This window comes from Cydia splendana, chromosome 2 (assembly GCF_910591565.1).
Source record: "Cydia splendana chromosome 2, ilCydSple1.2, whole genome shotgun sequence".
Taxonomy (NCBI): Eukaryota; Metazoa; Arthropoda; class Insecta; order Lepidoptera; family Tortricidae; genus Cydia; species Cydia splendana.
Window position 1 is genome coordinate 18,051,633 of NC_085961.1, and position 72,089 is coordinate 18,123,721.

At 36.5% G+C, this 72,089-nt stretch overlaps 3 protein-coding genes across 3 annotated transcripts; 1 reads left to right on the forward strand and 2 right to left on the reverse strand.

Annotated features, from left to right (window-relative positions):
* Window positions 1-18,158: 18,158 nt before the first annotated feature.
* Window positions 18,159-20,225, reverse strand: LOC134800398 (uncharacterized). The gene has a single exon (XM_063772899.1). The coding sequence runs from the start codon at window positions 19,959-19,961 to the stop codon at window positions 18,159-18,161; it is 1,803 nt and encodes a 600-aa protein (XP_063628969.1). The 5' UTR covers window positions 19,962-20,225.
* Window positions 20,226-28,140: 7,915 nt separating this feature from the next.
* On the forward strand, window positions 28,141-36,030 carry LOC134805162 (vacuolar protein sorting-associated protein 4). The gene is made up of 2 exons (XM_063778464.1): window positions 28,141-28,292; window positions 33,371-36,030. Exon 2 carries the CDS (start codon window positions 33,384-33,386, stop codon window positions 34,698-34,700), a length of 1,317 nt encoding a protein of 438 aa, XP_063634534.1. The 5' UTR covers window positions 28,141-28,292; window positions 33,371-33,383; the 3' UTR covers window positions 34,701-36,030.
* Window positions 36,031-36,088: 58 nt separating this feature from the next.
* On the reverse strand, window positions 36,089-40,822 carry LOC134799492 (uncharacterized). The gene is made up of 5 exons (XM_063771908.1): window positions 40,589-40,822; window positions 39,044-39,179; window positions 38,022-38,155; window positions 36,771-36,930; window positions 36,089-36,246 (listed from the first exon to the last, which is right to left on the reverse strand). Exons 1-5 carry the CDS (start codon window positions 40,814-40,816, stop codon window positions 36,155-36,157), a joined length of 750 nt encoding a protein of 249 aa, XP_063627978.1. The 5' UTR covers window positions 40,817-40,822; the 3' UTR covers window positions 36,089-36,154.
* Between the last annotated feature and the right edge of the window lie 31,267 nt (window positions 40,823-72,089).

Here is a 72,089-nt window from a genome sequence, read left to right on the forward strand (position 1 = left end):
GACCAGTCTCCACAAACAGCACCCGTTCACGAGTATGACGCGTATCTCAGCCATCGCCTCCCTCAACTTTCATTCGGGAAAGTGGCGACCCGATCAACGACGCCACCGTAAGCAAAGACTTTTAAGCGAGCATGACATGTTCAAGCTGCCGGCCTATATTAATATTAAAATAGTAATAACATGTAGCTGTAAGACACAGCATTTGGTCGTATGTTACATAAAAAGACGGTATAGCATCACATAATTACTAGCCTAAATTGACTTAGAGATGTAAAGGTCTCTAAGTGTCAAAAACATTAAAAATATAGGTATGTACAATCAAAAATAAAATAAATAAATACTTAGAGATGTATAAGGTATCCAAGTGACCAAAACTAAAATTAAACTAAACAATATAATCAAGCGAGAACATGATTGTCTCATGTGTCAATTCTACTGGAAACTAGCATATTTAATTCACAACGTAAAAAAAAACAATATTTATTTAAAGTCAGACCGTAAAAAGTCTGCAGCGATTTTGATAGCCCACGCAGTGCAAGTGTCATTTTAAACGTCAAACTTCTATGAAATTATGACGTATACATAACACTTACACTGCGTGGGCTATCAAATCCGCTGCAGACTTTGGTGCAACTATAACTCTTATTATACTAATGAAATCAAGCTACCGGCTTAAAGGCATCTCTATCATTTATAAAATCTTTTATACTGTAGTACGCCTTACTTAACAAGGAGCGCTTAATGTGCGACTTAAATTTATGAAGTGGTAAATTCACTATATCAGTGGGGACTTTGTTATAAAAACGTGTACAGTTCCCGACGAAAGACGTACTAATCTTACGGAGACGGTGGGCGGGCACAGCAAGTTTATGTTTGTTTCTAGTGTTATAGTTATGGATATCACTGTTAACCTTGCATTCGTGGATGTTTTTCCGAACATACATAATATTCTCTAGTATGTATTGAGATGCAACGGTAAGAATGTTAACTTCTTTGAATTTCTCTCTTATAGGGATTCTCGAGCGCCCAGTCCATAGATGGAACGTACAGCTCGTTTTCGCAGCACAAATATTGTCTGAATGTCTGCCGCTTTTCCCCAGAATAGAATTCCATACGACATAACACTATGGAAGTAACTAAAGTATACCAGCCTGGCCGTCTCTACGTTTGTTAGCTGTTTGATTCTCCTCACTGCATAGGCTGCTGAACTAAGTTTTCCGGCTAGAGTGCCTATATGTGCATGCCATTGCAGTTTGGAGTCTAGAGTGACTCCCAGAAAAACAGTTCGATCTTCAAATTCCAGCGTATCACCTTTTATTTTAATCTTGCTGTTATTTACCTGCTTGACGTTAGGTAGCGTAAACTTGATGCATTTGGTTTTCTTGGCGTTCAAAAGCAAATTGTTTGCCGTAAACCAGTTTACTATGGTAGATAGCGCGTCATTAATGCTTTCGAAGCTATTTTCCTTTCTGTCCACTTTAAATATAAGGGAAGTGTCATCTGCAAATAACACTGTATCATGTCTATCTTGCACAACTTTTGGTAAGTCATTAATGTACACCAAAAACAGGAAGGGACCAAGAATTGAACCTTGAGGCACTCCGAGGGCTACCGGGGACCCCGCCGATTGAGTTCCATTAATAACTACTCGCTGAGTTCTATCCGAAAGGTCCAGGTCAACGGCACTAGCTTGTATCCCATAGCGGCTTAATTTTCTCTTTAAATTTTCGTGATCAACGCAATCAAATGCCTGTGACAGATCATAGGAAATTCCAACAACATCTTGAGCTTTTTCCCAGGCATCAAAGATGTGTTTTAGAAGTACCGCACCGGCGTCAGAAGTTGATCGACCTTTGGTAAAACCAAATTGATTGCTATCAAGCAGTTTGTTTCTGTTGAAATGTGACAATAGTTGATTCAGAATAAGTTTCTCGAACACTTTGCTTAATGCCGGTAGTATTGAAATCGGTCTAAAGTTCGTGGGATCTGTTCTCGTTCCTGATTTAAACATTTACTGTATCAATATCGTTAGATCGTCTGTTATTAAGCCCCCCATTCACACTCCTACATTGTAGTCCGGCTCGCAGGACTACGGAGTAGGATATAGCTCACACACCCTCCTATATTGTAGTACGCCTTGCAGGACTACGGAGCAAGAAATAGCTCACACACGGTACTATTTTGCCGTCCATATCAGTACTGCTTCGTTTCTCACAAGTGTCGGTCTACTTACTCTCGAAAATGTTCCGTGCAATTAAAAAAAAGAAAATAGCTCTTCTGCTATGTCTTTTCTTGTTATTGGATAAATATAAAAAAGAGTGTGGGAAAAGAAACTGCTAAAAATTTGCCAGAGAGCGTCATATTTCTTAAGTATTGGTAATAATTGTTGCAATGCCTATTCCTCCATTGTTTGTTGGAGTGATTGGGTGATTTTTGGTCCCACAAACAGTGAATTTCTTCATAAATTAAAAAAAATGGCGCGCACTGATGTTGTCATACGTCAAACACAGCAGTCCGCAACGTAGGACGGCAACCCACACACAATCCTGCGCGGCGGGCTACAGCGGTGGGCGGGGCTTCCAGGATTTGTAGGACCCAGGCATCCTACTTGGGTGTTGTAGGACGGCACTAGTGATGTGCCGTTCCCGGGAAAATTCCCTTGATGGGATTATTCCCGGAAACGCTCCCGGGAAATTTCCCATATGAAGGGAAAGTAGGGGAATTTTGAAATTGCGCATAGATATACTATTTTATTATCAGAAATTCAGTCAAAACTTAGCATCATATTTTTTTTTTTAAACATTATAAACTGTATCTAATCCGCCTACGCAAATTCCCTATACTCCCGGGAAATTTCCCATTCTTCCCGGGTAATTTCCCATTCTTCCCGGGAAATTTCCCATTCTTCCTGGGAATTTTCCCATAGTTACTGGGAATGATTCCCCAGCCAAAATAATTTTTTTTACAATAAAACGTCATTATTCAACAAAATCTATACAAATCATCACAGTTTAATCAGGGTCAAAATAAGTTAGGTACCTACTAATAAGAATAGTGGAGTTCCGTAAGCTTTTTACCAAGAAACTCTTCTACAAACGAGTCTTAAGGACGGGTTCTTTAAAAATGTTTTTGCATTACATTATCAAAATATAAAAAAAAAAACTGTAGCCATAATTTTATGGAAATTAAAAAAATATATATCTATTTGTATGTAGAAAATTTCGGAATGGTCTGACTTCGTTAAGATTTCGCATTCAGGTACATCGGGGGCTTAAAGTGATGCCATATTTGTTTTTGAAACATCCAAAGTGGCGAATGTTGTAAATGTAAGCAAATCCACTTTCCAAGTTTTTGTTGGGAAGCCACTTTGCATTTTACGGTTTTTGGCTACTTTATTTTACTAAACGCAGTTACTTGTCGTTATAGCTAGCTTTAATTAAAATGGTAATACACTTAATCTATGTTTGAATATTCCCCTGTTTGGGAAATATTCCCGGGAACATCGGGAAATTTCCCAAGAATTTCCCATATGGGAATATTCCTTGTTCCCGGGAAATTCCCACGGCACATCACTAGACGGCACGTAGTCCGCGACCCCCATACACAAACCTACATAATGAGGCGGACTACGAGGCGGACTACAAGGTAAGAGTGGGAATGGGGGGTTTTATGAATGAAATGAAATTAATAAATACCTTAAAACTAGCATACATATTATATAAAAATATACTTTATAACTAAACTTTAAAAAACTAAACACTACATATCACATTATGGCTGCGATGCATTACGCAACCCCGCAGTGTCAGGGAGCCGGCCGCGGAACCGCCGAAACTTGACACCCTTCGGCCAAAACTCCTCCTTGGTGAAGGTCGCTAGATGGTCAGTCGGAACGCTCACCACAAACGAATTAAAATTCGCATTGTGTCGAGATTCCAACTTCGCGACCCTCAGGATGAATCCGGTCTTCGTTTTCACATACTTTACGATGTCATCGACCTTCGTAAGGTAATGTAGACGGGACACATACAGCAGCGTCGACGGTGTTGCAGGACGCACCAAATGGTTCGGTCCAGTCGGTGCGGTACCACACTGATTCTGACGAGCCGGTTTTCTTCTCTTCTCCACCTTCTTGAAACCGTCCTCGTCACATCGCGACTCCCTTAGAGTCGGCTGTTTTAGAGGGCATCTCCAAACGTCATCGATATTGCATGCGATTTGCGTTACAAAGCTATTATAGACGGGCGTACCAGACTTAGAGCTCACGAAACTTAAGTCAAATGCCAAAGTTGTGCCCATCCCAGTCTCTGTTGGGAACTCGGTACTCGAAGTTGTTGACTCGTACATCTACCTAGGACAAGTAGTCCAATTAGGTAGGTCCAACTTCGAGAACGAGGTCAACCGCCGAATCCAACTCGGTTGGGCAGCGTTCGGGAAACTACGTAATGTCTTTTCGTCCGACATACCTCAGTGCCTCAAGACGAAAGTCTTTAATCAATGTGTGTTACCAGTGATGACTTACGGTTCCGAAACGTGGTCTTTCACTATCGGCCTCATATCAAAACTCAAAGTCGCTCAATGAGCTATGGAGAGGGCTATGTTCGGAGTTTCTCTGCGTGATCGAATCAGAAATGAGGAGATCCGTAGACGAACTAAAGTCACCGACATAGCCCACCGGATTAGCAAGCTGAAGTGGCAATGGGCAGGCCACATTGCACGCAGAGAAGATGGCCGATGGGGTCGAAAAGTGCTCAAGTGGAGACCACGGACTAGCAAGCGCAGCGTAGGACGTCCACCCACAAGATGGACAGACAACCTTGTTAAGGCCGCCGGAAGACGCTGGATGCGGATCGCTTCCAACCGGTACGAATGGAGGTCCAAGGGGGAGGCCTATGTTCAGCAGTGGACGTCTTATGGCTGAGATGATGATGATGATGAAGACTCACAGAAACATCTGGGCATAGGATTTTGTGTGGAAAATGGCAGCGACTACAGAGCCAGTCACATGGTGGGAAACATTATTTTCCCATACAGCTTTAGGTAAAATTGCTGTTAAAATACTAACCATGCCTGCCACCTCTGCAGCGGTAGAGAGGTCCTTATCTACATTTTCCAACATTCATACTAAACGAAGGAATCGGTTGAAGACAAACAGAGCGGGAAAATTGACATATATATCCCATAACTGGAAATTGTCTCACCAATCAGCATCACAAAAACCGAAGTACCGAAGTAGACCGAAGTACTACGACCAATGAGGATATTCCAGACGCTGATTTTGATTCAAGTACATCTAATGACGTTTTGTCTGCAGATTGAATATTAATATGAATATAAAGACATTAGATGGTCACAATGCTTTTGCAGCTTTCGCTTTTTTATAATTCACAAAACAAGATCCAAGATTTGTGGTTTGTGTTTTTGACATGACAATTGACAGTTGTGTCAAATTGTCACTTGAACAAGTGTCAGTGTCAGTGTGGCAATGTTGCCAGATGACGAAAAGGGAGTAGCGCTTTGAAACCGTATTTTCGGTTCAGTTGTTTATAACAGTTTTTTCTCAAACATGCAATGAAATATTGATGTTATGTTCCTTATAATAGGCTGCGAAGTATGACGTTTCAGGTGCGGCTAGGACAAAAGGTCGTTAATGGAATTTCATACACATCTTGCAGGCCTAGGCCGGCAAAGTCCTCTTTTTTAATTTTCATTTCACAGATATTTGTGACACAGCATCGTGGCATTCATCCATAAAAAAAACTAGAGGCAGTATTTGCTTTATGGTTCGTAATGACACTCTGCCACTACGCCTATAAAAAAAAAACAAAAAACAATGTTTGCTATCATTTGCAGTTTTATTTGTATAAAATCAACATGAACTTAATAAATAATACATTCAATAATTTTATAATTTTAAATTATAAATTTAACAACACAAATAAAAACATTTAAAATATTTCATCTAAACGTTAGGCCAAGCGCGCTCCACGACTTTTTGTCGCGCGATAATTTAGTCGCAGAAATGTAACGTATGTGTTTATATGGCAGTGCGCGCATATGCGACAAAAAAATCGCAGCGATTTTAAAATTGTGATTTGTCACATTTTTCCGCGACTGCTCGCGACGCGATTGTCGCAAAGTGAATTGCGGCATACGGAGTTGTATGGCCCCGCGCGCACTGCGATAATAAAATCGCACCCGGACCTCAGTCGGCATATCGCTCTCCAAGCGTCAACATGTCGGAACCTGCTGCTGAAGACGCTAGATGTTGACCATTTAATTATGAAAATAGAAGGAGATCACCTTTGTGGTATAAATACTCAAAGTCATACAGCGATCACATATTAAAGACAACGTTTCATGACAAACGACTGGTACGAAATCCATGTTGAGAATGAACAAACCGCGACTTTTTCATCGCAGTGCGCGCAGTGAATTTTCTGCGATAAATTACAGCGCGATTTAAAAATCGTGTCGCAAAAATTAAAATCGTGGTGCGCGCTTGGCGTTAGCGGTAAAAAGGTCTACTCAAACACGCGTAGTTATATTTTTTAAATTGTTATGGAGGTAAAGTTACTAAAGTTGAAAAATATTCATTCTGTTTTATTGGATTTATGGTGCGTTGTTGATTTTTTGACTTTAATATGAGTTCCGACGAAATAATGAAATTAATATTAATTGTAATCGTAGGTGTTGGAATTGGCAGCGTAAGCAGAATTGATTTTAATAGTCCGGTGGCCGGCTGCATGAAACAAACCTCATCAAAAAATAGAATATACCTACCCTGTAGAGGTACCTGACATTTAGTAGCTTCCAACGCACTTGGTCGGCCTAGGCTTAACCTGGCAGATTTTGTACAAATGGCAAAAACGTTGGACAAAAATTCATCAAAAAAAACCTCATCGAAAAATAGAATGAAACTTGTATGGTAGGATACCTGACCTTGAGGACAGTAAAAAAAAATTGGTCGGCCTCACCTTAGCCTGGCAGTTTTTGCAGTCCGACCAGATTTATTGGGTCACGTGAGAGCTACAATTTACCTCATCGAAAAATAGAATGAAACAAACGGATTATAATAGCTAAAACAAGCCTGTTGACGTACGTCTTGGTCGGCCTCACCTTAACCTGGCAGTTTTTGCAGTCCGACCAAATTTATAAAAAAATCATCAAAATGTATTTATCGAAAAATCGTATGAAACTGGTATGGTACGATGGCTGCCTTTGAGGACAGTAAAAAAAAAGTGGTCGGCCAAATCCTGTGTTGGCAGGTTCCTGTGTCCGACCAATTTTGTGGTACCACGTGAGAGCTACAATTTTACCTCATCGAAAAATAGAATGAAACAAACGGACTATAATAGCTAAAATAAGCCTGTTGACGTATGTCTTGGTCGGCCTCACCTTAACCTGGCAGTTTTTGCAGTCCGACCAAATTTATAAAAAAAACAACAAAAAATTTTTATCGAAAAATCGTATGAAACTTGTATGGTACGATAGCTGCCTTTGAGGACAGTAAAAAAAAAGTGGTTGGCCAAATCCTGTGTTGGCAGGTTCCTGTGTCAGACCAATTTTGTGGTACCACGTGAGAGCTACAATTTACCTCATCGAAAAATAGAATGAAACAAACGGATTAAAATAGCTAAAATAAGCCTGTTGACGTATGTCTTGGTCGGCCTCACCTTAACCTGGCAGTTTTTGCAGTCCGACCAAATATATAAAAAAAATCATCAAAATTTTTTTATCGAAAAATCGTATGAAACTTGTATGGTACGATAGCTGCCTTTGAGGACAGTAAAAAAAAAGTGGTCGGCCAAATCCTGTGTTGGCATCGAAAAATAGAATGAAACAAACGGATTATAATAGCTAAAATAAGCCTGTTGACGTATGTCTTAGTCGGCCTCACCTTAACCTGGCAGTTTTTGCAGTCCGACCAAATTTATACAAAAATCATCAAAATTTTTTTATAGAAAAATCGTATGAAACTTGTATGCGACGATAGCTGCCTTTGAGGACAGTAAAAAAAAAGTGGTCGGCCAAATCCTGTGTTGGTAGGTTCCTGTGTCCGTCCAATTTTGTGGTACCACGTGAGAGCTACAATTTACCTCATCGAAAAATAGAATGAAACAAACGGATTATAATAGCTAAAATAAGCCTGTTGACGTATGTCTTGGTCGGCCTCACCTTAACCTGGCAGTTTTTGCAGTCCGACCAAATTTATAAAAAAATCATCAAAAATTTTTTTTATCGAAAAATCGTATGAAACTTGTATGGTACGATAGCTGCCTTTGAGGACAGTAAAAAAAAGTGGTCGGCCAAATCCTGTGTTGGCAGGTTCCTGTGTCCGACCAATTTTGTGGTACCACGTGAGAGCTACAATTTACCTCATCGAAAAATAGAATGTAACAAACGGATTATAATACCTAAAATAAACCTGTTGACGTATGGCTTGGTCGGCCTCACCGTAGCCTGGCAGTTTTTGCAGTCCGACCAAATTTGTGGTACCACGTGACAGCTACAATTTACCTCATCGAATATAGGATGAAAAAAAAAACGGATTATAATAGCTAAAATAAACCTGTTGACGTGTGGCTTGTTACGGACGGCTTTCATAAATTCAATGTGGCAGTGTGCGGCAGAATCCACTTGCATCAAATTTGATGCAACACATTGTGGCTGGACATTAAGAGATGAAATGTATAAGATTAAATGGTTTGAAGGACACATAACGCCTTTGCGAGTCGAAGAAATAACAATAGATAAGTCGGAGTCTGGGGAAAGTTCGTCAGACTTCGACTCCGAAGATGATTATGATTAACAGTAATTATTAACAATAAAAGGGTTATTCCGACTAGTTACCACCAAGTTCTTATCAGTGGTAACTACTGGGAATTATTTTCCCACCTTTTACCAGTGGTAACTACTGGGAATAAAAATTCCCAGTAGGTACCACCAAACCGAGTTGGTGGTACCTACTGGGAATGGAATGGAATTTCTTTTCTACAAACCGAGCTTCGAAGGAGAAATGCTACAGTTGATGGAAAAATGCTACACTTAATATATGTGAGGTTATCTTGTGTATTTTACCGTTTATTAAAATTTTGGAAGGCTCACGTGCAGTTTTTCCTCTTATATTACAAGTGTTCGATTGAAAACTAAGCTTTGGTGTATACCTGGATCACCTGCATGTACAAGAAGGCGTTTCATATACGCCCGCCCATCAGATAGGTACACAAAGTCATGATGCGTATGGAATACAGCATGTGTGGCCAAGCCATTATGCCCTAAATTATGTACTACTTCGTTAAAACTTAGCTTACCTGTGTATTTACTCTTTCCAAAATATTTATCTTCCTTAAAATGCAGCCTACACAAACGGTCTTTGTCATTTGCCTTAGTTTTTGGTACTCAAAGCTTTTTCTCACCGATTTATGCACATCGGGTCCTTGGGAAAAAAGGGAGATCCTATAGGTATATTTCCACAATTTGTCGCACACTATTGCAGTATTGTGGAGAAAAAAAAAACATACAACCGAATTGATAACCTCCTCCTTTGGGATTTGGAAGTCGGTTAAAAAAGGAGAATGTTTACAATTTATTGGAAACAATGTATGTGATTTGACAGTGACAGCAACTCCACTATGGAGGCGCCACCTGGCGTGATAAAATGTCAGTTATGCCTCCTCATTCTATCTGTAGTGGAAAAGTAGGATATACGATTCAAAACTTGTCAAAAATCGATGAAAACCTCTTTATTTTTGACATCTGTGAGACATCATCTCAACGTAAGTGTTACTCTGAAACCACGTCAGTAGTTAGAAAACGTTATTTAGATATTAGATAGATTTATGAATAAAATTTGAACTGAATGTTTTCTTTTTTGTTAAAGCCCTCTAAGACCTCCATGGACTCATTTACTTATGACTTTTTTCAGTTAGCATTATTAAGTTAAGTTCAAGCTGCGAAGAAACCATATTTTCAATATAGAAATTATTATTCTTTATAAATGTGGTCGGACTGCAAAAACTGCCTGGCTAAGGTGAGGCCGACCAAGACATACGTCAACAGGCTTATTTTAGCTATTATAATCCGTTTGTTTCATTCTATTTTTCGATGAGGTAAATTGTAGCTCTCACGTGGTACCACAAAATTGGTCGGACACAGGAACCTGCCAACACAGGATTTGGCCGACCACTTTTTTTTACTGTCCTCAAAGGCAGCTATGGTACCATACAAGTTTCATACGATTTTTCGATAAAAAATTTTTGATGATTTTTGTATAAATTTGGTCGGACTGCAAAAACTGCCAGGTTAAGGTGAGGCCGACCAAGACATACGTCAACAGGCTTATTTTAGCTATTATAATCCGTTTGTTTCATTCTATTTTTCGATGAGGTAAATTGTAGCTCTCACGTGGTACCACAAAATTGGTCGGACACAGGAACCTGCCAACACAGGATTTGGCCAACCACTTTTTTTTTACTGTCCTCAAAGGCAGCTATGGTACCATACAAGTTTCATACGATTTTTCGATAAAAAATTTTTGATGTTTTTTTTATTAATTTGGTCGGACTGCAAAAACTGCCAGGTTAAGGTGAGGCCGACCAAGACATACGTCAACAGGCTTATTTTAGCTATTTTAATCCGTTTGTTTCATTCTATTTTTCGATGAGGTAAAATTGTAGCTCTCACGTGGTACCACAAAATTGGTCGGACACAGGAACCTGCCAACACAGGATTTGGCCGACCCCTTTTTTTGTACTGTCCTTAAAGGCAGCCATCGTACCATACCAGTTTCATACGATTTTTCGATAAAAAAATTTTGATGATTTTTTTATAAATTTGGTCGGACTGCAAAAACTGCCAGGTTAAGGTGAGGCCGACCAAGACATACGTCAACAGGCTTATTTTAGCTATTTTAATCCGTTTGTTTCATTCTATTTTTCGATGAGGTAAATTGTAGCTCTCACGTGACCCAATAAATCTGGTCGGACTGCAAAAACTGCCAGGCTAAGGTGAGGCCGACCACTTTTTTTTACTGTCCTCAAGGTCAGGTATACTACCATACAAGTTTCATTCTATTTTTCGATGAGGTTTTTTTTGATGAATTTTTGTCTAACGTTTTTGCCATTTGTACAAAATCTGCCAGGATAAGCCTAGGCCGACCAAGTGCGTTGGAAGCTACTAAATGTCAGGTACCTCTACAGGGTAGGTATATTCTATTTTTTGATGAGGTTTGTTTCATGCAGCCGGCCACCGGACTATAATAACTTGCTGCCTCTGCCGCCAAGTCAAAGACGAAGTATGTATATGGTTGCTTATGGCAATTTTATTATTTGTGAAACTAAGAAAAATGGCTTACAGTTTATTAGAAACAGTTTTGTGGCATATTTTAAATGAATGTAACTACAAACTCGTCAACACTGTGGAAATTATACTTATTTACTCCATGCATAAAGCAACGATGTATGTGAAACATGATATCAACATGAAAGACTATGTAAACTTATGTGACGAAAACGACAGTCAGGCGGATACAAGGCGAAAAAATCAAAGTTACATGAAAATATACGGGTAGTAAAAATACACGACTCGTGTAAAACATACGCGTGATAATGATATAGGTACGTGTTGGTTATATTTTGGGTGTAGTTTACTTTTAGTTTTTTCTATAAATAAAACTTGGGTTTCGTGGATATTTTATTTTATTTATTTCATTGCATGTTTGAGAAAAGCACTATACATACCTCGGCGGGAAATGGGGCTGCCCGCGCTCAGACCTACTTTTTGATACTCATCATCATCAAAGTGACATTTCTTCCTTTTGACTGATCAAATAACTAAAACTCGAATTATCCGACCTGTAAGTAAGTTCATTGCTGTATAAATGAAAACTTACATATAGACGTGTGCGCCGCGCCGGCGCGCCGCCGCCGCCGGGCTTTTTTGCCACGCCGCCGCCGCCGATAAATAATCGGCGTGAAATCGGCGTGACCTTGAGTGTTGTTAAGACGAAACGGGAGCTGAGCTAAAAGTCAATTTTGAGATTTCAAGCTGAATATACCCGTCGCTCTGACGGGGCGTGAGAGACTGTATTTGTGTGTGTAATGCACGCACACAGATGCGTACGCTTGCACCCGCGCGCGCCTCATTGCCGACAATTTGCAATGTTATTTTTCGTGCGTTACTGCCACGAGGCGTTCACTTATTACTTACTGTGTTGCGATTGAATTTTTTGACCCGGCTTACGTTTACGGAACTCGATAATCTTTCTACTACTGTGACTTGGCTTTGTTTACTTGACTTTGCTGATCAGCTTATTGTTTTGGACTCCGTGAGTTGTGGTTACCTATTGGACCGCACGCAATTCATCTACCTTTATTCAAGTAATTAAGCGTAATTAGCCGAAACCTTTATAAGAGTGTAATTCATAAGAAGTACATAAGATATAATTTATGTACTGGTTTGCTGTTAGCTTTTAATTGTATCACTTTACATATATGTTACTCAAATAACTAACACGGTTACACTGTTGTAAGAACATTATTTTTCAGGTAGGCCTTATTATACCTACTATAGGCCTTATTACCTCCTAGTACCTTAGTAGTAGTAGTACTACTACGGAAATTGATTCAAAGACTCAAGACTGACTTAAGTGGCAGTAGGGTGTAGGGTTTTTTCTAGGCTTAATGAGTTCGCTGAAGCTTATTTTTTATACTTAGCGCACAGAACCACTAGTTTAACAGTATCAGCTCTAACCACATGTCACCATTTTGTCCTTTACGTAACAAACTCAGGGGCCCAGAATATCCGATGTACCTATCAAATCAAGGTTCTGTACCAAATAAGGCCCGGTTATTATAGTTCGTTATTTTTTAGCATTAGAAAGAAGGTAAACAATCATGACGTGTCTTTTTATTAATAATTATTGAAAAACGCTTTCAAAAATTAGTTTATATTACTTATGAAAGTAAAAGAATATAAAAAAGTATATGATTAATACATACATACATACATACATACAATCACGCCTATTTCCCGGAGGGGTAGGCAGAGACCACGGATTTCCACTTGCTACGATCCTGACATACCACTTTCGCTTCCTTCACATTCATAACATTCCTCATACACGCTCGCCGGTTTAGGGTGCTCTTGCTCATTAATATGATTAATATGATTTATAATTCTAATATATTTGCTATGACTTATTTTTCAATGGTAATTTTTAATAAGACATGTCAAAATCTGTTACCTTAATGCAAAAAAAACGAACTTTAAGCGTGCTAACTTTCAAAATTTCATTTTTTATAAGATAGTATAAGTAGATGGGCAAAAATTTTGCGTCCATGTCCACCAGTGAGTAAGTGATTGAGATACCTAAACATTTAACTTTATAATGTAAAATGATATAATTTACTAACCTACTCGTTTAATTTCAGGTAGGTTGAATAAGGAACCAAGTAACCATGGGGAGGAGCAGTATTTACTAACATTTTCTTTTTGGGTCTTCAGAGTGTATCGTTTCCTTTTTTTTGCACATATTACACTTAAATATATATTCTCTGTGTAAACCCTTACGTCTTTCAATGACAAAGGCAAGATCAGCAAATGTACAATTTGTATGATCGTGCCTGATATTTGAGATCACAGAAAATAAATATTTTAAATCCACTATTCTGCGACCTTCTAAAATTTTGTTTTATCATGATTCATGATCAAAAAGCTCGGATTCAATAGTCATATCAAACGTCGATTATGCAGTTGATGATGAGCTTGCATTTTCTACCATTGGTGCTGCAAATGCATCAACCGGTGGCGATAAACTTTGCCCTCTTGTAAAACAAATTACTATTGTGATTGTGTCCAGCAAAAGGCCAAAATTCGGTTTACTTTCCTGTTTTAAAATATTACTAATTTATTCATATTTCAGATTAGGTACATAGGTAACTGTCTGAATGTTACAATGCCAGCTGGCAAATTCTATCACATTTGTTTGTTTGGTAGTCATGGTAACATTCACTTACATTGATATCCTTATTAAGATCTGTATCTTATTATCCAGACCTTAAAATATTGCCACCGTTGCCCTTTAAAAAAATACTGTTTAAATAATTGGCTACTCAAACAATGCTTCTATAGTATAAATAATGACTACACAAAAATGGGTAGTATTGTATATAATGCACGAAATAAGGCCCGATTCTTAAGCGGGTTTAAATTTTGAGGCCAAGTCCGCTAATACTATAGACAAAATATCAAGTTTAATAAACACAAAAAAAAAAACATTGATGGGCCTTATTTTATAATTTAGGCCTTACTTTGTAATTTAAAGTAGAGTTAGGCCAAGAAAAATCTATAGCGATTTTGATAGAACACGCAGTGCAAGTATTATTTCAAACGTCGCTTCTATGAAATTATGACATATAAATAACACTTGCACTGCGTGTGCTATCAAAATTGCTGTAGACTTTTCTTGGTCTGACTCTAAAATATTCTTTATTACACCACAAACATAAAAACAAATTTAAAAAAAACCGGCGAAGTGCAAGTCGGACTCGCACACGAAGGGTTCCGTACCATTATTTATAAAAACGGTCACCCATCCAAGTACTGACCCCGCCCGACGTTGCTTAACTTCGGTCAAAAATCACGTTTGTTGTATGGGAGGCCCCACTAAAATTTTTATTTTATCCTGTTTTTAGTATTTGTTGTTATAGCGGCAACAGAAATAAATCATCTGTGAAAATTTCAACTGTCTAGCTATCACGGTTCGTGAGATACAGCCTGGTGACAGACGGACGGACGGACAGCGGAATCTTAGTAATAGGGTCCCGTGTTTTACCCTTTGGGTACGGAACCCTAAAACCGATTTACAATGTAGATAAAGGTAGCAACAGGCGGTCTTATCGCTGTTAGTTCTTATTCTTCGTTTGTTTAGCATTAGAGTGAAGGTGACGTGTCTTTTTTAAGCATGCAATCGTATAATTATTTAGCTTTTTTTGTAATAGTTATGTACTTAGTGGTTAATATTAGTATTTACTATTTTTTTTTTCAATAATGCTTAAAAACGAAGTATAGACATGACAACCAAATATTAACGCCATTGTAGGACAGGATATACAGAACATGAATCATTTGTACTGTCACGCTCCGTGATTGTTGAGCCATTTAGGGTTCTAGCTAAATTGGACATTCCATAGAGCACGAGTAAGTATGGAACAACCAATTCAGCTAGGACCCTAAATTGCTCGACAATTACGAAGCGTGCCTGTAGGTACCTAAAAATTTTGTTAACCCATTTTAACCATGCAATAAAATATTTTTGATTTTGATTTCTAATTTGAAATATTAGAATCAAAAAGTTCATAATAGATTGTATATCATAACTACAAAAATGTGTTCCCTACTCTCAACCCAAAACCCCTTGTATCTTAGGATCTAGATATTTTCACACAAGACGGTTTATCGATAACTTCTTACATCACTAGATTATCGACATTAAATGTCGACTATTGCCCATCACTTTTCTGGCTGTGTACGTATTTAGAAACTTGACTCCGCCCCTAAAATTAGTGCGATAGGGACAACTGCAGCTGAGGCGAAAAATCCTGCGTAAAAATGACAAAAATCGAGGTTTCGTAGTCCTCTTTTTCCTCCCCCAAAACTTAACCAATCGTAACCAAATTTGGAAATCTAAATGATTATGAAATTATCTGTGTCGGACCGTTTTGCTTTTTTGGCTAATTGATATCAGTTTTGAATACCACGCCTCTCATTGCGGCATAGTCTATTAGGCCATTTTGGCCGTTTTTGAAGGGCTCTAGCGCCTTAAAAAACAAAAATATCAAAAAAAGCAAAACGGTCCGACACAGATATTGACAATATTAATCTGTGTTGAAAAAATCATTGCTCTAGCTTCAAAAACCACGGAGGAAAACGAGGACTACGTTTGTATGGAGGAATGACCACTCCTGTTGGCTCTTAATTAGCTATTCCAAGTTGGTATTTGGATTACAATATGTTTCTTTTTGTATTGTATATGTTACAGTTGTCAAATATACATCAATTATTAATTAAATGAAACAGAATAGCCAGTTGCACAAGTTATTTGACACACCAATCAAAGAGACTGTGTAATCCTAAGTATTCACCGTCAAGAAAGATGAGAGAGCGATAATATGAAAAGAAGGATTGTTTCCATATACGAAGGCAGAATGCTCCGTCATGAAAACACTTACAATTAACTAGGCAACGAAAACACAGGGCTCATGTAGTGGAGTCCAGCAAACATCTGAGAACATTCATGTACGAAAACTCTAGAGACCCTGAGTTTCCTAAAAAAGTCGTGTGCCAATAATGTCGAGAAATAGAAAAAGAGAGAAAGAGTGACAACGCTGCAGATTCACTATCAATCTGGCGATTAGCGCAAATGCTTGCCCCGCAGAAATGTGCAAGCTGGAAATGGCAACAAGAAATTCATCGAAATGGCGGCTCTTCTGAAGAAAATTCAAGATGAAAGTTTTAGAGAGGTCTTAAAAGATCAACCATTCCAAGACCAACGTAATGGTAGTAGACAGGGCAAACATACTGCCAGTTACCGACGCACTCGGCGATTACGAAAAAGCGAGCTAATTTGTATAAGTATCTTGGTTTATTAAACAATGCCGGTGGTTGCATCGCCTAGATACGCCGCAGAGCTGGCATGGCTAACCTCGACAAGATCTGGAAGAACACAGGTATTCGACGTGCAACTAAAGTGCGCTTGGTACGAGATGTCGTCTTTTCAATATTCCAGTATGGTTGCCGAATCATGGAGCCTCAAAAAGTGTGACCTGGCAAAGGTTGGCGCTAGAAGCTACAGCTAGAAGAACAAATTCCTCCATTCTCAGAGAGCTCAATATCGACACTCAGCTCTTCACAACATGCTATGGGAGAACCTTTAGATTCATTGGACATATTATCCAACGCATGATGTGGAGAAACACATGAATTTAGACCGAATGAATGGCAAACGTGCTCGAGTTGGAGCATCTGTGAGACGGACGAACGTTATGAAGAGGTCGGTCAGCTTGCGGCAGTCTGCACCGTGCAGTCCACACGTCCTATGACATGACCGCACGAAATGGAGACAAATTACTTGTGGTCGCGATCCTTAGTAATAAGAAAACGAGAAAGAACATACTAGAGATGCAACGGATGGTTGTTTGGCCGGATACCGAATACTGGATGTTCAGCCTGACCATCGGCCGAATATTCGGTATCCGGCCGCCGAATATTCGGCCGGCGGAACTATATCTTCATTTATGACCGTGACTGTTTCTTAAATACAAATTGTTTACTCCGAAATCAAGCAATGTCACTATCCGGTATCCGGTAAAAGGAAGCCACAGCAGTGTGTCACTATGTCATGTGTCACTATGCCAAATTTTAAGGATATTTGGAGTGTGTTAAAGTACGACGTTTTTAAATAATACGATAAGCCATGGAAATCATGAGAAAATGGAGGGTTACCGATCGGATCGAATGTCATTGACCAGTTTACCCCTTAATGCAAGTTATTATACATATCCTATATTGATTTACAAACCCTATTTTACTCACAGCCTATTCAAAACTATACGTAGTAACGTATAGTTCTCTGACCAGCAACCTGGATTGATCAAATTTTCAAGAAAAACAACAATTTAATTATTTTTATTAAGAAACCTGAAAGTCAAGGTCACGCCGATTTCACGCCGAAAACACGCCGCCACCGCCGATTTTTTGGCAAACGCCGCCGCCGATCATTTTTTAATCGGCGCACACGTCTACTTACATATTATCTGTTTCTATACATTTATAAATTATTAAAAAAACATATATACAAATGTAATATATTAAGAATCAATAACATAATACTTTTTATTTTCACTTACTTCCTTGGTATTTTTTTTTAATTAAATAAATTAAATTGTATTGTTGGTATCAATATCAAACATTCACAAGATATTTAGATTTTTCCTCCATGCATTCCAAAAATACACTATTCTAGGTAAAATTAACACAGCTACCTATAATTTATATGAAATTAAACAATATATGAAATTATTCAAATAATATTATATACCAATCTACAGCGCGCCATTTTTAAACAAACTATATCTCAATAATTAAATCTATACGAATCAATAACGAAACAAACTAAACTTACTAAAAACAACTTCAATTAAAAACGTTACCATTGAAATTACACAACCACAAAGATATGCGTAATAAACTCCTGCTATGTCATTAAATAACACTGGTTTCGAATGATTATGTTTATTTTTGTAACACTTTAGTTTTTTCATATGAATATATGTTAACATAGACCGTTGCTGTAATCCAAAAGCAATGACGTGACGTTCGAGAAAGCGTATTCGCTTTAAATTAGGGTTACCTTTTCTTAAGTAACCTGTTTTGAAGATACGGCAATATGGAACTACCACCTTATGTAGCATTGCTTCACCTTTATCATCGTAAAACTCTGCTTTATAATAAAGGTAATTTAACATAGAAATAACAGCATACCGTTTTCTTTCATATGCAACTGCTTTTAGAGCGTCTAGGTCGTTTTTACATATCGTGCTCTTCTGTACTGATCCCCCCATATCTAGCTCTGCGCTTCCCTTCATATAATTATATTTAGCTCTACTTAAGTGCAATTTATAGTTATCGCTTAGTATTTGGGGCAAAGAATTAACTTGGTTAAAATACATCGGTCTTGTAAATATACTTGTTAAGTCGCTTTGGTAGAAACTCATAATTAGCCAAGCAAATAAAGCCCATGATAAGATAAAACATGTAATCTTTTTTTTAGGCGGATTGTTAGTTAAGTAACTGAACATATCTAGTGTTGTTAAAACTAAGTGGTACAAGTCCCTGTTACAACTAAACTGTATAAAATATGCTAGTAGAGTCACACATACAAAAGCTAGGGATATAAGTCCCCATATCAATGGGTTAAACACTTTGTACATTACTTCCCATTTTTCAATTTGCCTTGCTTTTGGTACTATTAACACGAAATCGTCAAAAAAATTAGGGTAAGTAAAATCAAAAACTTGCAATCTGTAATGGGACAGAATTCCTCCCAAAAGATAGTCTACAGCACCTCGTTGAAGCAATCCAAGAAAACCTGAAGCTGTGTGATTTTCACATACCAAGCCATTTCTGGTCAAATTGGAATTATATGAAATGAATATGTTAGTAAAATTAATTCTTTTTAAAATTCTTATGAATTCTTCTGCAAATCCAAATGGCTCGTCGTGGGTATCCAATGGGGTAAATATTAGTGGCACCGAAATGCTCACTATCACAGATATATTGCATCCCGAGTACGGTGTTTTATGTCGTTCTTCCAAAGAGGCTTTAATATCTGCCCAAATAGGTGAATCGTCTGACGGAAGATTATTACATTTGTACTCCTTAATAGCATTTACAGTAAAATTACAATGTTCACCAAGTTGAAAATCATAAAAAAATATATAATCTTGAAGCACAAGTACTGTTTTGAAAACGTATAGATAATGTAGTTTTCTGAAAAAATCTTCTTGGCAACAGCTAAAGTGTTTGACTGTTACGAAAAATATTGCATTGGGATTCCAATATATATCCTTTACCAAATCGTCGAATCCGTTTTCGCACTCTTCGAGGTTTTCGCAATGAACAATATAAGCTTCGTTGTGCTGTTTAAGTCTTGTAGCCAAAAATGTCCTCATCTGGGTTTTAATATTCAACGAATAAATATAATCAAGGAATTTGTTGTTCTTAACATTGACTATAGTTACATATTTTAACGCTGCTGTGTTTTTAATGATTTTCAAAGAACATTGGTTATTGTTATGTTCATCATCTTCAATGGCCGGTTTTATAGCACTTGATGACTGTATCAAACAAATTATTGTCATAGGCAATATGCCTGTAATGAAGTAAATTAAATTAGCCATAGGTACCTAAATATATCACTTGAAGTTACTTATTTGTGTTATAATGCATTGCGAGCGACTCATCGCTCTCAAGCTTACTTGAAACTTGTACATTAATAAATACATACCTACACTTAATAAATCAGGCTCTTACCTTACAAATTACAGTACTTATACCTACATTTTAGGGATCCGTCACATAGAAATAAAAACTAAATTTTTAAAGAGTTAGTTTTTTATTGAAAGAGCTTTATTTAGCTATAAATACACCCCAGAATGAATATAAGCGAATTTGATCGGGAAACTATTTTCTTTTTAGAAACATTTGTATGGAGCATATGGGAATAAGTAATAGGGATGTTTCCTGTAGTTAAAATAAATTATTTCAAACCGTGCACGAAATAAAGCACCAGATAATTATTAGTAAAACATAGATAGCAGCTATTTTTAAACACAATTTGTATTTAATAAACCGGATTGAAATATAAAAAGTAGGTGAGTTTACCGTGACGTCACTATATTTGTTTTCATATAAATTCCATATTATGGCTCCTTTACACGAATGGCCAACGCCGGCCAATCCAAGGGACGCAGCCATGCGGTAGACTGAGATAGCAATATCACTTGCTCCCTCTAATGCATAAATGCGTCCCTTGGATTGGCCGGCTTTGGCCATTCGTGTAGAGGAGCCATTAGCAAATCGTTTTGACAGTTCTAAAAAAGAAGCTGATTTGACTAGTAGGAATATAGCCTATTAATGGGATTTTCTCTGAAATTAAAAGGTAAACCCTTATTATCCTCGCAGGTGCTTACTTATAATACCAATTATTTGTGATATTATTTGTTCTGTTAGTTATTGTTTTAAATAATAAAACTATATTTTATCGCTTGCTTGTTTAATTATTTTAATTGACCTGTGAAGACTGTGTTAGTTTAAATCAATAAAATATAAACATGGGAAAGTAGGTATATGATATATTATGTTATGATATGGCGCCACGCCTCGCCGCGGGGCAAACAATTAAATGCTTAATATTTTTGGATCTATGACAAAAAAATACTGGTTTTTTTAAATATAAAAATAAATGCTGTAGAATCCTCGAAACGCATTTTATAAATATCTACGCGTTGGTTAGTATATCCCTCCAATTATGGCCAAAGTTAATCAATTTTATTGTGTCTACAATTTGTCCATCCAAGGTTTTCCACCTATCTAAGTATTATAATTTACTAACGTAACGTTGTAGTACTTCGGGTCATTGCGCCACAGTAGTAAGTAAGTAATTAAGTAGAGTACATTGTGATACAAGCGTGCTACGTTGGTCATTACACACGAGGCGATATTGTGCGCGCGAGCTATAAGCGCCATAGATGCCATTGGCGCTTAAGTCCTTTATGGCAATTTCTGCATTTTGTAATATTTCCAAAATCTGGATCGTCAAAAAAATAACTATATTATGGGAAAGGACTGTAGGTGTAGACGGCTTAATGTTTATGTGTACTACAATACAACGAATATAATACTCACCAAAGAATATAATACTCACTGTTATCCTCGGAGCTGTTATCCTCTGCGATCATATATAACCATGGATACCGCCTTTAGGAACATTACTGTTCAAATTCTCGGGCCAAATTAGCACACATACACAATTACGCCTACATTCAAATAAGACGACGCGTTTACAGAGCCTGTAATTAAAGCTGGTAAACAAAATAAGAGTCATCTTTATTACACTAATGGTACATAGCTAAGTGTAGATGAAATGCATATAATGTCAATATCTACCAATCAGCGACATTAATCCGCTAATAACCTTCTTTCTGTGCGTACTGGCCGCTGAGAGTTCGCGGTTCATATTTGATTAGAAATGACTTGGACAGGGATAGGTTTATGCCATACAGTGAAGAACCAGTCAAATAATTCACGTATAATAATTTAATGCAGATTAAAAGATAACTAGTTAAAATGTTGTTATGACATGACAGACTAACTCAACATAAGTAAATATATCATTGTTGTATAAATGTATTCCGCTATAATAAGTATTTTGTATATTTTATTATCAATCTGCATGGCAGTGCGAAGTCACGTTCAGGTATAGTCTGTCCGTTTTTCTAAGATCAAGTACGCCATAGTAAATGTATGGCGAACTTGATCTTAGAAATCGGTCTGGCTATACAGTCTGCAAAATTTACATGGGTACACGAATCGGGTCAAAAATATTTGAACAGGCGGAGTCACAATAAATCCCCACTTTTAGTTCAGAATATTTTATATGTATATAGCCGGTCAAGCAAGTTTGTCAGTAGAAAAAGGTGCAAAATTAAAATTTCGCGCGCTTACATTTTCTAAATTTGCCGCTCTTATAATATTTTAAACTTTCGCGTTTTGAACACATATTAAGTCACATTATACGAAACGAAACTGATTTACGTCGGTAAATCAAGGTAATTGAATATAATTCGCGTTAGACCCGTCTATAATGTGAGTTAATATGTTTGCCGCTCTTTTCTACTGACGGAAATGGCTTGAGAGAGAACCTACATATATGTGACAGTAGAGGGTGGATTCAAATGATCAACATTTTCAGATAATGTGTGTATTTGTTAAATTAATTCAGTGAAAGCATGATAGGAAAAATGTATCTACATATAGGAGACCGGGTATGATTATCTCACGGGTTATATCTCATGAATAGAACATATTCTAGATATCTTGCCAGGCATCCACTCAATTTCATGTCTCTCTAATTGGACAGCTTTTTTCCATAGTTCTCTGCGAATAGCATCTTGTGGGAATCTGAATGGAAAGTAATGTAAAATGACAATACCAAATTTGATTATTAATTTGAAATAACTAGGTAGTTTTTTTATAGCTCCATCTCATGAAATAAAAAAGGAAAATACAAATCTGTAAGAAGGAATTTATTACTACATTTATAATTATATAGAAAATACCTAAACCAAACACAAGTTAATAAAATAGTCTACTTCATTTAGCATAACACCATCCCTATTATCCTCGCAATTTAAAAAGTCGTATGTTGTTATGAAAGTCGTATGCAGTTGTTACGTTTTAGCTTAGCACGGTAGTATTGAAAACAAATCGTCATGTTTTTTCCAAATTCTACTGAAGATATCTGTTTACTACAAGTGAAAAGTGATTCCACTGTCCTTGGTATGAACTAAAATAACTTCTGCACCACTTCATGACACATGAATATATTTTTAATTACAAAAAAACGTTGTTTTTATAAATCAATTTAGCCATTTGTCACTGACTGTCATCTCGGTGGTACTGAGATTGCCAATCGAGCAGTTTGTAAGTACCGCCTATCGCGGGGTAGTTTGCGTTGGGTCATAATTGAGCGGACAGAATACTTCCATGTATAGCATTTCGCTGGTTATCCTATCAATATCGTTAGATCATCTGTTATTAGGGCCTCTCCAAACGTCTTCTATTGCATGCGATTTGCGTTACAAAGCCATTACAGACGGGCGTACCAGCCAGACTGAGCTTGATCCAGTCCGAGGCCTGTCCGATCGTATGGAAGGTGGTCCGCTATACGTCCGTTAGCCCCCATTTCGACGGGCGCTTTTACAACGCGCGTTAAAAAAGCGTTTGAATGTCATCTTCGAGCAACACCGGCTTCCGACACATCGGAAGGGAGGGGCCCAAGCGATATCTCACCGTACAAATTTTTCGCGGGGGGAAAGGTGCACACAGTCGCACTTCTCACACACTTACATACAAAATCCAATCTGTAATGACGACACAAATACATAGAAAATGACCCACGTCAAAGACAAATCTTGCAAACCTCGATCTCTTTTTGTGTACGGACGAGTGACAAGTGTCACAACACGTACACTAACACATTTTCGTTGAAGTATGTTATTGTATTCTGAGAGATGAGAAGTCGGATTTGTCGCTCGACCGATCCGCAATTTGTACTGAGCGAGCAAAATCGATAAATCCAACAATTGCATGAGACTAAAATATAATAATTGTGTTTGAATGTAATTAAACGTATGATATGTAAAAAAAATATTACATGTGAAATGTAACACTTTCTTTTTGTAAATTTGATGTCCCCGACCTCTTTTTATAAGAAAAAACCGAGCAAACAGGCATTTTTGTGCAGCAGTGTTAACGCGCGCGTCTGGACTCGGTCTAGTGAAAAATCCAAGTGCAACTAGTTTTATTACCCGCGCTAGATTAGATTGACGCGCTAATCTTGTACCTCGGCAGAGGGGAAATAGTGCGAATGCCGCCTCCCTTCCGTGTTGCTCGAAGAATGACAAATGGATACATGTGTGTTTATTCACACGACAGCGGTGGCGCTTTTTATCAAGCGTTGTTGGATTTTCGCCTTTAAGCCTTGGTCGTTAAATCGAATTTAGAGTACGGACAGATTCAAGCCCTTTTATTAACGCGCGTTGAAAAAGCTCTCGTGCGAATGGGGTCTTAGGCCCCGTTCGCACGGCAGCTTTTTCAACGCGCGTTAAAAAAGCGTTTGAATGACACAAATGGATAACCATGTATGTATTCACACGACAGCGGTGGCGCTTTTTATCAAACGTTGTTGGATTTTCGACTTTAAGCCTTGGTCGTTAAATCGAATTTAGAGTGCAGACAGATTCAAGCGCTTTTTTAACGCGCGTTGAAAAAGCTCCCGTGCGAATGGGGGCTTAAGCAACAAAACAATAATTACCTACCGATTCCACGGACCTAGAGAGTAAACTGGATGGAGTACATTGGCCAAAAAGTGTGTCCACATGAGAGGTCAAACCTGAGCCCTGCATCTCTTTCTAATTAGGGTGACCATAAGTCATATGAATGTAGGATATTAGCATAAGATGGAATGTATAGTTTGGCCAGGATCTTTTCTCATTCGTGCATAACTAGAGAGAATCATACTGTATTTTACCTATGCTAGTATAATTGCCCCAGAAAAGAGATGGATATAGTTTTTTTTCTCTTCTGTAAAACGCTTCACACAACCTTACTTAATTTAGTCGTTATAAAAGCTGTTACAGATGGGATGGGCGTATTTGATCGCGATCATGGTCGATTGTGAGAAAGGTGGTCCGCCGTACGTCCATCAAAAACACAGCTATAAGAAAGAGCGAGACAGATAGGTAATTCGCAAATCGTGTCGATTAAAAACACTGCCTTCGGTCGTGTTTTAAATTTTAATTTATCACCACTCGTTGCGAATTTAATTCCTACTTTCAACACTTGTATCGCAAATAATATATATTAATACTATACCGACTGGTTATCGATACTAGTCATTTTGTCAAGCCCTAGCGTAGCGTAACAATTTATGTTTTTATACGAAATTATCTTGATTATTAACTAAAATGATAAAATATTAGCACACAACGAAATAAAAACTTACATTTAACTGTGTAAACCGGCATCTTACACTATTTATAGTGAGGGAAGTAGTGTCACCCAATGTATGGGTCATGCAAATTTTGGTATCGGATGAATTCACTTGGCACAGATGTAGTATACGTAAAGCTAAGCCAATCCAGCCTGGTAGCCATCCGCCACCCCCTGGTGGGTATGCAGGGAGGCATCCAAAGTTACACGCCGCCGCGCTTTAGGTAAAAAATCATATCGGCTTCTATTTACCGACCACCTCGAGTTTGGTATCATTACCAGATAAATCGGGCAATGAGGAATTAATTTTTGAGACATTTAATGTACAGTTTAATAGAAAAAAAATAAAAATATTGACGCTCAAATCAAAATCGGTTTGCTATTTTTTTTATTCAACTATTACTATTATCAGCCGAAACTACAAATGCTAGAAAGTTGAAATTTGCACACCAGGTTACATTTATAATGTGTACAAGAGATAAGAAGCAATTTTGAAAAATTCAACCCCTAAGGGGGTTAAAAAGGGGATGAAAGTTTTTGTTTTATTTTAAGCTAGGAATTTCAAACTTCGTTAAAAGATATATTATTAAAATACAAGAAAACTAATTTCAGCGTTTTTGAAAATTCATCCCCTAAGGTGGCGAAATAGGGGTTGAAAATTTGTATGGAGATCAAAATTTTTTTCGAGTGTGGGCTTGAAACTTTTTATATGCGCATATTATTAGAAAACAAGAAAAGTAATTTCAGCGTTTTTAAAAATGCATCCTCTAACGGGGTTAAAAAGGAGTTGAAAGCTTGAATCCATTACACATTACTTTGACTGCCCCTCCTGCCTACCTGCCAGGGGGTGACGGATGTCTACCGGGCTCAATTAGCTTAGCTTTATGTATATTACATCTGTGCTAAGTGAATTCATCCGATACCAAAATTTGCACCTTATGACACTACTTCCCGTACTATTATGCTCTCCATAATTTAACAAAATACCTATCACTATCAATATCATACTCATGGTGTGTTCATATACGTGATGACTTCCCTTTTGCATACTTTAGCGTAAGCGTCATCGTAGATCTGTGAAAATTTTCAACGCCTTTGTATACTGACGGAAATGTGTGTCCAACCTATATAGAATCGATTACATTACATATATTATATAAATAGTTAGAATTAACGTTACAGTAATTAAATATTATGTATAAATATGACTCTGTAATGTCTAAGGACTTAGGATTTATTTTTAGCAATTATATAGCTCTCAATACGTGAACCGAATAATTAAACATGCCAAAATAAGTATGTCTTTATTTATTTATTAGTATACTATTTAGGTAAACTTATTTTTACATTAAGTACGTAATAACAATCCTATAAGACCGATCCATATCGTACCGACATCATAGTCACCCTAATGAGTTTGACAATGTTTTCTTGTATTTTTATCGTAAAATTGAATAATTGTGACCTACATGTGAAAATATATTCCACAATCAGCGTAGCTTTCACTTCTACAAACCCCCACACAACATTTTTTAACCATTTTTTAAAAAGTATGATATTTATAGTGATAGGTATTTTGTTAAATTATAAAGAGCATAAATAGTGTAAGATGCCGGTTTACACAGTTAAATGTAAGTTTTTTTTTCGTTGTGTGCTAATATTTTATCATTTTAGTTAATAATCAAGATAATAACGTGTAAAAACATAAATGGTTACGCTACGCTAGGGCTTGACAAAATGACTAGTATCGATAACCAGTCGATATAGTATTAATATATATTATTTGCGATACAAGTGTTGAAAGTAGGAATTAAATTCGCAACGAGTGGTGATAAATTAAAATTTAAAACACGACCGAAGGCAGTGTTTTTAATCGACACGATTTGCGAATTACCTATCTGTCTCGCTCTCTCTTATAGCTGTGTTTTTGATGGACGTACGGCGGACCACCTTTCTCACAATCGACCATGATCGCGATCAAATACGCCCATCCCATCTGTAACAGCTTTTATAACGACTAAATTAAGTAAGGTTGTGTGAAGCGTTTTACAGAAGAGAAAAAAAACTATATCCATCTCTTTTCTGGGGCAATTATACTAGCATAGGTAAAATACAGTATGATTCTCTCTAGTTATGCACGAATGAGAAAAGATCCTGGCCAAACTATACATTCCATCTTATGCTAATATCCTACATTCATATGACTTATGGTCACCCTAATTAGAAAGAGATGCAGGGCTCAGGTTTGACCTCTCATGTGGACACACTTTTTGGCCAATGTACTCCATCCAGTTTACTCTCTAGGTCCGTGTTCCTGACCGATTCACGGTCGCGGTCCTGTACGTCCATCTGTAAGCCCCCATTCGCACGACAGCTTTTTCAACGCGCGTTAAAAAAGCGCTTGAATCTATCCGCACTCTAAATTCGATTTAACGACCAAGGCTTAAAGTCGAAAATCCAACAACGCTTGATAAAAAGCGTCACCGCTGTCGTGTGAATACATACATGGTTATCCATTTGTGTCATTCTAACGCTTTTTTAACGCGCGTTGAAAAAGCTGCCGTGCGAATGGGGCCTAATGGCTTTAAAAGCGTAAGCTATTTGTTGCAAGGTCTGTAGAAGCCTTTAGGCTTCAAGATCGCTCCACACTCGTGCGTGAATTGCGGCGCGAAGCCGCGAACGCGAGTGTGTAGTGGAGTTTGTAGATCTGCGAAATCGCGATGCTTTTTAAACTTTTGTGCATACCGGTCCTTAGCGCGACCCGGGCGATCACCACAGATCACCATTTTATTTATTTTGTGGTATAGTAACATTATATGATTGTGTCATTTCATTTTTCGTGACAAATAAATCTTATTTGGAAATCTGAATTTCTGTTTTCTTACAAATTTACGCATTAATTGATTTCCTGTATTGTTTTTAAAGTGTTTGGGAAAAAAATAACCAATTTGCTAATGGTACGTATTGTAATATAATGTAAATTTACTATTATACCTCACCCTTCAATCTTCTCATTACTTGTTCTCCTTGACGGTTCTTTAATCAGGAGGATAAATGCTTTTAGTCACAAGTGCATCAGTTAAACACCACAAACATGAACGACTAAGCGAACATCCTACTTATATTGATGGTGTCATGAACAGAGTACAGGTCTTGAGGAGCTGTTCTACTGTTAAAGTCGATTTTACTAATCTTGTTTCTTACTAGGTGACTCATGGGTCATTAAGTATACTCCTAGTAGTGTTGTGGAGAGGAGTTGGTGGTTTTTGGCTATGTTTATTATTTTTAGAGGAAAAGCTTTTAAAAATTTGCCAATTATTGTTATCCCTTTTCCGTTATCACTGTTACTGCTCATACCTTGAATATCATGGCTTAATTTGTTCTAGAATTAATACAGTTTTATACAAACTTTTTTGATGTCTGTACAATAGAATTTGGAACCTTTTATTTTATTCTATAGCACCATCATTATGTTACCCGACATCAAGATTCTTTATTTTGTTACTAGCAAGTGCAGGCAAATGTTTATAAAAACAGTTTTGAATGATTCACAGTTAGTTTCACTAGACTTATACCGACCGGGATATGAACCGTGCCGTAACCGGGGGTAATCACGGTTCATATCCTGGTTGATATTAAGTCTAATGTTTACAATACAATACAAATACTCTTTATTGCACACCTCAATAAGAGAAGACAATACAAAAGAAAACAGAAATACAAGCAGAGGTAAACAACAGGTGGTCTTATCCCTAAAAAGCGATCTCTTCCAGACTACCTTTGGGTATGTTCATATTGTCAACTTTGGATTTTTCGGTAAAAATCTTCTCCTCTGTTAAAAGTGCTTAACAATGTAGCCTATTTCACCCACATTATAGAAAAAACAACGGCTGCTATTTAACTGATCACCAGATTTAGTAAAATTGAATACCAAAAATATATATTTTACCACCCTAAAATAATAAATGATCACCAAAATTATAACACCATTTTAACACATTCGACACCGCGTACCCGACTCTCGGGCACTCGTAAACTTTACTCAGATGCCGGCATACCCGCTAGTCGGGCAAGAGCTATAAACCTACACGCGACGCCGAAGTGCCCGACAGGCGGGCAAGCATTGCATCTTCACTACCTCAGGGCTGCCACTGCCACTAACAGAAAAAATTGTAAGTCTTCTGATTATTATGTGGTCGAAAAGTTGGTACAGTTGATTATTATATTTTATTACTTTACTTTGTATTTTTATTTACTTTACCTAATGCGATTACAAAATAAAAATTCTTATTAGTTGGTTACGTGAAATTGCATACACGGGTATGTATCAATAGGAGTTAGAATTTTCGTAAATCGTACAACCTAATTTGTGTTTACGAATATTTAGTAAGTATAGGTATACATCTATTTCATGAGTACTCATAGGATGATTTTTGTGAAACAAAATTCGGAGAAAAATAAACCAAGAAATTCAACTAAGTACCTAACAACATTCTAACTTCTAAGCGGCAGTTCTCAGAAAAAGACAATAGGTCAGTCATCATAAAACAGCACTGCACTGCAACTGCGTGGAAGCAAAACGTAACAAGTAGCTTTGAATAGTTACGATAATTAGTACGTTCGTACACATACAATAAAGTCGCAACTTCTTTGACAAAAGAATGTAGTTACTGTGATCATACACTTAACCCTGGAGATGTTGTTTACCATCCCTTATCTATTTGAAGTTTGCGACCCGGGTTTTTTTCAACCCGGTCTCGGTGTAAAATTGCAATCGGAGCCATTCCGTAATGGTTTGTGATGTGCTTCGGACGTTGTTGTGTTGTGTTAATTTTCATTTTGACGATTCGGCTTGTTTTTTGGACAACTGTGATTTCTGCTTTCTTACTGGACTTTGTGGTTTTGCCTGTTGATGATTTGGCTTTGTGTGATTTTATTCATTTCCTACTGCCCCACTGAATGCATTGTGATAATTGATAAAACGGGGAGCCTAAACAGATGAGACAGCAGATTTAATTTTATCCACGTACTTATACGAAAGTTACTTGGCACAGCCCTGAGCGTCCGCCGCTTGCCCGACTAGCGGGTTCGCGGCGTGCGGCATTGAGTTGCACGTCGTTGCCCGACTAGCGAGTACTGTCGGTTTCTGGGGTATTGTTTGAAATTTTGCCTGGTTGCGAAAGTGTTAATGTGAAATGATTACCAATTTTATTACATTTTACTATCCTATTAAAGGAAATGACACCAAACTAATAATTATTAACCCAAAAATAGTAAATGATTACCAAATTTCAAACCCCATTTTAATGTGAAATAATAACCAAATTTTTACATCTTGCTATCCTATTAAAGAAAATGACACCAAAATAATCATTGTAAAACCAAAAATAGTAAATGACCACCAAAATTTGAACTCCATTTTAATGTAAAATTTAACCAAATTTTTAAATCTTGCTATCCTATTAAAGCAAATGACTCCAAAATAATCATTGTAAACCCAAAAATAGTAAATGACCACCAAAATTGTAACCACATTTTAATTAAAAATGTGCAAATATTTCATATATCGTTATCCTACTAAATTAATTAATGCACTTCGTCACCTTTTTCTAGTAAATGCTACTAGAAAAAGGTATTTCTGTAACACTCGCAGTTCTAACCTAACCTAACCCACTTTTAGAGTAGTATTTCTTTTCTGTAATGGTCGCAGTTGAAACCTAACCTAACCCACTTTTCTAGTAGCATTTCTTTTCTGTATGGGTCGCAGTTCAAACCTAACCTAACCCACTTTTCTAGTAGCATTTCTTTTCTGTAAGGGTCGCAGTTCAAACCTAACCTAACCCACTTTTCTTGAAGCATTTCGATTCCGTAAGGGTCGCAGTTCAAACCTAACCTAACCCACTTTTCTAGTAGCATTTCTTTTCTGTAAGGGTTGCAGTTCAAACCTAACCTAACCCACTTTTCTTGAAGCATTTCGTTTCCGTAAGGGTCGCAGTTCAAACCTAGCCTAACCCACTTTTCTAGTAGCATTTCTTTTCTGTAAGGGTCGCAGTTCAAACCTTAATCTAACCCACTTTTCTAGTAGCATTTCTTTTCTGTAAAGGTCGCAGTTCAAACCTTAATCTAACCCACTTTTCTAGTAGCATTTCGTTTATGTAAGGGTCGCAGTTAACTAACCTAACCTAACCTAACCCACTTTTCTAGTAGCATTTCGTTTCTGTAAGGGTCAGAGTTCTAACCTAACCCACTTTTCTAGTAGCATTTCGTTTATGTAAGGGTCGCAGTTAACTAACCTAACCTAACCTAACCCACTTTTCTAGTAGCATTTCTTTTCTGTAAGGGTCGCAGTTCAAACCTAACCTAACCCACTTTTCTTGAAGCATTTCGATTTCGTAAGGGTCGCAGTTCAAACCTAACCTAACCCACTTTTCTAGTAGCATTTCTTTTCTGTAAGGGTCGCAGTTCAAACCTAACCTAACCCACTTTTCTTGAAGCATTTCGTTTCCGTAAGGGTCGCAGTTCAAACCTAGCCTAACCCACTTTTCTAGTAGCATTTCTTTTCTGAAAGGGTCGCAGTTCAAACCTTAATCTAACCCACTTTTCTAGTAGCATTTCTTTTCTGTAAGGGTCGCAGTTCAAACCTTAATCTAACCCACTTTTCTAGTAGCATTTCTTTTCTGTAAGGGTCGCAGTTCAAATCTAACCTAACCCACTTTTCTAGTAGCATTTCTTTTCTGTATGGGTCGCAGTTGAAACCTAACCTAACCCACTTTTCTAGTAGCATTTCTTTTCTGTAAGGGTCGCAGTTCAAACCTAACCTAACCCACTTTTCTTGAAGCATTTCGATTCCGTAAGAGTCGCAGTTCAAACCTAACCTAACTCACTTTTCTAGTAGCATTTCTTTTCTGTTAGGGTCGCAGTTCAAACCTAACCTAACCCACTTTTCTAGTAGCATTTCGTTTCTGTAAGGGTCAGAGTTCTAACCTAACCTAACCCACTTTTCTAGTAGCATTTCGTTTCTGTAAGGGTCGCAGTTCAAACCTAACCTAACCCACTTTTTAGTAGTATTTCTTTTCTGTAATGGTCGCAGTTGTAAGCTAACCTAACCTACTTTTCGACTAACATTTCGTTTCTGTAAGAGTCGCAGTGCTAACCTAACCCACTTAACTGATAGTAGTACTTTTCTAGTAGCATTTCAAGAAAAGTAGGAGGTTAGGTTAGTTAGGTATGCGGTGCGGGGTACGGGGGGTTGAGCGGGAGGGGCTAGTAATTTTTGTATTTTTTTACTTTATTTGGTAATATGTATACATTTTTTGGTAATCATAGTAGTTTATTTAGGTGAAAATATCGCATTAATTTGGTCTTCAAGATTTGGTGATCAATAATGATTTTTGGTGATCATTCAATATATTTGGTATTTGAATACAATTTGAAGTGCAGTCGTAATTAAAACGGTGGTACTTTTGTAATTTTAGGCCTTATTTTTTTGGTGTTCAGTAAGTTTTTTTGGTAAGCATGATTTTTTATTTAGGGTACCAAAGTATTTTTTGGTGGTGATTATATTTGTAGCCAAAAACAACTGACATCTCATTTACCAAAATAGTCTTAACAGTCTTGAACTCGTGACACTGAATCACTAGTCCATGCTGTGACAGTGAATATTTCCATATGCGCCTTAAGGGGCCCACTGATTGACAGTCCACCGGACGGTATCGGCCTGTCAGTTGTTCGGAACTGTCAAAATTTTGTTCTAACTGACAGGCCGATACCGTCCGGTGGACTGTTAATCAGTGGACCCCTTTAGGGAGGCGCCCTTAGCAACATCTACCATAAGAGTTTTACACCTCTTAAACGGCCACCGGAGTTCCAAGTCATATTGGAAATTCACTGCGACCCCATACTAAATTAATTTTTGTACCAAGCAGAAACTATTCCTATATCACTGTGTATGACTAAAGAGAACCTAATTTTATAAACCCCTGTAATGTGTATATGAGTAATAATGAAAGATCGAATTCAATTTGTTTGTTTTCAGGTGAAAACTTACAATGGCTTCCTCTAACACTCTACAAAAAGCAATCGACCTTGTCACTAAAGCCACAGAAGAAGATAAAAACAAAAACTATGAGGAGGCGCTACGTCTCTATGAACATGGAGTTGAATACTTCTTGCATGCTGTTAAATATGAGGCTCAAGGTGAACGGGCTAAGGAAAGTATTAGAGCCAAATGCCTTCAGTATTTGGATAGAGCTGAAAAACTAAAAGAGTACCTAAAGAAGGACAAAAAGAAAAAGCCTGTGAAGGATGGTGAGTCCAAGAGTGAAGACAAGAAGAGTGACAGTGACAGTGATTCAGATGATCCTGAGAAAAAGAAATTACAGGGGAAACTTGAGGGTGCTATTGTTGTTGAGAAACCACATGTTAAGTGGAGTGATGTTGCCGGCCTTGAAGCAGCTAAGGAAGCTCTGAAGGAAGCTGTTATCCTGCCTATTAAGTTTCCCCACTTGTTTACAGGCAAAAGAATACCTTGGAAGGGCATCCTTCTTTTTGGGCCTCCTGGTACAGGTAAATCTTATCTAGCTAAGGCAGTTGCTACTGAAGCAAATAATTCTACATTCTTTTCAGTTTCTTCTTCAGATCTTGTATCTAAATGGCTTGGTGAGTCAGAGAAGTTGGTCAAGAACCTATTTGAGCTTGCTCGTCAACACAAGCCGAGTATCATTTTCATTGATGAAATAGATTCTTTATGTTCATCACGTTCCGACAATGAATCTGAATCTGCCAGGAGGATTAAAACTGAATTCCTTGTACAAATGCAGGGCGTAGGAAATGATATGGATGGTATCTTAGTTCTCGGCGCCACAAATATACCCTGGGTTCTTGATGCTGCCATTAGACGACGTTTCGAGAAACGTATTTACATTGCTCTGCCCGAGGAACACGCTCGATTGGACATGTTCAAGCTTCACCTAGGAAACACAAAACACATGTTGACTGAGCAAGACATGAAAGTCCTGGCTGCGAAAACTGAAGGCTATTCTGGAGCTGATATAAGCATTGTAGTGAGAGATGCTTTAATGCAGCCAGTCCGTAAAGTGCAATCAGCAACACATTTCAAGAAAATTTCTGGGCCTAGTCCAAAAGATCCTAATCTCATTGTGAATGACCTTTTAACACCATGCTCTCCTGGTGATAAAGGGGCTATGGAGATGACCTGGATGGAGGTACCTGGCGAAAAATTGGGTGAACCTCCAGTTACAATGTCAGACATGCTTCGATCGCTAGCCACGTCTAAGCCTACCGTCAATGATGATGACATGGTTAAGTTGAAGAAGTTCATGGATGACTTTGGTCAGGAAGGTTAAAAAAAAATGTTTAAAGTTATTGAGCACTTAAATAATTTGTATCACATGTTGAAATAATTACTGTTAAGCTCCTGAATGTAACTAGCAAAATGTATGAATTTTATTGTATGCTTCACATGATGAACTGGGGTTTGACAAAATTACTTTTTTTACTTTTTCGATTACCACTGGCTACTTGGCAAAGAAAAATGGTGGTTGGTTTACAATCGGAAGCAAATCTAGACATGCATTGCGACCTCGGATGTAAAAAAGTGGTTTAATAAAATGAAAATAGGATTTGTTTACTTGATGTATCTTAATCTAAAGTTGTTTACAGGGCCTTTTGTTTTGAGAATGTCTGTAATCTATTTATTTACATGAGCAGATGATCTAGATTAAATTGAACAATGTGCCTGTTTAACACATTCACTGCCTCGACCCGCTAGGCGAGTTTTCTGTTCATAGGCGTTTTTTGCTACATATGGGTTTTCCCGTGTTATCAGCTATGAAGCCGAACGAAGCACTTAGCACGTGCAGGCAGTGAATGCTAGCAGTTTAATACTAGTTTAAGATTAAATTGGTACAAGAACTTTTGCATTTGATTTTACGTAGGCATAAAAAACGGTACCTATTTCAATTAAATCACTTGTTTGTAGAAACTTATTAATTGCTAGTGTTTATTAGTTTTGGCTTGTTTGTAACGTGTTAAGCTGCAAGAAGTAGCTACACGCCTACCTAAAAATTCATTATCATATTTGCTACTTATGATTGACTCGATAGTAGTCGTGGTAGAAAAGCAGTTGAGTTGAGATACAGGTTAACACTTCATCATGCTCTTTAACAGCCCCAAGTTTTTATTATCTTCCGACACAGCATAAGGTCTACTATTTTGGCTTGTGCATTGCTTGTATCGTCGATAATATCCATATTTTATTTGTCTCGTATGACTGTATTTAAAAATTGTTCCCTATATATATATGTAGGTATTCCACTGGATGTAAGTAAATCTGTTCATAACTGTTCTGTATTTAAAGACCTACTACATCAAGTTAGGTATTATGCCGCGCATTGAAGATGGGATTTGGTCGTTTATGTCCCTTTTCGTGTTTAGGGTTCCGTATTCATAATGACAATGAGACCCTAGCTGTTTTTATTTGATTCGTATTCTCTGATATTAATTTGTCGATTGTAATATTCGTAATGCCTAAAAAGTCAACGGCTTCACGTTTTTCTCATTATAACAAGTTAATTAGGTAGGTCCCTTATATTATACTTATGTGAAATGTACTTTCATCTTTTATTTTTGTAATAATATTGTTAAGAGAGTATAAATAAATATTATTAATTAAAATATGTTGTTTATTATTGTTGTATCCCTGGTGTTTTTTTGAAATAAAACTAGAAGGAAATTAAGTAACTATATTTTATTTACATTAAATTATATATTAAACGTAGGTATTCAAATATTTACAGCATCATGACACTTTTGGGTAAATAATGTTCAGTACAGCGAGTGTTGTAATGACCACAAAACCGTAGTGTTGGAGACGGATAGAAGAGTTGATTTCTGTAAATAAAAAAGCATATTATGCAATGATCTTGTATTAGCTAATAGCATTGATGAGTTTTAGAACAGTTAGCGACAAAAGCTTGTACCCAAAAAGTATTTTTTTGCCAAACATTACCATCTTATTACATAAGTAATAAGATGGTGACTTAGGTACCTATAATAGTACATTATTGTCGAGGCTCGGAAGTAGCTACTTGCAGGCTGAGGATTCGTATTAAACGGACGACCTTGGGAGTCCGTTTAAATGAATCCGAAGCCAGCAAGTAGCCTTTCAGCCGAGTCATATATAGTGCTTTTCTCAAAAATGGTGCAAGAAATATAAATATAATAGAAATATTTCACAGAAGCAACGTTCTCACGTATATATTTTCACAGAAAAAAGTAGAATCAATTGAAATAATTAGCTTTGCCGCCTTTTATTTTTTTAATTAAAAAATAAAAGTGTATTTTTCTGCCGAAAATACGCCAACCTATTTGAGACAGCTAAATAGTCGCGGTACCTAATATTGGTTTAACTTTACCTATGATAATGCTTCTCTCCCTTCTATGCGTGCCTATGACGGCGATACATCGGAGCTTCATATTCGGTTTCGCCGGCGCCGTCAACCCCAGGGTGGACACCAGCAGCCCTTGCGAGGCAGGTTTGGCCCCATACGCGATTAACCAGGAGCGCTTCGTTACCTGAAAAAAAAAAGAGATAGGTGCAGTCAGCTGCAGAGAAAAGGTACCACCCTTGCATAGAAGATTGTATGCAGGGGTGGTACCTTTTCTCTGCAGCTGACTGTACTTAACCTACTACCTAAGGTGACTTAAATCTGAGGGTACACTTTTCTTCTGAAATCTACGAAAGTGATTCGTAAAGTGTAACGACAAAGTGTCGTGAATTCGTGATTAGCTCCGGATGGGTTGAATGACGTGCAAATTATATTATGACGTGAGGGCAACGAGGCCGTTGCAGACAAATGCTGCGAGACCACGTGGTCTTTCATCGATCGTTCGGCGATGCCAAGGAATGTGGGAACCAGCTAAAGATGGAATAGGTTATTGGTTTGCAGTAGATCGGATCAGATTGTTCTGAACGTACCTAATCGCTGTTGTCTAGTGAAATACTTCGTATAAGTACCTAGTCTTGTTTGCTGAAAATTGCAAAAGACAAAATTAAGTACTGGTTATCTACCTTTGCTCACGTTCACATGTAAAATAGAGTGTTTCTTACGAAGAATACGAAGACACACGAAGGTATATTATTTAGACAGTACACGCGACTTGGTGAGATAAGAAGACGTGGCCAGAATGTTGAATTAGATACTTTATATACCTACCTACCTATAATCGCGCTGACTATGAATGTCAGACAGCACATTCGTTAATTGTGTCGATTAATTATTAGCTAGGTAAGTACCTATACTTACTTAACCTATTGCGTCGAATGATGGTTCCTGTGACAGTTCCTTCAAGTCTCTTTTGGTTGATCTTTATTGAAAAAAATAATAGAAAAAACATCAAAAAAATGTATCAAAACATCAAAAAAATGAATACAAACATTTTACGTGACAGCTAGGTAGGTACTTCATATAAAAATGAACTGTCGCAGGGACAAGGGACCATCACTGAACGCGAGAGGTAGGGTAGGTATAATTCGTATATCCTGAGAGAGGAATCCTCACGAAAAACCCGTCACGTAATAAAATTGACGTGCCCTTAATGATGTAAGTACCAATAAAGAATCTCAGCTGTAACTGCAACGCACCGGTAAATATACACTTATCTACCTTCTGTTCATCGATGAGCCATTGCAAGTCGGGTGCCGGGTACGCTTTGGCTGAGGAACAATTCACGTCCAGAAGCTCGTTGAGACGGTAGGGACGCTCGTGGCCTGTTATATACGGACTTTCGCGGGGAAAGTCTGAAATAGTAAAGAATTCATTTGGTTAAGCACATTAATGATATTAATCAAGGTTAAATTCCGATGGTCACTCAGGTCACTGCAGCAGTGTGACTGTCAATGGCAACTCCGGTAAACAGGTAACATTAGGTACCTACTGTTAATCCATAATAAATGAGTGTAGTTCTAATTGCGACGCTAATGCAATTTATTAAGGAAATTGATAATGCCATCGCCCATTGCCTGTTGCCTGGCTACTGCAACGTTGTAACAGTCGCAATCAAAATGTAAATAAAATGATGTTTCGTATATAAGTACCTACCTAAGTTAGGTGGATTAATGAAATGATATTCAGTAATTATAACGGCATTACCTATCTCCTATAACGCAGTTTAGTTCATCTATCTTCATCAATTAATTCAAGCGGAGCGACACTCAGAAACTAGCTTACCGCGCGTTTGATATAACTTATGAATTTTAAAGTGTCTGGGAGAGAGCGGTAAAATCTTAAGTCTAGAAAAGTTACCTAGATATGAGATGACACTGCACAGCTGTCGAGTTAAGAGAACCATAATTTAAGTATTCGTTCAAAGGCGTATCCTTAAGCGGGACAGTAAAAAAAATATATCGATATCAGAGATGTGAGTTTGCTTGTGAGAGCAACTAAACCCGACTGAGCTGTGCCCGTAGCATCTTAACTTGAGTAAAGACGCATATACTTTTAAAGTCAAAATCTTTTAATCTTCCTTCCATTCTTTCGTTTCCTGCACAATTCAGGCTTTGGTGTGATATTTTAAAAAAGGAGGATTTGAAGCGTAACATGCGCTTTAATATGATGCCAGAATCTCATGAATCCTATTTAATGAACAGTTCTAGCACTCATCGCACGTGAAGGGGCTCGTCACTTACAATAGACTTCCATGTAGCCCTCAGCCTGAGCGGAGTAGAAAGAGGGCGCTTCCTCGGACACCTCGCAGCGGTATAGACCTCGGGAGCGCAGAGTGAGGTCTCGGAGGTGCACTCGCCGCGCGCTGGATTTGTCCAACTGTGAAACGAATAACTCAGATTGTCACAAAACACAAATTGTACTGTATTCTCTCTACTACGGTCAATGCGAATTAGCGATAAGAAATTAAGAATGCCCCTTGATTTTGTGTTTATTATTATTTTTGACGTGTGCAGTAAAGAATAATGAAATAGGTACTACCATAAGTAGAACTAGGTACGTATTCGTATAATAGAGACTTTAATTATCTACTCTATCTAGCAGTTTAGGGAATTCGGGTGGAATAATAACACACTAGTACTTATACGTACACCTCAACTTGACCCTTTCTTTGGGTTCATGCTAATACCTTTCTCTGTGTGTGAGAATTTCTAAACAAGTACATACTTACATCAGACAAGGTATTTAATTTCCAATATTTTCAATAATTTTATACATAACAACTACTACTATGAGGCCAAGTTGAACTAACACTGACATCAGAATGAAGTCTAGCTAATGTCATTCAGTCACCTATCGTGCATTTCGCTTGTACTTGTGAATAGATGCAATGGCGCGAACGAGACGCACGATAACTAAATGACATCATTCATTTATCATTCTTGATATCAATGTATGTTCGATTGGCCTGAAAATGACATCATTTGGATGTCTGCGTATGTTCGAATTGGCCTGTATGTTTCTGTTACTCAAACTTTTCATAACTGTAAACTCGTGCAATTTCTACAATAATTATTTCAAATCGCGCCGTGTTTCGTCGGGTCGCATTGCGTTTTAATAATGTGCCTGAGCCTTGACACATCACTGTATGTAGAGACGTTATTAAATACAGCATGTCACAGATATTATAAGCACTTTGTTTTGTCAGGTATTGCTTAAACTGAGACTTTCATTTGAGTATAGCGTTCGAAAAACCTGTTAATAAGAAAATTCCTGTTGAACCTTAACGCAAAAATGGGTCAAAAATGTTCAGGAAAACAGGCGTCTTTCCGGTGGATATGTACTATAAAAGTTAACGCTTTTGCTACATTTTACTAACGTATAGATTTATAAAAGTAGAAAGGTTTGAACATGCCTACAAGAGGGTCCAGTCAGAACGCTTTAAAGTCCTATTTTATGATATGATGAGGTTAACGCATAATAAGAAAGTTTATGACCCAAACAGCAAAGTGAACAATCAACTAATAATGCTCGTTTCGGGAAATGAATTAGAGGTTAACTAATAGATACGATATAGTAAAGATATGTGACGTTCCACGGCAAAAGGTATTACTTTATGGCCGTTGGCGCTTACGCTATTATTAACGCCGCTCCAATATTATTGCGTCGCTATGCGGCGTAAGCGCCAGCCGCCATAAGGTACCTGTTGCCGTGGAACATATCTTTACTATATCATATATCTAGTTAATCTCTAATTCATTTCATGAATTGCGCCGATAGTCACTTACGTCAACTTTCACTCCATCTAGCCTGTGAGCGTGCTGCGGCGGGCGGAGCCGCGGCATATACCGATAGAACTCTTCTGTGTCCCGGTACCACTTCACGGAGTAAAGTTTGCCGCCCTCCAAATCGTAATCACATGTTAATGAGGCAGACTCGCCGCGCTGCTTTAGAGGTGGAACGGTTATACCTAGCACTCGGAGACACGACAGTCCTGTAGGTAGAAAATATCCCATTTAGCATAGCATATTCAAGTAAAATAGGTATCAAAAATAAAATTTCAAGCACAACGCAATATGTTGATTTTCAACTTTTGATAACAATGCAAAATATGTTTATACGGTTAGCGCTGAATTAAATAATCCTGGTAATTCCCAACCAACGTAAGTATCAAATTATCAACGATAAATGCTGCATTCAATTAATCATTGTCAAAGCAAAGTTCTGTTATTGTCACAAACATCACAGTCGGATTTAATTAGCTCTAGTAAATTGACAATGGCAGGCGGCAATTGCTTAATCAATATATATAATAAAAGAAAGTGTACAATGTGCGTGCCGCTAAAACTCAGAAATGAGTCCCGATACAATCAAGGAACCTATATGGGGTGGTAGCCCTCTATCTTCCGTCCATGAAGAAGTTTTCCCTTTTTACCTGAAGGGAGCGCTTTTGAAGATATAAGGGCTGAAAGTTTCGCCCTCTGAGACCCTGAAGCAGTAGTTTTTGTTTTTGAATTTTGAACCTTAACTTAATAAGGGAAAGTTCAAAATAGATCGTGAAATATATACCTACAAAAATTTGTACCTGGTGAGGTGTCTCGGGTCTCGGAGGCTAGATATTTCTAGAACAGTCTAGAACATTCGAGAGCACTCCACAGCATATCAGAACATTCTGGAATGTTGGCGAATATTCGAGAACATTCTAGATTACTGTGGACATTCCAGAACACTTTCGAATGTTGTGGAATATTCTGGAACATTCGATGCCGTCTCGAGTATCGGAGGCTAGACATTTCTCGAACAGTCCAGACCATTCGAGAATATTCGAAAGCATTCCACAGCATTTTAGAACATTCTGGAATGTTGTCGAATATTCGAGAACATTCTAGATCATTGTGAAATATTCCAGAACACTTTCGAATGCTGCGGAAAATTCTGGATCATTCGGAACCGTCTCGGGTATCGGAGGCTAGACATTTCTAGAACATTCCAGACCATTCTACAGTATTCGAGAGCATTCCACAGTATTTCAGAACATTCTAGAATGTTGTCGAATATTCGAGAACATTCCAGATCATTGTGGAATATTCTGGACCATTCGAAGGTTTTTTTGTAGGATCATAGCTACCTATTGTGGTAACGTCGTGAGTTTCGGATGTTCAAGAACATTCCGAAATATTCTGAAATGATGACGAATATTCGGAAATAGCCTAGAATCCAGGATACCAGATCATTGTGGAACGTTCCAGAACACACTCAAATGTTGTGGAATGTTCTAGAGCATTGTGGACTATTTCAAGCCTTTTTTGTCTTTCCATGAAGAAGATTCCCGTTTTTACCTGAAGGGCGAGCTTTTGAAGATAATTTCACTCTCTAGACATTTCTAGAACAGTCCAGAGCATTCAAGAGTATTCGAGATCATGCTACAACATTTCAGATCTTTCTAGAATGTTATCGGATGTTTGAGAATATCCCAGATCATTGTGGAATATTCCAGAACACTCTCGAATGTTGTGGAATATTCTGGAACATTGTGGCCTTTCGAAGCCTTTTTTGTGTGGGTGGAGCTACAGAACATTCTGGAATGTTGGCGAATATTCGAGAACATTCTAGATCATTGTGGAACGTTCCGGAACACTTTCAAATGTGGTATATTCTGGACAATTCGAAGCCTTATGTATAGGGTTGAAGCTACCTATTGGTAGGGGTAAATATTTAAAGCAAGACAGTTGTGAGGTACGAATGTTCGAGAACATTCCGGAATATTTTTGAATGTTGTCAAATATTCGTAAATAGCCTAGAATCCAGGATCCCTGATCATTGTGGAGTGTTCCAGAGCATTCTCAAATGCTGTGGAATATTCTAGAACATTGTGGACTATTCGAAGCCTTCATACTCTCAGGAGATTTTCGACAAACACTTCCAGTTATCCCTATTGCCTATGCTGTTCTCACGGTCAACTATACGTAGGTAGCTCTCTATTGTAGTTAGAAAAAAAAACCGGCCAAGTGCGAGTCGGACTCGCACACACACGAAGGGTTCCGTACCATTATCTATAAAAACGGTCACCCATCCAAGTACTGACCCCGCCCGACGTTGCTTAACTTTGGTCAAAAATCACTTTCGTTGTATGGGAGCCCCACTTAAATCTTTATTTTATTCTGTTTTTAGTATTTGTTGTTATAGCGGCAACAGAAATACATCATCTGTGAAAATTTCAACTGCCTAGCTATCTATTGGTCATTGATCTCTCTATATCTCACTCTATTCTGGAGTCTATTTGAAAAGAGAAGAGTCGTGGAATGTGGGCCTCACACATTCCACGACTCTTCTCTTTCCACACAGACTCTAGATAGTTTAAATGATAGTTGTACCGGGTCATGTAGACGCGGCTTTAATAATTGGCTGTTCGCATTGATTTTTCTTCGTTGATACTACGTATAACGGGAAGCGCCGTTGGTTATTGCGATAATGGACACTTTTCATACAGCTACATTGGGATTATCGCGATAATCAACGGGTTTTCCCGTTAGTGTGGCCCAGGCATAATGGATTTTAGTACAACTTCCCGGCCGCTATAATACAGTACCTACTAGAACAATTTTATTATTTTTTATATTTCAGTTCCCACTACACACACATACACACAGTTTCGATATTATACCACTAGCTTTTCGGTGAAGGAAAACATCGTGAGAAATTCAAAAGGTGAATGTGAAGTCCCCAATCCGCATGCCTTCTCGTGCATGAGAGGAGGCTTGTACCCATTAGTGGGACGTATATACCTAGGCTGATTTTTTTTTCTGTTTGTCTGTACCTTACTGGATAACTTTCCGTTCTACTATAGTAGGCATGTAAAAAAAATTATAGCATAAATGCATGTGCATTTTATGTCGTAATTCAAGAAATAAGAAAATGAGCACACAATGCTCCTATCAGTCAATCCTACACTCCTGAGACACGGCTTACTTATTCATAAGCAAAGTTAGAACCCATAAAAACATACATAGGTAATGTGTCCCGAATAAGGGCGTAACAAACAACATGGTAGAACAGTTTTCATGTGAAATGAAATACTCCATAGACATATTATAGTACATTGTGCAACATGGGGCGTAAGTTGAATATTGCAAACGAGAGTAAGTTAAGAGAGGGCTGAGAGGGCTGTCCATAAATTACGTTATAGTTTTTTGACGATTTTTGACCCCCCCCCCCCCCCCAAAATCATCCAAAAATCATGCTTCGAATGACCCCGTTTCCTCCTACGTCATGCTACCATCATCCGATGTCCAGACCCCCCCCCCTAATTTGAAATGACGTAATTTATGAATAGCCCCATAGCTTTAAAATGTGCTCAATTAACTTATATTATAAGGTAATATTAAGATTAAATAAGAGCGATTACAGCGGCAGTTAAGCCTTAGGGGGCTTTGTTCGCTGTCATAATTTTTTGAATGTATATATGCTTTGTGTTAAGAAAAAAAAAAAATGTATCGTTATTTGAATGGGCCTCGTTAAAATAGTTTCAGTATTCACTAGTTGAAAAACATGTACAGTCGACGTCAAAGATATGTTTACATTTTTCGCCTTATTGCAAAGGAATCAGGTGCAAAAGTGTAAACATATTTTTGACTTCGATTGTACCTATTTCATTCTATTTTTACTGATGAGCTAGTTGCGGATAATTTGCACAAAGTTTTCGAAACGTTTCTATTTTGGAACGAGATAATTTCGTTCCCAGTAACAAATCAATAAATAAATAAACAAATAAAAATAAATAAATATTATAGGACATTTTTCCACAGATTGACCAAGTCCCACAGTAAGCTCAAGAAAGCGTGTGTTGTGGGTACTCAGACAACGATATATATAATATATAAATACTTAAAAACATAGAGTCAGTCCATGAAAAGTCTCCAGCGGATTTGATAGCCCACGCAGTGCACGTGTTATTTTAAACGTCAAACTACTATGAAATTATGACGTATAAATGACACTTGCACTGCGCGGGCTATCAAATCCGCTGCAGACTATTCTTGGTCCGACTCTAGAAAACAACCATGAATCAGGAACAAATATCTGTGTCTTCACACAAAATGCCCTTACTGGGATTCGAACCCAGGACCATCGGCTTCACAGGCAGGCTCACTACCCACTAGGCCAGACCGGTCATCAATAACATTTAAATTGTATTTTATTTCTAGACTAAGTGTTAATGAGTACCTATCAATTTATCTTGTTTTGTATAAGGTTAAAGAACATTAAGATCAAGAAATTTTAAGGAGATCCGAAGGAAAATAATCGATTTTTAACAAATTATTCGTAAACATTTCTCCTATCTATTTAAATTCTTTAGAACAATTATTCAGTAAACGGTTATCGGTTATTACAACCTTTGTTTTAATTGAAAAAAAAAACACTTAATTTTTTGGGTGGACTTGTCTTTTGGTGTAACCAGATCAATTGGTGTAAGATAGTCCAATTATTATAATATTTATTTATTTAAGTAATTTATTTAGACATTAACACTTGCATGTTATCAGTTCTTATGCTTAAATACCGTTTTTGTCTAAAACTGTCAATATGTCTTTTATCTCGAAAATAACGTCGAGTTCTGAAGGAAACTTGGAATATTTTATTAAAAATATGATAAACCATAAACGAGTAAACAATAAGCTACAAATCGAGTGCCATCGGAACCAGGAGGACGGCCTTTAAAATTTAAATGCCGCTCAAAGGAAAAATTCTAATAAATTTCAATGTTTAAAGTGTTTTGTTTTATTTTAACGTACTTACTTGTAAAACGAATAAATTAATTTGTATTTCTATATTAATAAAATTAATAAATTACCTTTAATGTTTGCTAGAAGAAGATAACACACGATTATAATTTTCTTCATGATCTTGATTAACATTATTTTTTATTATAATTTATCGAATACGGAATCATTGCCTATATTTATTTTATGTTTCTTTTACTTCACGATAAGATTAATTAATTTAATACAATTGATTTTATTATGCACAGAAAAACGCTTGTCTTAATTGAAACTTCGCAAAGTAGCGAAGAAGATATGAAATGTCGTAGCAAACGAGCGTAGCGTAAAGCGAGCCGTTTGCAACTGTTGCTACGAAGCTACGACGAGCGCAGCGAACGTAGGCGCTACTACGTAAATAACATTCAATTGATGCTATGAAATTACTTACGGCCCGATTCGAACTTTAAGATACGTCAATTAATAGATCTAGAAACGATAAAGATTAGATATTACGTTTCTTCAAACAAAAACGTCACTTTTGACACTGACACATCTAATCCATATCGTTTCTAGATCTATTATTTGACGTAAGTATCTTAAAGTTCGAATCGGGCATTACTCTAGACTTCACTTAGAGACAAACGCTTTTGACGTAGGTAATAAATAATTAGTAAGCATACCTTGTGGAATTGCATTTTAATTGTATTCACACCTAGTCCGGTAAACATTATTCAAAAAATTTGCAATGTAGAGTTGCTGAAAAGCTTGCAGCGCATAAATTACTAAGAGTTGAATAAGTATTTATTCAATAATACTGTATGTAAATCTCGCTAAAATATAATAGTACATTATTGTCGAGGCTCGGAAGTAGCTACTTGCAGGCTGAGGATTCGTTTTAAACGGACGACCTTGGGAGTCCGTTTAATTGAATCCGAAGCCAGCAAGTAGCCTTCCAGCCGAGTCATATATAGTGCTTTTCTCAAAAATGGTGCAAGAAATATAAATATCATAGAAATATTTTACAAAAGCAACTTTCTTACGTATATATTTTCACAGAAAAAAGTAGAAACAATTGAAAAAATTAGCTTTGTCGCCTTTTTATTTTTTTAATAAAAAAATAGAAGTGTATTTTTCTGCCGAAAATACGCCAACCTATTTGAGACAGCTAAATAGTCGCGGTACTAATCATCTGTTTGGCTGTTTAATGGGCCTGTGCCTTCATTTGATATGGCCATTTCAACTTTTAAAAAGTTTGGAACTCGACAAATAATGGAATTTGTATGCAACATTGCAGTCATAAAATCGAGACTGCAATGTTTTTAACTTTTTAATTTTTGACTGACCATAAACTACGCGCTTCGCAACCTATTTTTTAAACGGCAAAGTCGACTTTGCCGTCCATTTTTGAGAAAAATACTTTTTCAATTACCATTTGGTTTAACTAGTTAACGTGAGTAAAAAAGACATAGACACAATATAGGTACCTATATGAATGCCGAATTTGACTGAGCCGAGGGTACGCCAGTAAGGCGGAGGCCTATATTCAGCAGTGGACGTCTTATGGCTGTGATGATGATGACGATGATGATGATGAGCGTGCGCCGCTGTTAATATAATAGGCAAGAATTTAATAAGCTTTATGGTCATTTGTCTCACTGAGTACTATAAGAAAACCAAATCCTATTAATGTAAAATCATTATTTTACCTTCGTTAAAATATGGCCGCTTTTTAATTATATTTATCCTCGCTTTATTACAACGAGATGAATATTATAATTTAATTTATATCGAAAAAGCAATTTCGATTTTGCATTACATTTAACGACTCGTTTTGTGAAATGTTGTGATAAAATAATGTTTGTATAAATGAGCTTATGAAAAGATCAGGTCTTTCTGAGAAATATTTACAGAAAATTGAGCGGTATTCGACGTTTTTTGAGATTTCGAACTTGTGATTTATTCAAAGTAAAATGATTTAAGTAAGTATCAAAGTATGTTTTTATTACCAGCTATGAAATCAATAGGTAATTAATATGCTTTAGTCCATTTGTATAAAATGTTCCTTTAATATTATTTATTGTCCACAAAAAGTAATCACATATACAAACATATTAAAAGTTGTACGTCACAAAAATAAAAAAATATTTATAAATATTAAAACTTTTACAATTAAAAACGAATTAAAATTAAATGCTACGGGTGACCAGAGGGCTGGGTACTTCCTTGCCCAGCGAATTGGCATTGCCATTCAGCGCGGCAATGCCACCAGCCATCTGGGCACCCTACCATCCGGCGCCGAGCTAGCTCCCATTTTTTATTTGTAAATATGTGTATATAGTTGTTAGAGTTTAGTTTTAGTTTTAATTTTAATGTTTAGTTTAATTATTTTGTTAATACTTTTGTTTTTTGTTAATAAACAATAAATTAAAGATTCAAATTAAACTGTATAAAAATTAGAACTAAAACACACATATAAAAACCCCGATGATAAAAAGAATACCCCATCCAACACAACATATTTATATTTATTAAATTTTACCTAGATTTATTTCACTGAGTCCATTACTATTTATTCACATAAACATCTTGCAATTTAATTTTTTTCTTTACTAGTCAATTGCGATCAAGCATGGTTCGCCTCCAGCTTCCATTGAAATCAATCAACCAAAGGATTTGCCTGTATTTATCGCCTTGATTACATTACGCATTCATTGCCAGATTTCTGCGGACAGCTTATTATGCGTATCCGGTGAAATTGCAGGTCCTGTCAAATATGGCGGCTGCCATGATACAGATATTGCGGTTACTGTGATATTCACGTTTTAATTTAAGCCGAAAGTCAAGTAAGACTGTATTTTTTATGCGCGTTTATGTGGAACGGTTTTAATTAATTTTGTTATTAAAAATGTAAGCGGCGCCACTAGGATTGTGCCAGGTGCTTGCTTGGATCACTAATTTGGCCGGCCACTTTCGTTTGCAAAGGTTTAAGGAAACGTTAATCACGTTAGGTACGTACCGTTTTTCATGAAGAAAAAACGTTAAGTGTATCCTTAAAAATATGTTTTTAGTTAACAACAAACAAATGTTTGCCTATAGGTAGGTAGGTGTAGGTAATACACAACGTTTAGGTAGCAGTTTTGTAGCTTTTTAGCAAACAAGGTAGCAAGTGTTATATTGAAGTTATTCTACCGCATTGCTAAAATATTCTATTACCTACATAAGTACGATACTTAATTATACACTTATAACTTTATAATAAGTGTTTTTTGTTGTTAAATTGACCGCTGGTAGATGTTATGTTGTTGATATAAGAATAACGAATGATTGGTTAACAGGGTCAACTCTACAGTTACATTACTTTCCTTGTTATAAATTAAACCAAGTAATGCACGAAACATGCACGAGAAGGTAGTAAAACAACTTTAATCGTAAACCTACGTGAATTTTAATTAAACTTGCATTATTTTAAAGAACTTACTGAATACCCTACCTTCGACCAGTACGTTTAATTCACCGTCTAAAATTCATTTTAAAATATCGACTTAATTTTGTACGAATGAGTCATCCGGTACATTGTTAAAATCGTTATACAGTCACTGTACCACGTGGGCGCAGTTGGTCGTAATCATTGCAACACAAAAGAAAATGTCTACTATCTTTTTGATGCACAAATTTAAGCAGTCGGCTTCTCATGTTAAGAATCGTGGCAGCAATCATTTGGTTGAGGAGTACAGTCTCGCCAATGTCCCGTTGAAACGAATGCGGGTAGTTCGAAAAACTCGTGCAGTTAGATGTTGACGTCAACTTTAGCCAGTCTATAGTCTAATAAAACATGGTCTTCCTTCTCTTCCCAGAGTGACACAAGCCTACGTCACAATAACATTGCCACTTTATATAGCCCTATCGCATATTATCATATAGCGCTGTCGCATGATGACGTAGGCTTGTGTCAGTCACGTGACCACGAAAAGACGGGAAGAGAGTACCAGGCGGAGTATAATATTATACCATGGTCAGTCTTTCTTCCAGAACACGGGGCAATGCCGTACTCGAAGCATCGGAGGTAATTTTAATAGTACATTACTACAGAGGCCGGGACGAAAGGGGTTGCCGGCCGAAGACATATAGACGGTCGAGCGAAGCGAGGCCGGATAGGTCTGAGCGCGGGCAACCCCATTTCCCGCCGAGGTATGTATAGTGCTTTTCTCAAACATGCAATGAAATAAATAAAATAAAAAATCCACCAAACCCAAGTTTTATTTATAGAAAAAACTAAAAGTAAACTACACCCAAAATATAACCAACACGTACCTATATCATTATCACGCGTATGTTTTACACGAGTCGTGTATTTTTACTACCCGTATATTTTCATGTATCTTTGATTTTTTCGCCTTGTATCCGTCTGACTGTCGTTTTCCTCACATAAGTTTACATAGTCTTTCATGTTGATATCATGTTTCACATACATCGTTGCTTTATGCATGGAGTAAATAAGTATAATTTCCACAGTGTTGACGAGTTTGTAGTTACATTCATTTAAAATATGCCACAAAACTGTTTCTAATAAACTGTAAGCCTTTTTTCTTAGTTTCTCAAATAATAAAATTGCCATAAGCAACCATATACATACTTCGTCTTTGACTTGGCGGCAGAGGCAGCAAGTTATTAAAATCAATTCTGCTTACGCTGCCAATTCCAACACCTACGATTACAATTAATATTAATTTCATGATTTCGTCGGAACTCATATTAAAGTCAAAAAATCAACAACGCACCATAAATCCAATAAAACGGAATGAATATTTTTCAACTTTACCTCCATAACAATTAAAAAAATATAACTACGCGTGTTTGAGTAGACCTTTTTACCGCTAACGTTTAGATGAAATATTTTAAATGTTTTTATTTGTGTAGTTAAATTTATAATTTAAAATTATAAAATTAATGAATGTATTATTTATTAAGTTCATGTTGATTTTATACAAATAAAACTGCAAATTATAGCAAACATTGTTTTTTGTTTTTTTTTTATAGGCGTAGTGGCAGAGTGTCATTACGAACCATAAAGCAAATACTGCCTTTGGTTTTTTTTTATGGGTGAATGCCACGATGCTGTGTCACAAATATCTGTGAAATGAAAATTAAAAAAGAGGACTTTGCCGGCCTAGGCCTGCAAGATGTGTATGAAATTCCATTAACGACCTTTTGTCCTAGCCGCACCTGAAACGTCATACTTCGCAGCCTATTATAAGGAACATAACATCAATATTTCATTGCATGTTTGAGAAAAGTTAATTTATACGCGATTAAGTCCTGTTTTAGTGAATCGTAATGTAATTTATGCATTTATGGTTTTTATTATCGCTTAGGTAAGGTTTGCATTTGCAATAATACTTTTAACAACCAGGGCTCCAGAATAACAAACACCTCTCGGCCTAGCAAGTATTATTTGCAAATAAAAGACCGACTATAAACAACCGCTTTAACAGATTGTAAAACGCGTTATATTTTCACATGAATTTTTATAAAATATTGCCCGTAAAGTTTAAAACATAAAACGCCGAGGTTTTATTGCGTCTCAACGGCTAGTGTTGCTATAAGCTCGATATCGCTTCATAAATTTATGTGAAATTGATACTTTCCTTCTTTATTGTCTTGCGAATGGTCACGCTAGCGGCTGTTTATCTATATCTATATTTTAAGGGCCCTTTGTTGCTAGTCAGGAGATACATAACGTAGATATAATATTGATAGTCTAGTTAAAATTACAATTGATAAGATTACGTCATATAAAATTGCCATGTACCCTTCTAGGCTTATGGCTAGATTTTTGAACTTAAAGTAAAGGTACCTACTTGAGTTGAGAGCCATGAAAACGTAAATTCAATTTTGTTAATTTATCGCATTTTATGCAAGTGAAAACTTCCAGAAGTTAATTTTACCTAGTCAAACTCTATGCGCTTTTGTAAGCCAAAGCCCCAAACAGTAAAACAATTGTGTGAAGAGTTTAGTAAAAATACGGCGTCAAATCAATCAGGGGTTGTAGTACAGCCGGCGATTCATCAGCACAACAGAGCGCAAACCAAAGGCACTAGCTACCTACGGGAACTACGGCTAAACTAACAGTTGGCAATTCGGGACCACATTAAATAGAATAAATCGGACACCCAAAACCAAATCAGGCAAATTTGGTCTCACTTGTAATACAAAAACGTTTTACATTGCGTCAGAGTTCAAGGTAGCCGTTGTAACGTTTTTGTTGCAAGCGCTTAAACTTGCATAATATGCGAACGCTGTAGATTAGACTTTACACAGATTCGGTTAAGATAAGGATTCGTATGGTTACATTTGGGATGTACCATAAAGCTACCGCTTGTACAATGGGCTACAGAGTTAATGGAGCAAGTGTTATTGAAGCCAGATATTGCGCGGCCGAAATTTAGAATTGTCTACATTTGTTAGCTGGTTACTGTACAAATGTTGTGGTCAGGTCATTTTGTGTTTAGCCGAGTAGTGGCAGGGATATAAATTAACCGAGCAATCCTCACTGTGGCTCGGTGAAGCTTCTGTATGGGCTCATTAGAAGTTGGTTACCTACGTTATTTTGACCGGATGAATAAACATAAATTTTGGATAATTTACCACAATTTTGCACTTGCCATGATAAACCAGCTTTCGTTTTATACAACTATAATATAAATAAGTTATGACTAAAATGAAATAATTTAACATGAGACCTGGTTTTCAATTTAAAGAACCTTAATTTTGCAACTATTGAAAACTACTTACAAAAACAGGAGCTAAAGTAGGTACATTATAGATTGCGCTATTAAAAATAATAATTTGAAGACGTAGCATTTTAAATATAATATTTTTAAAGCACTGTTGTAAATGTAACAATTCTTCGTTCCTTACATTTTTAAGTTGCCTGGAGTACAGAAACGGAAGGAAAAAGGCTGTTGTTGAAGACAAGAGCCTGGCTAGGTCTACAAGGACTTAATAGCCACTTTGACACCCATTTGCGCAGAACAAAAGCGTAGTTATATTAATTGGATCTAGGCTACCAATGAAAAATTGCTGTTTTTTTATAACTTTAGTTAATTTTCATTATTTTTAGCAGATTGTTCTATAAAAATAGGTCACGCGTGAGCAGGACTTTAGGAAAAAATCTACGATGTAAAAAATTGTGTGATGGTACGGCACGAACTAATTATACATAATATGTACTCTCGGTTTTTTATTTGGTGACATTTTCCTATGACTACTTTTTGAACGCGTCTGATAGAATTAACTCATCGGTGTATTTAAAAAGTTTAAAGATTTATTTACCTTTATTGAATTCAGTGAAAGAAAAGACTAGGTCACCTAGCCATTATTTAAAATAAAATATATTTAGTATTTCTCATCAGTTTCTCGTACTACACTGTACAATAATATATAATAAGATTGAACTAGCCACTCAGTGTAATGTCATTACTACTTAATACCATCTTAAGTGATAAATTTCAAAGCGTATAATTAATTCGAGTACTTATATGTATGAGAATTATTTAAAGCGACTTGAAAAATGATCACGTATTCAAAACGTGTGTGGAATGAATGGAGTTAAGCCAAGTTTTTAATTACATTGTAACTTACCTCATAAATATGCAAAGAACATAATCTTGAGAGCTTTCGAAGTTTGTAAATCACCCTTTTCATATAAATTTCATATATTCAGAAGTTTGCTCACACTTGACAGTTTGTTTAAATGACTGCGATAATTTTGCGATACGTTTATTACATACATGAATACATTCATTTTTTAAAAAGAAATACACTTAATACATATAGGTATCAATTTATTTAAGATCAATTTGTAACTACTCTTAAATCTCATTTTGATTTTGATAAATATATTTCACATGATTTATATACAGGTAATAAAGTAAAAAGTAACAAATTATACGGTAATTTCTAAGACGACGTAAAATGTAGTACTCTTCGTCTTACTCTTAATCAATCTAAGAAGAGAAAGCGTAAGATATGCACTTTTAATACACGTTCGTGCCTACTGCTCTTCGTGAAAAGAATGCCAGACGAATATGTTCACGTCCGCTGGGTTTTTATATTGCCCGCAAATATTGTACAGTTTGCGTTTAATTTAAGATCCTGCCTGGAATAATGCTTTGTGAGGTGCTAACAAATTGGCGGTGGTGCCTGCGTGCTTTCACGGTTTCCCTGTTTCACGAGAAAATGGAAATACTGGCCAAGAAACTGTTATAACAAAGGCAACTTAAGGTTTGTTGTTCTATTTATAATATTTATTATACCTACCAAATACATACCTATATTTCCTGAAACTCAAACACCAATTCGCAGCGCATTAGCATTGCCATTCAGCGAGGGAATGCTGCCAGCATCTTTGGCACAATGCCGCGGGAGACTTATTTAGACGTATTTTAATTTAGATTAGTTTAGTTTTTAATTTTACAATCTCGACGTGACTTTTCCCCCTTGATCCATGTATGCTGCCATGTGAGAGCAGTATGGAATTCCTAGAATATTCCCATAAAGGCTAGTGCAAATTATGAAATGTCGAGTCGAGTACTTAGAAAGAAGATCTCATTAACCGCGTACTCGCTTTTCTCCCGCTGCGGCTGCGTCATTTGCAAATAGTCGTGTGAAAGGACGTGTCGAATTCACTGAATAATTAAAACGTCGGCCCAACTATGAACATTTCACTATTTTCGTTACTGTGGTAAATTATAAAAAAATATTTCTAGCTAGATTTCTATCTTGGTAAAAATCGTTTTCCTGAGGTTTTAGGGTCTTGGGAGATCGTCTTGATAAAATAAATGTCACCGTCTGCCGGAAATAAAACTGAATACCGTTTAGGCAGGCATCCGGTATTTTATCCCATAGCCTTCGCTTCGACCCAATAGCAAATGAACTAGATTTAAGATTCCATCAACTACCTACCAATAATCTTTACCTATACCCTGATGGGGGATGCCTCTGTATGCACCCCATGACACGGGCACAGACAGCATCCGGTCAGTGTACATCTTGCATTTCATTAAAGTCTCATAAGGGCCTCTACGTGTTGTCTTCGGCTCCGCGCACTCCTCTCAAAGGTTCGGTACACCATTGTTTTGGTGGGAAAGACATACAAATAAATGCTAAACTAAGTAATGTAAGGGCTAACTTTATCCCACTTAGATTTCGTTTTTTTTTTACAAATTTCGGAGGACATTGATAATGATCATCAAAAATAAAAAGTACTATTAATAGTATCTAGTTCAGTCCTCTGCTCGTCCACTGAAATCAAAGAGTTCCATTTTTTTCAGTTTCAACAGATATTAAATCAATGCAATTACAGTAAACTGTGATTGATAATATGTGTATACGTTTATCTGGCATCACATTGCGCACATGGCGACCACGTGTGCCTACTGGAAACCGTTATCAATACTGACTTATTGCAGTTCGTAATGTATTTTAATGTTAATATGGTAATTTTGTTATTTTTTCCTCAAGATATCAAAAATTGATTGTACAAGGAAAAATTAAAATAAACTGGTAAACAAATGAAAATTGTTTGAAGACGTTTTTGTTCGAAGAAACGTCACTTTTGGCACTGACACATCCGATCCATATCGTTTATTAAAATTAGAATTAGACCGATAGGTAGCATTAAGCCAGCTTTATCTGTATAGGTAATGGTATTAATCCTAATTTAATGGATTAGCTCTGCTATTGAACGTCTATGCACCGTTGCCTAACTTACCCTTTGACATGCCCTTGCATAATTCAGGTTATTCAACACTGACCGTTGGGGAATATGGTACTTCACTGTTAATAGTTGCATCTGGATGTACCTATTCCATACCTACATGATTTAACCCTTAAATGCATTATGATTGATGATAGATCTACATCGTATATCCAAAATGAACATCACAAAAATCAAAATCATGCATTAGGGTTAAGTTTCTAATCACGTTTTCTATCAACGATCGTCATGTTGGCTAGACCTAGAACTGAATGAATGATTGATGTAACTCAATGTTGTAATTACACTCGCGTGAAGTTTTTTCTACGTTTTTAATGATGCTTACCATTTTTCATCGGCTTTGCGTCGCTTGTTGATTGATGTTGACTCTTATTAAACATTTTTATGAATATTTTATTGCTTATTCAAGTCGGTTTCATGCAAATCCAGGATAAATCCTGTTTCATTTTTCCTCTCATTTATTACTTGAGCAAGTCTGATGGATGAGAGCACATTTTGCAAGCTGCTTCAAAGTGTTAGTAAAACAAATATACCTACTTGACTCTCGAACCTAAATAGTTCGGTCAGAAACTTTCATTGTAGCAAAGTTAAGTAACAACGAAACGGCCCCAATGTGACCAGTGTGCTTACTGGTTTGTCTGAAACTTTTGCAATTTCGTGCTATGGTAATTATAATAGATATAGTAATATATATAGATATAGTAATATGATAGATATAGTAAGATATAGTAAATATATATATAGACTAAATGACTAAATGACTAATCATTCAGAAACGATGAATTCGAGTACATACTTATCTATATATGGTAGGGTATGGTTTATTTTGTGTATTTATTTTTATATTCTAATATTTATACCTACGTAGGTACTTAGGAAGGTTTTGAAGTCTCAGGTTTACCTACACAGTCACAAAACAAACAAACATTTCAAATCGCCTATTATCATGCGTGAGTATTTTTAATTTTCTCTTTAACTGTATCTTTAGGTATTTCAATAAAAGTAAACAAATAATTTGTAAATATTCGGGTAGTTATAACATTTATTGCTTAACCAACCAAATACAAAGCCGCCTGGATTTGTCACTGAACGACCTGACCTAAACCTACATTATTTGATCAATGTTTTTATCTACCCTGACCTGGCTTAAGGAGCCATTTGAGGGTAGATTTAGCTTAGTTTTATTTAAATACCTAAAGATACAGGCTATAGGTGTCTGTTATTTAATTAGATCAGATAATAGGCAAACATTCTCTAACTCCTGTAATGAGCACATTAATGACTAGCGCTGGCAAAACCGAACTAATTTTAGAATTCCGGGTGCTATGGTTGCAGTAAAGCTGCCCGGATTATTGAAAGTTTCAGTAAATTATTCTGTTTGTATCAGATTCAAGCGTTTCAGGTGAACTTCATCATACGAAAGTATAAAATTCCTACCTATGTTTACACTGCACCTTATTAATATTTTACGATGCAAAAACTTCAATTTTAATCTCTACTACAGGAAATTAAACTCGAAGGCAAAAGCGATTCGTGTTTACGGCGTTAACATTATATATACATAAAACAGGTAGCTCTAAAGTAATAGGTACCATACTCCCCGTGTAAAACTACGTTTTCGCTATGAATGCTTGTACTAAATGGTTCCTGTGACGTTCGTGCTGCGGTTGCGTTCCAAAGCGTCGAATTCACGCAAAAGAATGAAAGAGGAATGAAAGAGTGGATTGAAAATGCTGAATCATCGCAGCGTTGAGTGGCGGGGCGGCGCTAGCGATGATGTGCTGTAACGACTGAGTAGTGGCGGGCCGAGTCGATAACCAAGTTATCGATAGTGAAAAAGTACATTACTACAAAGACTGGGATATAGGTAGGTACACTTGCTGGCCGAATGTGACGTCAATAAGGAGAAGGACCAGAGAGACATATATTTTTTTTCACCACAGTAGCTGGTAAAGTATTTCTTGATTGTTTAAAAACTGGTGAGAAAGTTGCAATTTATCCGCATACTGTGGAGTACATGCAGTAATCAAATGCAAATTTTGAGTTGTTTCTTTATGTTGACTTTTAAACGATGATTTTGAATGATAAATCTTTACCATTCGTTTTTGAATTGATTTGCTTTGATTTCGTTTAATATTTTACGGTTAGTGCCTATTCTGCTTGTGTGTGTGTGTGTGGTGAAAATTTTGTGTTTCACTCGGTAGCATAGTTTGTTTAACCCTCGTGCCTTGAAACCCTTGCAACGCTCAATACTTTATTTTACGAACCACTCGCTACGCTCGTGGTTAAATTTTGGAATCCTTAGCTTGCTTGGGTATCAATAATCGAAAGGTTAAACAACAACTTTGCCCCCTTGTAAAACAAATAACTATTAACTTACATACAAAACTTAATTTATTATTACAATAACGGATAACCCCGTTCAAACAAAGTACGTACCATCAGATTGACTCGATATAAGCAAGCCAGTGGGAAATGAGTAGTTTGGTAAAGTTTTGTATTGTAATAATAAATCTAAAGCGAAACGTTTGTCCCCTCACTAGGGTCACACCATAAAAACGGGTGCCTAATCTTGCACGGGATCTCAAAAGGTGAGTTTGAAAGCACGTCACTGGTGTCTCATGGGCTGATGAAAAAACGCTCAAGTGTCGCCGGTCCTTTACTATTCACCCTCGGCTTTGTCTCAAAGATTGACGAAAATCGTCCCGTAGGCGAGACGAGGCCGAGGCCGTTAACATACGGCAACTCTTTTCTCGACTGCAATTTGTATTTGACGTATCAAATTATTATCCATTAATAAGGACTGATAATATGTCTGATAATAATTCGATCGAAAACTTGTTACACACAATTCCTGTTATCTCTCGCCACTAAGAGCAGAGTATGTTTACTTAAAAAATCATGCTATGTAAATAACTATATTATGCTATACTCAAGCTGAAATCGTTGATAGGTAGGTAAGTACCTAAAATTTTTTAATAGTTACCATTACGAATCTTCATCAGTCTGTCTCCTGTATCCTCCTGTTTATAACTACTCGTATGACTACCGTGATTAGTTTGTGCAGGTTTCCATTCAAACTACATTTCCGCAATATAATATAAAGTACCGAGTCCTGCTTTTATAATATACTAGGTACAGTAGGTACGTTGCTTAATGAATTGTCCTTTAAATTAGTATATTAACTCTTTGCCTGAGATACAGGATCATATTCCTAGTTCAGGCGCACGTAACAATGTAGGTACGTAATATGTAAAAGTGCACTCATAATGTAACGTACCTACATAAGCCATAAACTTTTCTCAATAAATTCTTATTCTATTTCCTATTAAATTATCATGCGTCTGTATAACGAAATCTTGCAAGGTAATGTTTAAAATATAAATATCATTAAATACCACGTTTTGACCTAGCTACGTATAATAACGTCTACGACCGATACCACAAAAGGAATTGATTTAGCAAAGAGCCAGTAATCTCATCCCGGCCCATCAGCGATCCGATTGCAGCGCCTGGGGCATGCCGATGCAAACATAATGCCTTCAAACTCGATTAGAGTTTGCTAATACAACTAGCTGCACAATACATTTCGAAATATAGAGCATTGTGGAGCAAGAATTGACACCAGCAGGCGGTATTTTGAATAGTAAAACGTTAACTTAATCCTGTAGAATTGGAAATTGTTACTTCAAACAAAACAACATGGAAAACAGAACTAATCTTATCCATTAAGTATATCTAGTTTATGTATAGTCACAACTTCAAGTAGTACTTCCTGAGAATTTTCAGACCTAAGCCAGGAGCGGTATAGGTTCAGGTACATTCAGATTTTAAAATATTCTTGTTTTAATATGTTCTTATGGGTAATTCTTATTCTTATGCATTTTTTGTGTGTATTTTTGTGAAAATAAGTAAACTCTATATCAATATACTTAGGGATTTACCTCTAGTTTTAGGTCAACCTAAATGTATTGTCCAAAGAGTATTAGAAACATAAAAAAAAAATTACAAGTGCGAAATGTCACGGACCGTGTAGTGTGACTTCCCCAGATTTTGTGATATTTGATTTTTTTTTGAAAAAATATGAAGTGATTTTGCAATAATTTTTATCAAATATAACTCACTAATCCTTGTTCTACAACACTGTTTAAAAATTGTATGGATTTATAACGATTTTATATAATTTTAAACAACATACATTTTGTGATTAGTTTTCGCGTCACCACCGCGCGTGGTAATATAAACATGCGGTACTCGGTAGAAAATTATCTTTACTACTGGCAGCCTTATTAAAGTTTTTTTAGAACAGCAACACTGTGTTGTTGTCAGGCTTACAAATGGCTGAAGGTAGAAGTTTTGTCGAAAACTATTTATTTGTGTTCATTTGAAAAAACGGTCAACCTTAACGCGTCACCGTCGTGTTGTAGTTTTAAAAGTAAGGTGCAGTTTCACGTTATTGTTTGTAACATAAGATATACCTCATACATTGCAGATTAAGCTAATTATTTAACATTTGCAAAATCAAAGGAAATGTTTATGTAATATCGAACATGTTCCAAATTATCACGACCGTGGCCTAAAAAATCTGTCACCGCCACGGACTTTTGAGTCCACGTTCGTGACATATAGACACGTGGTCGTGTCATTCTTAATTGGTTTGAGTAATTTAGAGGCACATGCACTTTTCAGAAATGCATTTTATTAGCTACAGATCATTTGCTATTATTGCCCGCTTGCCAAAGCAAAAAAAATGGTTTTCGCTTGTATGTATGTATCCTGTGTATCGAATTCTATGTCACGCTCTACAGCCTTTATAGTTTGACGGATTTCAACGTCTGAGCTGTCATTAGGTTTGTCGTAGTCATAGGAGTGACTTAGGCAATGTTAAAATAACTATATAAATCAAAATAGCCGAGAAGGCCACCAAAATGCCGAAATGTCACGACTGAGGGACACTTTGTCACAACCGTGTTTATGTACTCATTTTATTTACCTTTCCTGAGGGTATTAAGCTTGACCATATGAATCAAAAAATTGCTTTTTGTATGTACTTTTGATACATGTAATAATATGTGAAAAATAAAAACGTTTATGAAAATAAATTTCTTTGGACACAATTTAAGAATCATCCTTATTACAATTGCTCTCATTTATTGGTGCAGTCGTGTTGAGTTTGTATCATAACATTAACAAATCGAGTAGAGATTTTAAATTAATCATAGGCCGGACAGACTGTGTAATGAGTGTGGTGCGTTAGTATTATTTCCATTGACAGACATCGTAGTCTACAAAAGAACGTATACCTACTGCAGCAATAATATCAATTGTATATCAATGTATATGTATTACGAACAACCTCCAAACAACACCGTGTTTGTAGAAATACATTTGAAAGCTACATACAGTAGGTAACCTAATAAAATTAATAGGTAATTAATTAGGAACAAAAGGAACAATTAACCCCTTGCCGCATATGCAGGCATATGCCATATGTGATGGCAGTTATAATATTCAACTCTATTGGCAGAATATAAAGTTCAAATTTAAACAAATATTTTTTTTGGGATAGGTTTCAACAAACCTGTTGAGAGCAAAGATCGTTTCAGTACTAAAACTTTTTTGTCCTTCCGTGTGTATCACTAGCTCCACCTTGTAACTTTCTAGGATGTTACCATAAAGCGTAATGCTCTTGAAGTCGAACCTATCTAGCCCCACCTGGCGGCCTGTAGTGAAATCTCGTCGTGTTCAAAGCTCAACTGGTGCTGTGCTGTTGTGACGTAGATATGTGTTCTGTTAGGTACCTACATGTTGTTTGAATAATATCCTAGATGTCGCTAACTTACCGGAGACTAATTTCAACTTACACATCCACACTATACGGGTAACGTACCTCCCTATAATTGTTAGCACCACTTTATCGCCATGATTTTTTACATATATTTACATATAATTTTTTACAAATGGTCTCGCCGGAAGATCAGCGCTGGCTCTCGGGTCAGTATTATGCTGAGGCGAGCCCATTTCGTGGTAAACTTTAACGCTTACCAACGTTATTAATATTTGTAGTTTTTAGTTATACTCTTGTATGTAATCTTAGTTTTAAGTTTATCACGAATAAAATGCTTGATTTTGATTCTGATATATTTATGGTAATTTGCAGCTTCCTATCACTAACGATCACGGAGCAAAGTCGCGGACAGACAGACAGACAGACAAAAGGACATGGCGAAACTATGGAACCCTAAAAACGAGCCATGACCAATATGAGCTTACTAGTTTCTGCCCGCAACTTCGTCTGCGTTGTGGGATGATGATTAATAAAAACTAACCTATGTCAAAGACAATAAAAGTTTACTTAATTATCTTTGCCTATGTCCTTCCTCGACACCAAATGTAATCTAACAGACAGAGTTCCTTTCGCATTTATAATAAAATTGGGATTCATCAATGCTATTAAAAAAGGAAATTATAAAAAGGGATTCTTGAGCTCTGTTAAAAAAGGGCCTAAAATTACTGAACTAATTATTTTACGGGTCAGATGTTTTATTTAACAGAGGGTGTCGGTCGCTTATTTGTGGAGCATCCAAGACAAAGAAAAGAAATAAAAAAACACATTTGGAAAATTTATAAAAGGCCGCCTTTTAACGCAAGAAAGCTAAGGAAGATACGACCTACTTATCAAAGACTAGCAAAGATTTTTTTAGGGTCTGGGATTTTAAGGTGCATGTCATGTTGACTAGCGACCAAAAGATACGAATTTTCACCGTTTCTCACTCAGATAATTTTATAACATTACTCGTAGTGTTGATATTGGCGCAAAAAATACAAAAATTACGTTTAATTTTAGAATATTTACAATCAACAGTGTCTCCTGTCTTCACGCACACTAATGTACTTAACTAAAGTCAGTAGAGTCGAAATGTTACAGTAAGGAGGGCGCAGCGCATGGAATGGTTTTTGTTGGAAAACAAAATTAAAATTAAATTAAAATTCCTATATAAGACTTTGAAAATTCACTTAGAACCAACCAATATTTTCAGACGATCATTGTCGTGTGCTCGTGGCATCCACAACATGATTGTGTTTTGAATCAATTTCAGCTTGTGAATATCATTCGCTATAATAAGTAGAGTGGAGTATTAAAAGTACTCCATACAAACCCTTTTTCAATGAGCACGTCAGCCAACATCCTTTTTTAAACGAGAGACTTCAGTGCAGGTTCCTACATATAAGTCTGTACACAGATATAATGTAGTCTCTCTAAATTAATATTTATTAAGAGTCTAACAAACAAGAATTTACCTTAATTGGTATCTTCAACTGTTTATTTAGTTAGTAGTTTTATTACAAGTACACTTAAGTAGTTTACCTTTTCGAGTCTATAATATGAGTAGTACATATACTAAACCATATAATCTCCATTTCACTGGGAAACTTCCTGTTTAAATATGCTTATGTATTATTTTTTTCATGAAGGTCGGATCGACGCAATAACACGCAAGGAAGTACTATATTTCGACAAAGCTATGGCGTAATAATGTTGGGGATCAGCCAGTTATTGCGGAACCACTAAGTAGGAAATAAGCCATGTATTTGTTTGAATCTCTTTGTATTTATGTGCGCTTTATTAAACACGAGTTATTTGATAAAGGTAAGTATAAGGATCAAGTCGTCATTATTTTTAACTGTATACACTGATTGCAGTTTATATTGTAATACATTCATTACGGGGTTGATACTTAAGTAGGAACAACAACAGGGTATTATTCGCTTAATTATGACTTAAAAGAGGATTTGTATGCAGATTGGTAGGCATTAAAGACCATAAAGAAAATAAAAAGCAATCTAAAATGTGGAATAATGTAAATTTGTTACTCTGCCACTGATTCTCACTACAGATTGTCATGCTACGACACTCAACCTCTGTACTTTTTGTACCGAGACTGACTGAAATAGCAAGACACGTTCGTACGTTTCCGTGAAAATACGATGGAAAATAATTATGCACTACATCTGTAAACGCTTTGCTTTCAGCTTTGTTGTGCGGAGGGCTGAAGAGTGGAACTCGCTTCCTGCTCATCTATTCCTAGCCCACTATAACTTAGATCTTATCGAATCGAGACTGAATAGACATCTCTTAGGTAAGCATATTTCATCCTAGACCACATCAGCACTTACCATCAGGTGAGATTTTGGTCAAATGCTTTCCTTTATCCAATAAATGATAATAGTCTTGGACACGGCGCAGATAATCTAGCGGTTCCTCTCTCTGCGGCCCTGATCACTGGCAGCTTGGGCCCAGCCCCGCTGTTGGCAGCGCCCTGGGTTAGGTTTTTTTTTATAATACCTATGTTTATATGTATTTTGTATTATTTTTGTATTCTACTTTTATAAATCCATATTATAAAAACCTAGCCTAAGATGAAAAATAAATAAAGAGAATAATAATAAAATTGAGCAGTAGGTAAAGTAGTTACCTAAATATAATTTATGCTAAAGAAATGCGTGAAAATAGCATCTAAATACTGGTTACATATATTATAATAAGTACTCATGAAATATACAGTGTTGACGTAGAGGTCGACCGCTATCCAAAGATCCGCTATCCGACCCTAAACCATCATTACTCCAAACTTGTGTCCTATCTAGATCGCACAGATATTAATATCACCGACCCGACCACTTCATATTGCATTATATTAAAATGAATTTCGACTTTATGATAGTGGTGTTAGAGTTTGGTTTAAAACCATCGCATCGTGGCGCAGAAGTTAGTTTAATGTGTGCATCAACATAATACGACCGTATGTGCACAGCTAGTGGGCCTTTGAGTAAGCCTGCGTAGCTAGTGGCTCGTTCACTACGAGTAAAATAAATAAAAAAGTCAATATGAAGCGGCATTTAGTAAAATATTTACTTAAAAAGAGCGAATGATTACTACCGTGATATATCTTTATTACAGAAGAAGGGAGGAGGAAAAAAATAAAATAAAATAACCACGAGAGAGAGGCTTTTATATTGATGTAAATATGCGTACGCACAATAATGCAAAAACACCTAAAAGATCTTAGAGTGGGCCAGTTAGAAATCATATAAGTACCTAACAAAAGTCACTTTGATACTGTATATTATAATGTACATAAATTTTGAAAGTAATTCATTATGTGAAGTATATTCCAATCGGTTGTTATATTGTGTATCTACTTCAGGGTTGGTGGGAGTTTGAACATTAAAATGTGGAATATTGTTCAAATTATAGTAAGAAAATCTTTATGTTAATAAAGATAAGATTTAATTTTTAACAACTTTTATTGTGGGTTCAGCTAATAAACTAAATTATATTTTATTAATGAAGGCTCAGATACTTTCTTTCTTTTTTTTTTTAATCTGCATGGTAGCCATTAGGTAGGTACCTACTTTAGAAGTTTATCAACGTAGTTCATTCGATACGATTTAATGCGTGCATCAGAATGTAAATTTTTTGAGGATGGATCTTTTTCAATATACTACGTCCAAATATCAAACTGAAAAATTTTGGTAGTTTACTGCTGCACTTGCTACAGTTATGCTGGTGCAGTCTGGATCCGAACGGTAGCTTAAAGGATGACTCACGCTAGACCGGGCCGTGCCCGGGCCGAGGCGTCCGAATCGTCCGATGTCATTTTCTATGACGGCTGATCGGTGATCACGTGGTGCTTTCTATAGAAAACGAAGCGCCGGAAGCTCCGGCCCGGCCCCGCCCCGGTCTAGCATGAGTCATCCTTTAGACTAGCTAGGTGAAGTAAAAACCTACATATTATTCTTCTAATATTCTTCTTCTTCTTCCTCGGTCCCTCATTGCTGAGGATCGCGACCATGTGTGCTCCGTCTCCATATGTGAATATTATACCTAGCCTCAAAAATATCGACATTATTTTAAAACAGTTGTACGGCTCAAGTGGTATTTAGAAAATGGGTCATTCCACGGCAAAAGTAACATGAAATACCCCTTGTATGCTCCTTTCATTCATGACCATAATATATGCAAGTTTAAATGTTAATTTGAACAACTACATATCGACGCTAAATTAATTGCGACGTTGCAATTAAACCGTGACTCGGTACTTTTTGTGGAATGATCTAAATATCGTTGCCTTGGTATGAAGGTTTCATTTTTAGGGTTCCGTACCCAAAGGGTAAAACGGGACCCTATTACTAAGACTCCGCTGTCCGTCCGTCCGTCCGTCCGTCCGTCTGTCACCAGGCTGTATCTCACGAACCGTGATAGCTAGACAGTTGAAATTTTCACAGATGATGTATTTCTGTTGCCGCTATAACAACAAATACTAAAAACAGAATAAAATAAAGATTTAAGTGGGGCTCGCATACAACAAACGTGATTTTTGACCGAAGTTAAGCAACGTCGTGCGGGGTCAGTCCTTGGATGGGTGACCGTTTTTATAGATAATGGTACGGAACCCTTCGTGTGCGAGTCCGACTCGCACTTGGCCGGTTTTATTATAATAGTTTGTCACACAGAGTGAACAGTAGAAATGAAAAGAATTATAATTATAATCATAATCATTTATTCATTGCATCCATGGTATTTTATATTGCTTTGGAGCAATCAGAGAAAGGTGCCTTGTATATCTTTACAGAAATATATTGGTCTGTCTGGAACTAAAATTCATTGTTCTACGAGGAACAAACACTACGTGAATGAAATTCGAATGGACGCAAATCGAAATGCAGGATAAACTAGTATAACTTATTTCGTGCTTGAGATCTGTGGATTTATGGATTGGATTTACACATTGTAATAAAATTGTTTAATCTAAACACGTTTATTACATGTTATAGGAGGAGGGGGAGATATTGTACTATAGCAATACTGCGATGTTAATGCCTTTAAAAGGAAAACTACTTTCACTATTGGCTAATTTGGATTTGCCAACAACAATACCTACATACATACAGTCTGTTACCGGCAAGTGGGCTAAGTAGTGTACGTGTTGCTAAAGCATAAAGTGTTACGAGGTTACCGCTTTCGAAGTTACCTAGGTACCCCAACCCAATGCACCTTACCTACATATAGGTAAATTGTGATAGCTATTACTTGCTTGTATCGGCATTGTTTTGTTTTCTCATTTCGATCGTCCTTTGTCCCACCCGAGCGCCATCAGGCGGCCCAATCAAGTAAGAAATTGATAATCCCCCAACGTCCTCCCTTTGCAGAAGCTGTTACCCCAGATAAGCTCCTAAGGATGTGATGGAACGTTCCCTAGTGCAGAAAATTTGAGGTAAAAATACGCCTGCTATACTTTTTGTATATGTTAAGTGTTGTTAAATTAAATGTTGTAAGTGAAATATTAAAGTGTGTAGAAGATGGCTTAATTTTATTTCTCACAGAAATTCTATGTCTTCGGCGTGCCTTAAGGCAACAACAAGAGGCCTCACAAAGATTATACAAACTGTTGTAATTATAAGAGGTAAGAAAATGGCAAAGCAGCCACTAATTAGTTCCTCTCTGTGAGCAGGCGTCAAATCAAAGAACACAAAACCCTTCGGCGAACACTTCCATCCGAGTGAGTCTTTTGTAACGAGACTCTTCATATTAGCGAATGTTCACTAACAACATAGCAACGCCATTTTAAATCAGTATCAGTAAAATAAGAAATCTATGATATCTATCTATAGGGTGCTTGGTTATGATTAAGAATAATCCACTTGTTAAACCTAATACCTACCCTAGTCTTTGGGAATTCCAGTAGGTTTTAAATAAATGTTATCAATGAATCATTTTTTTTAAGAATCAAAAAATAATATGAATAAGAAGCACTATCCCACTTTCCGACCGATTATTTCTAAAAATATGATCTTAGTAAAAAAATTGTAATATTATTGTTATTTTTAAGAACTATCGAATAATGTGGCACACGTTCATATTTTATTCACCTAACTTTTTTTTTTACATTTAATCACATGTATTTTAAATAGATGTACGTTTACACCGTACCGATCTGAATCTGAATTAAATACTTATTTCTGAAAATTTAGACCTACGAACGTATTGGATTTCAGATTTATCAAAGGCCGTGTAAACGGGTCGGGCTATCTGATATTTTGGTTGGATATGGTATAGTCTAGGCGCTGTAGGCTGTGTATCCTCCATTTCATTATTACACCTATAGTACACATTTCACCAAAAATCAGATAATTCATTTCAAACACAATTTAATATTGTTTTATGAATAAATTAAAAAAAGAGTGAAATAAACGCGTTAACAACAGCTAACTGATATGATTCCAATATGATTTTAATATCGTTGACGTCAGGTGCACATTCGAATTGACCTGATAGGTAGTTAATGTGATTAGACTACCTAATTGGAGTTGCATAATTCAGTGATTGTACACAATGAACAACGGTTTTCATAATAATCTGTTTACTGTGACTACCGTGTGTGTACAGTCGCCATCAGATATATCGGAGCGGTCATGGCGGTCACAAATATCTGAACACGCTCCTGTTGTCAAGTGCGTGTTCAGATATTGGGAACACCGTGGCCGCTCCGATATATCTGATGACGACAGTACAACATCTAACGAGAAATATAATTAGTTGGCTATTCCGCATCACTCGCGTTATTTCCGTGCGAGGGGAGAATATTAACTAATAATAGTTATTAGAGGTTCATTATTTATCTTCCTCTGTTGTTATGTCTATTGTTACTTCCTCCTGAATTGAGCTTACTATGAGTTTTATTACATATCTACTTATCTCACCCAATCACCGGGACAGGTATTTGTTTAGCAGGGCGATTCATGGTGAGAGTCAGGATCGCGGGTGTACCTAAATAAAAATAAACAAAAAGCATACCATATTTTAGTACCTAATTTGTACTATTTGGTACCTCCTTTAAAAAAATTAGTACCTCACGGTATTAAAAGTTATTACCAAAAACTCTGACAGAATGGCGGGTGTATTTTATTACGCAATGATCCCGCGATTAATGATAAATTCTATAAAAGCCAAATTTTAGTACCTTTTTAGTACTTTCATATTCAATTATAAATTGAGCCATTTTATTTGTGGTTTCCGAGTTTTACTCATTTTACATTTTACATTGCTATTACAATTTTGCAGGCGCTTTAATTTTTCACCGTATCGATTTCGTTTTTAAGAAAAAACGCTACGCTACAACTATTGTTATTACGCCAGGATTTAGTACCTTTTACGTTTAATTTGTTACCTTTTCACGATTAATCTGTTAAGTTCAATTAACTATGAAAATTACGTCTTACAAATGGCCAGGCGCCATGTCATAGAATTCTTCGTATGAAAAAATTCTGCTCTTCATTGTGCTTGTAATTGTGTACCTAATACCTACTTTTAAGTATATGGTGATTAATGAAATAAAACCCGCAAATTATGTCTGTTTGTCGGTATATGACTTCTCGTCCCGTTGATGTCCTTTTTAGGGTTCCGTACCAAAAAAGTACAAAAGGAACCCTCATGGTGCGACTCTGTCCGTCTGTCCGTCCGTATGTCACATCGCTAAATATATGGAGAACTACGGAAGCTATCGATTTAAAATTTGGAATGATTATTTGTTTATGAATTTTTAATAATTATGGAAAATGCCCAATATAAAGAGGGGGCAAAATTTACAAGTCTATAGTTACTAGGTCGAGTAGGATATCATTTGAAAGCGCTCGAATTGAACATTACAAAACATTTCTTTTTCACACTGAAAAATAAATTTATATTTGAAGGAAAAATGTGAAAAACAAAACTATTAAGGTCAATGTGGCCAAATCCGTCAGAGGAGTAAATCCGTCCAACAACATTTGCGACTATTCTAACAACAGTATACACTTGCTGACTCGATCGCTAAAGCAGAGAGCATATTTAATACCAGTAGTCAAAAACAGATCACAACAGTAGTCAGAAACAGCGCTCAGTCGCCAGTAAATGAAAAAAAATAACGCTATTAAAGTTCAGGTGCGCTCCGAACTTGATATCGAGCTAAGTGTGCTGCTCTGTTTTGTGAAGTTGGGATGAGACGATGTAAGTTAGGCCTTAATAATGGCTTATTTAGAATTTTAGACGATGCGAGAACTCGCATGAGAGTTTCATTACACTGCGGTTTTTGATCGGTCGGTTGAATTGGACGTAACCAACAGTCCGCAATGTAACTAAAATGCATGCGAGTTCGCGCGCAGTCTAAATCAGCCCTTAGTATGTTTATTATTGTTCGATATGCATGTTTATCGGTCTTTTTATCCATTTTACATTATAATCTCTTGGTGAGAAACCATGGGTGGTTAAAATTTGTGTTTACAAAACTATCGAGCGGACAAATCCGTCAATTACGAAACGGGAAAAATCGTCATGTGCCGGAATTTCCCTATTTCATATATTGCCAACCTTTTTTGATTTGACTCACTTAGGTAAGTATAACTCATATCATACTCATGCAGTGATGCGAGATTTTTACTGAATTGTCAAATTTCTCATATAAATTCGTGGTAGCTTTCGTACATCAATCTAAGATATCTGTGCTGTATTATTTAAAATTAAAAAGTAGATATTATTTTTAAACTTTTTTTAAAGGTTTAATTTAAAAATAGAACGGATTTGCCCCAAGAATATATTTGGGAATAAAATCTAAATTTAACCTTAAATTGAGTTCACTAAGGTTTAGTTTCGATTAAGGGTATAGTGGTATTTATGTTCACTTGACGTAAGTACCTACATGTTTGTAATACGTCACGATACAAGAAAAATCGTTGGTTGACAGAAATGCCCCAAACCCTAGGGAAAATCCGTCAACTGACATGTCTTTAAAAAAATCATATTTAAATAACCAGCAGTACTAGGAGTTTAATATGAGTACCTTTATATAAATAAATAAAATATATAAATAATTAATATTGGGGACATCTTATACAGATCAACCTAGCCCCAAACTAAGCAAAGCTTGTACTATCATCAACTATTAGAAGGCGAGTGACCGTATCTTTAGTTACGGCCAAATCGCTAAGTATTCTGTATGCAAGATACCTACTGTCCTTCGTGCAATTAGTACCTACCTATCTAGTAACTCATTGTCATTACGAATTGTTGTTAACACAGCGAGGAGAAATATTTGCATAATTCTTTGAAATTACCATTCATGCTTAAAAAAGTAGATTAAAGAGAATTAAAGTGACCAGCTTAATTGAACAGATTTAAGGTAAGAGTCATTTTTTATAATTAGCACTTGATTGAATTTCAATGGATCACAAATACATAAATACAATCGGAATGTTAGGTGTTTAGTGAGTTTCGTATATTTTATATAGGTTAATATTATTCGTTATGGGTATGAGTACGAAATACTCTTCGTCAAAAACAGATATTTGAAATAAAGTTAAAAATTAAAATTAAAGGATGTCTTAATATCGACCTATAAGTATTTCGTTTTTTGTGCTAATTACGCAGTATTAATTTATTTATACAAAACGAAGCGCCGGAAGCTCCGCCCCGGCCCCGGCCCGGTCTAGCTTAAGTCATCCTTAATAGATATGTATATTATATTTTATTTAGACGCACACGACCTTACGTAACTCTTACGTTGCGATTTTCGGGCCAAATTATTGAAAAAAAATATATTTCAGATTTACTATGTCTAGCAGGAAAATAAAAATGTTAATGGAGTTGGCCAGGAAAAATAAACTGCTCAGAGAAAGTTTAAAACTTCACAAAAAACTAAAGCAAGATATAGAGATATTAATTTATTTATTTATTGTCTTTGTTTATGTTATTGTTCATTTATTGCAAACTACGTGTATGTGAGGTGTGCAATAAAGAGTATTGTATTGTATTGTATTGTATTAAAATCAAAAGTGCTCCCACCTCCAAAGAAAAAGGATAAGCCTGCAGGTATATTCGAAAATAAAAAAGCGCAATATAATAAAATCAATGAAAAATATAATACCATCCAATAGAATGAAATTTTGGTACGAATTACCTGTATCCAGCGCATAGTTTCATGTCATCAAAAACATAGAAAATGATTTATTTTCTTTAAATTTAAGTTACAATTTCTATCTTTGACTATTAAATATATTATTACAATATACCAATATGTTTTTTTGTATGCAATTCTTATTCATTTGCAGCCAAAATATATACACTTACTTTTGTAGGGAGCTTTATATACCGACGCTAAGGGAAACAGCGACAACTAAGAAATAAAACCTAATAATACGTAGCGTAATAGCGGTATCTCAAATAAACGATCAAAAAAATAATATTTTTATGATAACAACCCTATATATGATAAAAAAAGACACATGATTATATGAAAATTCTGTCGCAGTTAAAATTAACTCACTCTATGGTGACGCGAAATCAATTTTCACGTTTTCTCAAATATCTCGAAATGTCTAAAAATTAGTTACCGCCAATTGCTTTAAGAGGGCAGTATGGGTGCTAGGCGACGATATACATACTTATATAGATAAATACATACTTATATACATAGAAAACACCCATGACTCAGGAACAAATATTAGTGTTCATCACACAAATAAATGCCCTTACTGGGATTCGAACCCAGGACCATCGGCTTCGCAGGCAGGGTCACTACCCACTAGGCCAGACTGGTCGTCTATATCTCATAGGTTAAATAAATGCTTAATCTATTACAGTGATAAGGTTTATTAAAAAGTTAATATCATCATAGTTATGACCGGCCAAAGTGAACTTAAACTATGACGGAAATG

What these genes read in the sequence shown, in the direction of transcription:
- LOC134800398 (XM_063772899.1), bottom strand. Translation starts at nt 19,961, where the DNA reads ATGGCTAATTTAATTTACTTCATTACAGGCATATTGCCTATGACAATA.
- LOC134799492 (XM_063771908.1), bottom strand. Translation starts at nt 40,816, where the DNA reads ATGGGATATTTTCTACCTACAGGACTGTCGTGTCTCCGAGTGCTAGGT. An exon ending in TAGATGGAGTGAAAGTTGAC is followed by an intron (nt 39,180 to 40,588) that starts GTAAGTGACTAT and finishes TTCGTTTCACAG; the next exon opens with TTGGACAAATCCAGCGCGCG. An exon ending in GGAGAGAAGCATTATCATAG is followed by an intron (nt 36,247 to 36,770) that starts GTAAAGTTAAAC and finishes TTTTATTTACAG; the next exon opens with AAATCAACTCTTCTATCCGT.
- LOC134805162 (XM_063778464.1), top strand. Translation starts at nt 33,384, where the DNA reads ATGGCTTCCTCTAACACTCTACAAAAAGCAATCGACCTTGTCACTAAA.